Below are 72,089 nucleotides of genomic sequence, written 5' to 3'. Positions count from 1 at the left end.
CTCAAATGATGTTCCAGAGAAATAAAAGATGAATTTTGGAAAACTGAGAGAGGTTTTTGTCCACAACATGCCAAGGAAGAAAAACCTCCTTCACTTTTTGTACAGGTGTCATGGTTTTAAAGAAATGTTAAAAATACCGGCGAGAACGAAGGTGCTCCAAGGACGGTTGGCCAAAGCACAAAAACGAAGGAAAACGCCCGATCCACTCCAAATTTTGGTCAAAGCCTCTTTGAATGAGCATGGTACTTGATTGGGGACTCCCAGCCCAAATTTCAAGAAATTTGGAGAAAATTTTGTCATTTGTGAATTTTTTATGCAATTTGCAGGTTTTTCCCATTAACGGGTCTCACCCCGCGCGCGACCCTTCATCATGGCAACTCCTTTTAGCGAAAACTCAGCATTTCTAGATTTTTCATGCAAAGTTACATATGCCCATGGATGGACTTGAGATTTTGTGCAGTTTTGGTCCCCCAAAAGGTAAAAAAACTACCAAAAAATGACTTTCTGGCCCTTTTTTGAGTTGCAGAAACCAGTCTTGGGAGAATTCAGTTTTGACAGGGAAAATGACCTCCAAATTCAAAAATTCCAGTTGTTTTGGAAAGTAGACTCATAGACCTTTCCAACAAGCCCACTTTTGCTCAATTTTGACACCTGCAAGTGCCTCAAACATCGCTCCAAAGGCGCGCGACCCGTCAGGCAGGGGCGCGCGACCCGTCAGGCAGTTTTTGCCAGATTGCATTGTACAGCCCAGAAAACGCAGTTTTGACCCAGTTTGACTTTTTGGGGTGGAAGATGATTATCTTTGATGTAATTATTGTAACTCTAAGACACTTTTACTCTTGTTTAACACTTCTAGAAGATTCATTCATGTAAAGGGTAAATATTTAATGAATGGATTGGTTTCCTAGCTTATAGAGGCAAGTTGTTTTGACTGCTTAGATTTTAGTGCTCAGTTTAGAATTGGTTGAAACAGCTACTAGAAGGATGAGCTCGACCCCTAGAGGCAAGGAAAGGTGTTAGCTTGCCTATATTATGTATTTTCTTAGTCATTTTCAGGGGTTGGAAGGTTGGACTCTTGAGGGAGAAGCTATCATTGTATATTTTCATTGTATCTCTGCAATTTTTGGCTAAGGAAGACCAGGGTTTTGCAGTCATCTTTGGGATTCTTGTGGACTCATGTGTTGATGGTGTGTTTATTCATGTTATTGTAAGCTTTGTTATGTGATTCATTTCCTTTCTATACTGCTGCATATTAAACAAATGAAGTGATAAAGTCAGAATTCATGCTTGCCATGCTCTACTTTTAAATTTGTTTAATTTCTATGTTTTCTACTATCTAAAGAGAATTCAGATTCATTGTTTGCTCTCTTTAGCCTTCTTATCTTTCTTCCTAATCACCCACTTCAGCTAAAGACATCAATACAAGTTCCTACCTCGCCCCAAAGACCCCCCTGCAGAAACTGTGTCTAATCCCCGCACCCTAAATTGCAGCTTCTCAATTTGCCACCAAAAACCCAAAAACCCCAAAATCAATCTTTCTGATCAGTTTACTAGCCTAATATCAGTGTTATCTTGTTGGTCATCTCATCCCATTGAAGATCTACCGAGATTGACCGGAGAGAGCCTTCTCATGCCCCATAGGGCTAGCTACGAGGCTGAATGGTTTGATGTAGCCTTGAGGTTTACCTTTCTCAGCCTGAGGTGAAATTTCAAGCGCTAACATATTGGCGACCATACTGGGGAGAACAAACTAATTGTTTGCTCATTGACGTGTTATTTCATAAGTCTTAGACGGAGCCTGAAGTTATGCCAGGTAGCCTTCGAAACGCTTTTGCTTTGCATAAGCGGAAGTAGATAAATGCTGCTTCAATCAATCTCCGTGAGCTTGTGGATACAGCACTTCAATTGCATTTTACCCCAGTACATGTATCAAGTTCAGATCTGATTGTTGATGGTGGACAACGATCAGACACTTGAAAGGCTAAAATCATTCACTGGCGACTCCTTCACTGAAAACTCCAAAGATCGATGCTTCATGGTGACTTCACTGCAGAGAGATCAGTAGCTTTGAGCTTTTCAAGATGGATCAGATCACAAGAAGATATGCTCCCTTGAGCCGAGATCACATCCCTGGTTTTCCAAATAAAATTCCGAAGGTAGATTGGTCAAGGAATCTGCCTACATTTAATGCTGATGGTAAGAAGGATGCTGCTTTACATCTAGTTAGATTTCACATGCATATTCGCAAGTTGAAAGTGGATTTTCCTAAAGATTGCTTGATGAAGATATTCCTGGCCACTCTGGAAGGTAAAGCCCAATCATGGTATGAAAGTTTGCCGCCTGCTTGTATTTACTGTTTAAAGGATTTTCATGCTATGTTCATTAAAATATATAAGGACTCTTATCCATCATTGAATTTAGTTCAAGACTGTTGCAAGCATGCCTATAGTTTTATTGAAAGCCTTGAGAAGTTTTATGAAGATGATAATTTCATGGATGAAGAGATCATGGAAGCCCTGTATGAAAAGCCGTTTCAACAGCACATAGAAATCTTAGAAGATACTTGTCAAGATCAGCAGGTAGAAGATGGCCATATGGCTGAAATTGATGAAAGAGAAAATCTTATTTCAGATCTGCCCACAGAAGAAGACAGCGTGCAGGGTAGCCAAGATTCAATTTTAGAATGTAATGCAGTCAACTCAACTATTTCAGATCAAAATTCAGATCATGGTGACCAAGAATACCTTGTGTTGAATCCTATAAAGAAGAACTCGACTGTTGAGATTAGCTGGCATGAAGAAAACGAAGTTACAAATCTAAGTGCTCCCACCTCACCGGAACTAGATCTTCATGAGGAGGTCATTCAGTCAGCTCATGAACAACAAGGTGAGATCTTTGCTCAAGCAAGTGAAAAAGTTTCTTTGAGTGAATTTGTGGTAGATGATGTAAATGATAATATTGTGCTTGAAGAATGTAATAAGGAACTTTATAATTTGGTTATGATATGATATGAGGATGACTTACCATATATTCAAACTACAAAAGATCAGATCATTCAGGATTCCATTTCAGATTCTTCCTCATATGTCTCATGTTTTGAAATGTTATTTCAAGAGGAGATCTACTCATCTACTTGTTCAGAATTTTTTGAGGACCAGGAACATACTCTTTCCGAAGCACATGATGAAAGCATATCAGAATTTGAAGCAAAGGATACCTTGTTCTTTCAGCAGGAGGTGGCAATTTCAAGTCTTTATGTTTTCCAGGATCCAATGGCAGATTTGTTACAGTCAGCAGTGATAGCGTTTATTGCAGTGTTCAGTGATGAAGGAGATCATGGTCAGCTATATTTTTGGATGCCCAATTACCAGTATCTATTGTTGATCATGAGATCTGATCAGGAGAACCAATCAAGAAGGCATCTGCTTGATTGGTTACATTGGCATTATGATATAGTTTGATGTATATTGTCTTGTAAGAAACACAGGTGGTTGTCATCATGATTTCAAATTTTGATGGACTGCTGCCCTTCAATAAGCTTTGTAAGTTCTTGTTTTCGTTAAGTCAGTCATGAGTCATTTATGAGTCAGTTTTCAGTCATGTTGGTTTCATAATTGTGTCGGCTTGAGTCAGGTTTCAGTCAATAAATGAGTCAAAGTCTTGTATTGTTTGTCAAATAATGACTCCATCGCCCAATGGTTCAACGCACTGGTCTGCTCTCCCAGAGGTCTGAGGTTCTTGGCACCTCCAAGGAGCTACCATCCCCATTGGAGCCAATGTTAGTGTCAGTCTTTCTAGCCTTCCTCTAGTGATCAAATATGCTCTTACAAAGTGATTTCAGAGTGTCAAGGTCAAATTTTGTCATTTCAAAGAGTTTTCAAGCAAAATTTGGTCACTTGGCATTAGGTCTAGGGTTTGCCTTAACTCCTAAAATTGTCCAAATGCCAATCTATGTCACTATTCAGCTGAGTCTATCATCATTCATAGGGTTTTCATTATCATGTCAGTGTCTAATGAGTCATTTTACACCTTGTTCATGCTTCAGTTGTGCCCAGGCAAGGTCATTTCCCTCTCCTAGGGTTTTGAAGGCAATTTCTCTTGGATTGTCAAATCATCGGCAAAACTTGTTTCCTGATGTTCATACACCTTCCCCTATCCTTAAAGTACCTTATCAAACACTTTCCATCACTGAGATTCCCCAAAATCCTCATTTTTGCATAAACCCTAGTTTCTAGCTACAACCTGGCAATTTTCTAGGTTGGGCCTGTGTTTTTCCCTTTTGGACCCCTCCCCCTCACTCAATCTCTGAGATTCCACTTTCCCCTGCTTCCTAACATCTCTCCCTACTTCCAAAAATTTCCCCAAGAATTTAGAAGCCCCCTATTCCCTTCATTTCGCTCCATTTCGACAAAATTCCTTGTTTCACACATCGGGACAAGTCGCACTCAAATGATGTTCCAGAGAAATAAAAGTTGAATTTTGGATAACTGAGAGAGGTTTTTGTCCAAAACATGCCAAGGAAGAAAAACCTCCTTCACTTTTTGCACAGGTGTCATGGTTTTAAAGAAATGTTAAAAATACCAGCGAGAACGAAGGTGCTCCAAGGACGGTTGGCCAAAGCACAAAAACGAAGGAAAACACCCGATCCACTCCAAATTTTGGTCAAAGACTATTTTACTGAGCATGGTACTTGATTGGGGACTCCCAGCCCAAATTTCAAGAAATTTGGAGAAAATTTTGTCATTTGTGAATTTTTTATGCAATTTGCAGGCTTTTCCCATTAACGGGTCTCACCCCGCGCGCGACCCTTCATCATGGCAACTCCTTTTGGCGAAAACTCAGCATTTCTAGATTTTTCATGCAAAGTTACATATGCCCATGGATGGACTTGAGATTTTGTGCAGTTTTGGTCCCCCAAAAGGTCAAAAAACTACCAAAAAATGACTTTCTGGCCCTTTTTTGAGTTGCAGAAACCAGTCTTGGGAGAATTCAGTTTTGACAGGCAAATGACCTCCAAATTGAAAAATTCTAGTTGGGTTGGAAAGTAGACTCACAGACCTTTCCAACAAGCCCACTTTTTCTCAATTTTGACACCTGAAAGTGCCTCAAACATCGCTCCAAAGGCACGCGACCTGTCAGGCAGGGGCGCGCGACCCGTCAGGCAGTTTTTGCCAGATTGCATTGTACAGCCCAGAAAACGCAGTTTTGACCCAGTTTGACTTTTTGGGGTGGAAGATGATTATATTTGATGTAATTATTGTAACTCTAAGACACTTTTACTCTTGTTTAACACTTCTAGAAGATTCATTCATGTAAAGAGTAAATATTTAATGAATGGATTGGTTTCCTAGCTTATAGAGGCAAGTTGTTTTGACTGCTTAGATTTTAGTGCTCAGTTTAGAATTGGTTGAAACAGCTCCTAGAAGGATGAGCTCGACCCCTAGAGGCAAGGAAAGGTGTTAGCTTGCCTATATTATGTATTTTCTTAGTCATTTTCAGGGGTTGGAAGGTTGGACTCTTGAGGGAGAAGCTATCATTGTATATTTTCATTGTATCTCTGCAATTTTTGGCTAAGGAAGACCAGGGTTTTGCAGTCATCTTTTGGATTCTTGTGGACTCATGTGTTGATGGTGTGTTTATTCATGTTATTGTAAGCTTTGTTATGTGATTCATTTCCTTTCTATACTGCTGCATATTAAACAAATGAAGTGATAAAGTCAGAATTCATGCTTGCCATGCTCTACTTTTAAATTTGTTTAATTTCTATGTTTTCTACTATCTAAAGAGAATTCAGATTCATTGTTTGCTCTCTTTAGCCTTCTTATCTTTCTTCCTAATCACCCACTTCAGCTAAGGACATCAATACAAGCTCCTACCTCGCCCCAAAGACCCCCCTGCAGAAACTGTGTCCAATCCCCGCACCCTAAATTGCAGCTCCCCAATTCGCCACCAAAAACCCCAAAATCAATCTTTCTGATCAGTTTAATAGCCTAATATCAGTGTTATCTTGTTGGTCATCTCATCCCATTGAAGATCTACCGAGATTGACCGGAGAGAGCCTTCTCCTGCCTCGTAGGGCTAGCTACGAGGCTGAATGGTTTGATGTAGCCTTGAGGTTTACCTTTCTTAGCCTGAGGTGAAATTTCAAGCGCTAACAGGGTGTGTAGTACCTTGATTCAGGTGCCTTGTTTCATATGACAGGATGCAAAGAATTATTTAGTAGCCTAGAGGAGAAGGATCTCCAGATGCACATAGAACTTGGAGATGATGGGAGGTATAGTACCAAAGGAATTATTCAGTATCGTAGAGAAATATCTCCAGATTCACATATAATTTGGAAATGATGGGAGGTATAGTACCAAAGGAATTCTTTAGTAGCCTATAGAATGATCTCCAAATGCACATATAACTTAGCAATGATGGGAGGTACAATACCAAAGGAATTGGAACTATAACCTTTAAGAGGGAGTTAGCCTCCCATCTTCATCTGAAATATGTCATGTATGTACCTGGGTTGAAGAAGAGTTTGATATCTGTAGTTGTATTGGAGGATAGAGGCTATGGTGTTTTTTCAGTAAGGGGGAAACCTTTTTGAGACACGTTTCTACTGGGCAAGTGAAGCAGATTCGAGTTAGAGTGAAAAATCTCTACAAAATTAAGGTGGAAGCTTGCGTTGCATTGAGTAGCAAGACATAAAAAGTGCAGAGTCGAGATTTTTGAGAACTTTGGCATAGGTGCATGGGACACTTACAACATTGTTTTAGAGAATTTGGTATCAACGGATAAATACTAATTCCCTAGATAAGTAGCCATATCTAGAACAACAATTTAAAGCACTTTAGCCTTTTCCTATAAGCAATAGATAAGACAAAGAAGATGGGAAGACCTACTTGTAGTTCTGCTTTCCTCTTGTATCCTTTGTATCGATCTTGTCGCTCCTTCACGTACTTAACATGCTTGAGAAGTACCTATAAACATCAGCAGAGGACAAAGAACTGATCAAAGAAAAAGATCTATTGAATACAAGTAAATGGAATTAGATACATTCACACATATAAGCATCATATAACAAGATAAGAATATGGGAAAAAGGTTCAAATACTTTATTGCATAGAAGAAGGAATTACAACCATCAGGTCTGATTCAAAGTCACTCCTCCAGCTTGGATCCCATCCACATCACATCAAAAGCATGAAAATCTTGTAGCATAACAATACTTGTCTCAAAGTCAATTCTCATAGAAACATTATCTCACAATTCAACATAGTCCATCCCCTTGATCACTTAGATGAGTGTTCGATTTATAGGAAGATGAAGGAGGTTATGTCATAAATGGGGGTATTGAATGGCCTTCCATACATAGAATTAGTTCGATGGAGGAAGGGATGAGAGGATAGGATGCATCTTAACTCATTCCTGATCCATTTTCGAGCTCATAAGAGTTGATAAGTGAGGGAAACTTCTAGATGACTCCAAGAGATAAGAATATTCCCCAAAACCAATGTGAATTTCACTTAATCTCACCCAGCACAGGTGAAAGAGGGCCTAAGTGCTTTGCAGAGCACCCTAGCATGGACTCAACTGCTATGTAGCGCACCCCTACATGGGCCTGCCTGCACTGGTCCCTTTAGAGGTGATTTCAAGATGTCTTCAAGTCATGAAACTATCTAGGAAAGAGGCATTCAAAAGGGTTACTTGTTTAGGGCATGTAGCAACTGAAATTAGGGTTTGATGAGCCATAAAACACTGATCTGGATGATGGGAGTGATGTGCCCAAATGGATTTGTAACAACCATGGGGCCTTAAAATTCATACAACAGATTACCATCGGTCTCCTAAAATGCACCCTTGACCAAAATGATGTCTTGAAGGGATGCACATTGGGGAAATATGTCAAATCCACCTTCCAGGGCTGAGATAGCAGAGTTGGAGAAATATTGGAGTGAGTCCACTCTAATGTAAGTGGACCATTTTCTACAACCTATACAACAAAACAAAGGTATTATCTGATTTTTGTTGATGGCTTTTCTCGAAAATATTAGAGGAAGAGAACCAAAGAAGATGAAAGATTGGTGAAAGATGTTAGGGATAATGTGGGAGATCCTACATCCTTGCATAGGTAGAGGAGATCACCAAACATGTCTACCAGTTACTTGGCACTCATGATCGAAATTGATTTTGAGCCTTCTTCATTTGAGGAAGCAGTTTCTCAACCAGTGCGGGTTGATTCAGTACAACAAATCCTTGTGATTAACTACCTTTTTTGCTTCCAAGGACTATTTTACTGTATCTTTCTCCTTTTTTTGAAAATTTCATCGGAATGGCACAATTTTTGGCATTACTTTTGCCGGCCAAAGCATTTAAGCGCTAATTCAGGAAATAATAGTGCCATAAATGTCAATGGAAATAACATCAGAAATAGTATTAGAAATAAGCGCTAGAAATAACATCATAAATAGCGCCAGAGATAACACCATAAATATCCCCAGAAATAGCACTAGTGATAGCACCGAGTCTAGATCCTTTTTTTTCACCTACATTATCTCTTTGGTTAGCTCCCTTTTTAGCCCAGAATTAGCATTGGATGTGCCTAAATATTTAATTAATTGAGTTGTTGTGGATTAAGTTGATAGTGGATTTGAGGATTATGGGATTTAGGGATTTAGGGCACAAGGATTAAGCGTTAAGGGATTAGGGGTTAGGGTTTAAGAGATTAAGGGTCAAGATCTAAGGTATTTGTTTCTTACAGGTTAGGTAGTTTAATGTTTAATTGTTTGTTTGTTTCAGGTTTGGATGGTCTGTCGAATCTTGATGTTACATGATTAAATTTCAGTTCCTTTAATGATTTGGATTAATTAAGGTTTCAGGAGTTGTTTTTGGTACAAAGATAGTTGCTTAAGCACATGTTTCATTTCCTAATCATACCGAATTGAGGAAATCCAATTATTCGTCCAATTAATACATACCTCACCCTGCCATAATACTTCATCCTTAGACCGTTCTCACACCATTACATTTTACAATTAAAATGATGTAACCATCACCGTTAGAAATAATACTCCATCATTATTACTTTTTTTCTTTATTATTCATGTTGTTACATCAGAATATCAATGCAATCATTCAAAAAATCCTTTTGATTTAAAAATTCCAAATTGGTAATAAGGAGAAGTAACCGTCGATAATTCCAACACCTTGAAATTTTGAGTAGTGTGCTTGTGATAAAATATGGGTGGAGCAATGGTCAGACACAAACATGACATTGTTAATGTGCTGTTACAACATCCGACAACATTGGAAAATTTTCAAATGGATGGATGGCTAGGTTATTTTGAAAAATTATGAGGTTTCAGTGAATTAGTCGCTTTAGAATTTCCCCAAGCCTTATTTGAAAAACACTCTATGGTTAGGGGTTTCCGAATTGCTGTTACAAAAGAATTTATCACAAAAGTGATAGGGCTTCCTAGAACAGGAGAATGATGGTTCTCAAGGAAAGTGGCCTATCCTGAAGCTAAGGCCATATTCTTACATGAGGGAGAAGAATTAACGCCCAAGCACAAGGGTTTCGATAGAACATCTCTTCCTCACCAATGGGAAGATGTAATCCTCTTCATCCAAAGAATCATTACCTGTGAGGGATGTCTTGGGATTATTTTCAATTATCACTTTCAATTGTTGGCACACCTGAGGACATGGTAGTTTATTAATTTACCATACTACTTGCTAAAGTCATTACAACACATGGAAGAGGCTGTGAAAGGGGTAAAACATCCAGAAACTTGCATCACTAACCATGCACTCATTAAATTAATCATCATGCATTCATTACAGAGACAAGGGAGCTCGTGGCATGCTTTGATAGTGAGACCTTGTGTTGGTGTGAATGAGGAGCATGAAGAGAGTGTTGAAGAAGCACCCAGTGCTGAAGCAACCCCTAGCACTGAAACAAAACCAAGTACAAAAGCAACACCCAACGTTGAAACAAAAATTCTGAAACTGCTAGATCTTCTAAGAGAAAGACAACCTACAAGCTTTAAGCAGAATTGGGCTGATACACCTCTTATGACTAGTCGACAAAACCCTAAGAGGTGGAGTTCCATTAGAACAACCCCTAGTTCATCCTCATGAGGAAAGGAGACATAGATAGAAGAACCTATGGTGGTGTCTAGTGACTCATCAGAGGAAAGCCGAGGTGGGTGCCTGATTGTAGAGGAAGTGTTGGAGGAAGAAACTGCTAGAACAACAACTGTGCCTGAAACTGGAGTTGAGGAAGTGAAGACACCTGAAGGGACTAGGCCAGGAGTATCAATGAAGGTAATAGTGCAGAAAAGGAAAGTGAAAAATCCAATTGGTGGAAGAACCCCTGGGAAAAGGGTGTGAGTAGATGTTATACCAAAAGAGACTCAAAAACCTACTGCTACAGTTGAGGGGGAATGTGCTGATACAACTGGACCTTATGGATTTGAGGAGAAACAAGAAAAATAAAAGAAAGAGAAGTCAACAGAGGAAGGCACCTCTACATATGAAATCCTTGTTGTTACAACGAAGCCTGAACAAGATCCAGAGAAACAACATGAGACAAGAGGACCAATAACAAAAGACTAGACAAAAGAACAAGAGGTTGTTACTTCATCAGGTAAGACAAAAATTGACCCTCTCATTCAAATTGAAAATCCGAGAAAGGAAAATGAGGAGTTAAAGAAACAAATCTCCTTGGTTAAAGAACAAATTCATTTTAAGAATGAAACTAGATTGTGTATGTTGGTAGACATTGTAGAAATGTTATCATCTACTGTCCCAGAAAAACATTGTAAGGGCTACCAACAAATACTTGAGGCTAAAATCATGGAGTTTGTTAATGTTTTAGTTGGAGTAAAAGTGGGGGAACATGAAAAAGAAATTCAGCTTGATATTCCAAAAGAAACTGTTGCTGATGTTTTTGTTACACAAGAACCAATAGTCGAAGCAGAGCAGGAAAAAGAAAAACAATTTGCTAATCCACAAGAACATGTTTATGATGCTACTATTATACAAGAACCAATAGTTGAAACAAAGCGGACTGAAAATAAAAACATTTCTATACCACAAGAACCTATTGATGATGTTTCTGTTACACAAGAACCAACAGTTGAGATAAAGCAGTAGGAAGAGAAAAGGGATCAGAAGGAGGATGTTGAAACAACAACTGAAACAACTCACATTAAATTTGAAGATTTGATGAAGGTACTAGAGAAGTGGGAGAAATTAGTACTCTTTCTCGAAGATGAAGTCATCTTCCTAAAGAATAATGAGGAAACGGGAAATCAACTAAAGAAGGAGTGGGATGAAAAATTAAGAATTGTAGAATTTGTGAAGATTTAGAAGGAGGGGAATCAACCAATGAAATAGGTGAAGGAACTGCAAGGAGAGGTTAAGCCGTTATAACAAGAAAATGAGGTCATTTATGGGATCATCAATGAATTATTGTGTAGTAGGATTCCTTCTCCTTCTTATCCTTTATATTTTCAAGAAAAACATTATCTCTTCCAATTAACAACCCTGAAGGAAAAGCGACCATATAAGACAAGGGAGATACATGACTTCCTAGAAACATTTCAAAGTGCTAATTTCTCAGAACAACATTTGTTGTGTGAGTTCTACTTGCATGATCTCACTTTCTTCAAGGATGAATCATTCAATTTGACAACCTATGTGGGGACATGTACAACTTAAGGCTTTTGTTAAATTGAAGATGTTGCACATAAATACAATAAAATATGGTGGTTTCCAACCACTAAGATGCTACTGATGGACCATCGATAATTAGTTCTATGGAGATGTGAGATAAATATACAAGGAATGAGAACTGGTGCCTTAGAAGGAATCATGTTGAGATGGGATCTTTCCCGATAAGAATTGAAGAATGGAGACCCCTATTGTTTAGAATTTTGAGAAAACACTTTCCATAGTTCATCGGTATGTTGACTATATTAGGAAGATTGGTACAGGCTGGATAAGACTTAGATTCAAGTTCCCTCTTGTTTGGTTACCCACCCATCAGTATCAACATCCATATATTATTACTGATAAGTGTTGGGAGGGAGAATTGGTTATTTATCGAGGATACAAGGCTAGAGGTGAAGACATGGCAGGAAAATACAACCTCACACAACTTCACTCTCAGCATGTCAAGCATCAGTGACATGAGTTTGCATGAGGACATGCAAAAGCTTAAGATGGGGGGGATATTTTGGGTCATAGAATTGTCATATTTTTCCTACTTATTTTCCTATTTCTTTTATCCCTTTTTTACCAACAGGACCATATCTTATTACTATAACAACCCTTATTCACCTAAGTATGTCATTTTTCACTCATTGATTTCTTAGTCCAATTCTACTTATAATTTGACATTAGAACTACTTTCTTAGGTTGCTTTTTATCATAAAACTAATGTATGGGATGTTTTAGGTTTGGATAGTTTGTCGAAGCTTGTTGTTACAGGATTGCATTTTAGTTCCTTTACTGATTTTGTAGGTTTTAACCTCATACAGAAATTACTTGCATACGAATTTTAAAACACAGAAAGTAAAAAATGCGAGAGCATAACACATAAAACACATATACATAGAGATTTCCCCTGGATCCCAAAACCGGGACTACCAGCTTGATTTTTCATTATGTTCCTTTCAATGTTACAATACATATTTATACATGCCGAAGCATCCAATACCATGGACCGAAAACCATCATGGCCAAAACCATGGACTGAAAACCATCGCGTCCAAAACCATGTTAATGGAGCACCCTTCCTAGGGTAGTCACCTGAAGCCCTACATGGGTCGGCCGATAGTTTAACTAACCGACCCAAGCACAGTCTTCGCGACCCGAGAAGTTGGACAAAGGTGCGGGACTATAAACACAGGTACTAGAAGCCGACTTCAAAGTAGAGAATCAAGTTAGACACAGATGATTCAGAAGAAGAAACGGAGCAGATCCAGCGGACGACAGAGCAGTGCATTGCGGACCTGCGTGTAGCACAGACACAGTTGGATGGACTCCATGCAAAGATTGCTACACCAGCAGAGCGACTCGAGATGAGTCATGATGATTGTGTTGGGGGCCTGTTGGGCAGCGGATCCCCCCATAGTATTTTTTTGGGGCTTGAAGCCCGAATTTTAGTCAAGTGCAATGTAAAGACCTCGTGAAATTCAAGTGCGGAGCACGAGAGTCTAGGGTTATGCGCCCTAAAATAATGTAATTTAATGTATGGTATGTCAACCTACCCATGGTCCACAGACCATGGGATTGTATAAATAGAGCGAGGCTCTAAGTGTAAAGTTAGTCTTAGTTTTGACAAGTAACAGATAGATGCGAAGGCATGGTTAGACGATATAAGTAAATTTGAAGTGTATTGGGTCGTAGTGGTAGGTAGAGGCTCTGCAGCTGAGTGCGTAGAGGCTTGGTAGAGTCCGTAGCTGTGTATGCAGACCCCTACAGCTAAATGTGTTGGGCGGAATTGGGATTGTACTTGGATATAATATTAATAAAAGATAAGTTGATTATGAAATATTGTGTATCTATGCTATGCATATCTTTACAGTTTTATGATTGCGCGCACTTGTTATGAATGTTGAATGATTAATGAGAATATTGGGCCCACACAATTAAGTTAAGATCTATAATAATAGCACAGTAAGGATAAAGGATTTAGACAACACCTCTTCGCGCTCTTTACAGAGCTACGCAGAAGCAATTGCAGAAGTTGCGAAGGATAGACGGCTGCGCGGAGCAGCGCAAGTGTGCAGGATCAGCCGATGAAAATATTTGTCCATCGGTAATGGAAATTGCATTAGTGGGAATATAAGCTGAAACATCTCCAGCTTGAGTCTCAACTATTGGTAGAGCAGTAACACTCCCCTCACAAATTTCCTAGATTTCATCAAGACATCCCTAGGGTGCGGAAACTTGGTTCCAGCACCCTCCCATACTACCTTGGGTGAGACTTCAGTCCGCGCACTGCAGACTGTTGCCGAAAGGGCCGGTAGTTTCAGGATTTGTTTGGCTAAATCACTTCTGAACCTAGGTCAAGCCCCAACAAGCCAACAAGGTGGAAGATCCACCAGATGGATGTGAAGAAAACATTCCTCAATGGGAAGATTGAGGAGGAGGTGTACATTGAGCAGCCAGAAGGTTTCGAAACCTTCGATCGTGAGTCACATGTGTGTAGACTCAAGAGGGCTCTATATGGGCTGAAGCAAGCACCTTGTGCTTGGTACACTAGGATCGACAACTATTTCACCGGTTTGGGATTCACCAAGAGTGAAGTAGATGCGAACCTTTACCATATCATGGTGGAAGGTAAACCATTGATCATTTTTCTTTATGTTGATGATCTAATCTTGACAGGTGATGATCAGCTGATACAGTGTTGCAAGGAGGACCTTGCAAGAGAGTTCGAGATGAAGGACATGGGCCTTATGCACTACTTTTTAGTCATGGAGGTGTGGCATAAACATGGGGAAGTATTTGGGTCTCAAGGTAGTGCCCCCGGACCCCATGGAGTGGGGTTATCTGTACCCCTCAAACCCCCTATGACCCCCCCCCCGGCTACTCAACCAATGCAATGAAGGTGGGGCTCTGCCCCCCTTCTAACCCCCCGATTAACTACGTCTACTAGTCGGTGGAAAGAATATAACACAACCCAACAGATTTGGATTAATTAAGGTTCTAGGAGCTATTGCTATTACGCGAAAAATTTCTTAAGCACATGTTTCCTTTCCCGATCAAACTGGATCTAGGAGCACGTCAAAGTCAAAAGAAACAACTCATCACTTAGAGATATTTATGGAGCATCCAGATCATTTGGTTGAGATCTTTTGTAACTCTATTTATAATTAAAGGAAACAGTTATAGTTTTACCCCTTCCATGGAAATCATTGTGTAATTGTTAAGATATTGTTTAATTTTAAGATAACATGAGAATCGAAATATTCTAATGATGATCTTCTCATTGTAATTAAGATCTCTAAAAGAGAAGATTGTTTTCTCATGTGGGCTAGAGTGAAGAAGTGGAGAATAGGATTGGAAAGGGGAAACACTAGATTTCTGTAATACTGATACTTTTATGAATGAAAATCTCAACTTTGTGGTTCAATAATTTCCTCTAAGTAGTTTGTGTGCTTTTTAGTACACCAACCCCTACTAAGGAGGAGGAGCCCTACTTCTTGGCAGGGATCATTGGTTACTAGCTAGAGTGGAATACATAGTTGCATAAATATTTCTGAGTTATTTGATTACTGTTACAGTTAATTTTGTGTGTAATTTAATAAAGTGCAGTAAGATTTGGATGGTTTGAAAGCTTAAGTCCTAGACAGGTCCCTCAATTTAGTGTGGTAGTGAATTATTTGCTTTACTTTTACAGTTTGGATTGCACTTTCTTCTATGTGTGCAAGTTGAATGAGTGATGGATTTTAGGAGTGTTGTGAGAGTGGTTGAATAAAATATTAGATAAAGTTTTGTTAGTTATGTGATTGTTGTTACTCTTGTTGTTACAGTTAATTCTATGTGTAATTTAATTAATTGCAATAAGATTTGGATGGTGTGACAACTTAAGTCCTAGACCTCTCTCTCAGTTTAGTGTGACAATGAATATTTGATTTGTTGTTACAATTTGGATTGCACTTCCTTATATGTGTGTAGATTGAATAGTGATGGTCTTCAAGAGTGTTGTAAGAGTGGTTGAATGATAGATTGCATAAAAAAATTGTTATACGATTGTTTTTATTGCTACCATTATAATTAATTTTGTGTGTAATTTAATTAATTGCAATAAGCTTTGGATGGTGTGATATATTAAATGTTGGACCATTGCCTCACTTCAATGTGGTAGTGAATTATTTGCTTTCTTGTTACAATTTGGATTGAACTTCATTTTATGTGTGCATATTGAATAAATGATGGTTTTCATGAGTGTTATGAGAGTGGTTGGATGACATATTGCATAAATATTTCTCATTTATGTGATTGTTGTTACTACTGTTGTTATAGTTAATTCTGTGTGTAATTCAATTAATTGTAGTAAGATTTGGATGGTGTGATGACTTAAGCCCTGGATTGGTCCTTTGGTTTAGTGTGGTAGTGAACTATTTGCTTTGTTGTTACAATTTGGATTGCACTTCCTTTTGTGTGTGCAAATTGAATGAGTGATGGTTTTCAGGAGTGTTGTGAGAGTGGTTGAATGAAAAAGTAGCTTATTTTGTAGTATTTCTTCACATTGAATGCGTGGATTGTGTAACAACTTTATTGATTGGTGAGAGTGTCTGTGCAACTAATTTCGGTTGAGATTATTTTATACTAGTCATCATCTACCTTAGCATAGAATTTGCATGACAGTCTTGTAAAAATTAAATCCTACCTGGATCAATAATTAAATGTAAGAGCGGGTCGACCAACATTAAAATGAAAACAATATAAAAATAATGAAGTTAACAAAGTTTCTTATTCAAATCATTGTGAGATACGAGCATTAATATTTTATTAACTTTTATGTCTTCACAAACATATGTTGATACAAAATGAATGGAAGAAGCATTCAAGTAATCCTAATTTTTTCTGCCAACAATTCATACCATATCTTGAACACTTTAATGATATTGCAATAGGTAATTTGTATTGACACAAATAATACTGAAGCATTTCAAAGTTTAGGCTATAAGAATCATCATTTTTTAAACACATATTACAAATAATTCTGAAAATTTAGAAGTCTTGGTCATTAACATCATTTTCTGCAACAATGTCATCCAGTGTATCATTGTCAATGTCCATATGATCTTTCAAGTAGTTAATATTATCATCATCCTCGTCTTGAATTGCATCATCTTCATCATCATTTAAATTTGACTGTAGACCATCCATATTGTTACAAAATGTATTTGGATCATCATTTTCTATACCATCCATATTGTTGTCTTTCGTAACATCATGTAAATTTGTATTAATGTTGTCTTCTTGTGCCTGAACATAACCATCTTCAACATCATCAAGGATGCCAATTTCTTCGATGTTATCTAATCCCTGTCTCTCATTTTGTTGGCCACCATTTTTTTCATAGTAACCACTAGTGCATCATCAAATACATCCTTAATCTTGGATCATAATGTATGACAAATATCCATTTTAGGTCCATAATATCTTCATAGAAAAATACCTGCACATGAACAAGTACAAACATATATTAGACGTATGTTATAATTTTTTTATTGATTAATAAACACATGTATATATTCGCAATAAACAATGTATTAATAGATTATTGATCGCTACCACTTCTAATTCATTGAGTTAAAGAAATACCTGCTCACAATGAATTGGTAGAACATAAGGCTCCTTATCTTCTGGTAGGAACATTGAGGAATCTATAGAAAAAAATCCACTATGGGTATAATGTCTTTGTGTCCTCTCAAATTCTTCATACCATCTACACTTAAAAATACAAAATTTAAAATAACGGTAATCCAACTCAATAATTTCTTATATTTTTGCAACATATTGTTGATTCCCTTCAATAATATTATTCTTATATTTTGAGCTTGATCGACTAGATTGCTTGAATTCAACCATGATGCCACAATCAAAGGGTTGTCTTTTTACATCTACACGTTCTACACGATAATTTCGACCATATGCCCACATTGCTAGATATTTCCTTTCCTATGAAAGACCATTTATTTCGGTTAAAAAAATATAATGATGAATATTAAAATAGTTAATAGTGTCAAAATTGTAAGGAAAAAACATTATGTAAAATTCCAACTGTACCTTTCTTTCACATCCTCTAGACATGTTGATTTCATGTTCTATTATGTTTGAATCTACCTACATCTTCTATTTGATTTTGAATTTGTTTAGTAACCCATTCTAGTGTGCAATATTTGGCCCATTCCCCTTGCAGATCAATAGGAAATGGGGTATTCCTTGGGTTCAATCTCTTAAATTGTCTCCTTGCTTCTAACACTTCTTCTCTCTTTTTATCATACAAATCAATCCATTTGTTCATAAATTCCATGTGGTACAGAATGAACTTGTCGAGTATAACACTTTCGTCTACACCTATTACATGTCAACATGCTTATTTCAAACTCCAAAGGCTATGTTGTTAATTTGACAAATAAATTACATAGTAAATTAATGACCGAAATAAAAACAAACACAACGTTCATGAGTTTACTTAATAATTCTACTTGAACATCATTAGATTGTGGTTTTTATCCATCAATAATATCTAATGCTCGTTATTCATCCCAGAAATGTGGCCCATATTCAAAATCCTTACCAAGGAATTCACATAGGAATAAAAATGCTTCATTCAATACATACCCTTCAACCATGAAACCCTTTGGATGTGCCTTTTGTTGAACATATCTTTTTAGAGTTTTCATATACCTCTCAAAGAAAAACTTCCACCTCATCGATACGACACCCTCATCGATATGAATAGGTGTATAAGTAAATGGACTTGTAGGTCCATGAAACTTGTAGGGAACTCCTTCTCAAATACACATACAATTTCTGCAATTTCCTTCGTCCATTTTAGTACTTCACATTCATGGATATCTATGTCTCTCACACATGAACATACCATACCACATACCTTGCAAATGCTAACAATCGACTTATGGCATTCCTCAAGTCAATAGTAAGACATGGATACCCCCTAATTTCCAACGGAATGATATGTTGTCAAACACATTTATAAAATATCCATCATTAGTTATTTTTGTCACACAATAGAATATCAAAGTATATTTAGTACCTAATCAATGTTACCAATAAATGTTAAATGATGATATATAATACCTTCATAAATTTATAAAAATCATGTGTTTTAAATCCTGTGATATGTCCATCAACTGTAAAATCTTTATTTAATGATGACCCATAGCTAGTAGGTGTCCTTATTGAACGTATGGCATTTTTTTAGTTGGTATAGCTCTTTCTTTTTCAAAATACATGGAGCTTCTGCATATTTTTCATTTTCCTTGTTTTGCCACAAATGTTTTCTATCAAATTTGGTACACAAAAGAGCAATATCTCTCCTTGAAGACGAGATATCCTTCTCTTTGCCTGCTATATGTCAAAAAATTGAATCTAGGAAATTTTTGAAGATGTGCATGGGATCTAATAGGTGATATATTAATAGATATTTCCAATATGGGAGCTCATAAAATATGGATTTCCTTTTCATCCCTTATAGAATCTTAATTACAACTTGTTTTGGTTCTTCAATAGAATCACCCCGATAAAAAAAATTAAAAAAATTCTCCCAAGGTTTCAATTCAACATCTTCATTCTTCTTAAGCCAACCCTATGGACCCATAATCATGGGAGGGCCTCTATTTTCAACTTTTCCATAAAATTGATTCTTATGGTGGTTTCTAAACCTATGATCTGGTGGTAGAAAAATCCTATTGTTTGCATAAATAAATTTATGAATATCTTTAGAATACTTCCCTTGAAATTGTTATACACATCTTGGACATGCAAATATCCCCTTTGTTTGAATCCCTACGATTTAATAAGGCTAATACCATCAAAATAATAGTACAAAACTAAGTATGAAAGTTGGGATGACAATAAATTATGAGTGTAAATAGGTAATTTTTTTATCTTACCGGAACAACAACCAAGTCCTGGGAAATCATGAATAGTCCAACATAGCACACCATACAACATGAAGGACCTATTTGATGGAGGACATGATATGTCATAAATTCTTATGCCTTTCCATAACAATTGCATCTCATGAATAAAAGGTGCAAGATAAACATCCATGTTTTTAACTTGATGTTTTCCTGGAACAATGAGAGTCAACATAAGGTGTTCCTTTCTAACATTCATCCATGGGGGAATATTGTATACTATCAATCCAACTGAACAAACACTATAATTTGAGCTCATGAAAGTGAATGGGCACAATCCATCAATTGCAAGACCAAACTTGATACTACATGGTTCATCTTTGAATTTTGTTGGCCATTTTTCCTCTGTGTTTCAATGCTTTGGAGTTAGATGAAATTCACATGAATCCATATTTACTCCTATTATTTGCATGTCAGTCCATCAATTGTGCAAGTGACTTGCAATGAAACATTCGTTGAAGTCTAGGTATAATTGGCATGTGATGTAAAACCTTCTTTGGAACTATAGGACCTTGTACATCTGTACGATATCTCTTCTCTTTGCATACAGGGAATTCTACCTTGTATTTATATTCACACACACACATCTATCTATCTATATATATATATATATATATATATATATATATATATATATATATATATATATATATATATATATAGATATATATATATATATATATATATATCTGTAAGTTGATGGCAACATATTTTCTTCAAGAAAAATTTTTGTTTTTAGTGCCCTGCAAGATTTCCAAAGATTATATCAATTGAATGTTTGACTTATGATGAACATGTTTGATATGCCAATATTCTATATTATGACTATTCATATACAATATATGGTTTTAAAATATCCTTAAAGAAATATAAACGAAGTTGATGAATGTTTACGAATTACATGGACTAGTTGAAATGTTGTTGCCATTATGATTAATGTGTTGTACTTGATGGAAACCTACTTGATGAGTTGTATTTTGATGGCAACCTACTTGATGAAGATGTAAACATGATGTGTCTACATATGACAGAGAGTTTAGACAAAGGAATAGTCATTCAGAGATAGAGGAATGCTGAAGAGGATATTTTGATAGGAACATGCGGGTTCTGTGAAGCAAAGTCGTGTACACATGTGGGTATGAAGAATAAAAGGCGCGTATAGTTTCCGCAACATGGTATTCTAAATACAAAGGGTATTTACCATGGTATTGACCCATAGCATTGAGACCAACAATGAATATTTGATCCCGTCAAAGAATACCATCGGCATTAGTGTGGTTTTGACCCGCGGTATTGTCTAAGGGCTAAGTTATATAAGGAGATGAAGATCAAAGTACCGAGTGTGCAAGTGATGAATATTTCATAGTTATATTTGAAGCAAGTATGCATGTAATGGGCTATTAATGAATTATTTTATATGAAACTAAGTATGCACCCGTGAATTAGATGATGGTTAAGACTCAATAGATCTAAGATGACTATATTGATAATGGATTGGTTTGATCTATGGTATTTATGTCTGATGCATGTTTTATTATGTATTCTGAGAAATGAGTTTGTTCTGACGGTCTGATATGCAACAAAGCTATAAGTCAATAGTTACATATCTGTACATGGGTTTGATTCCTGAAAAGTGTGTATACACATGGAAGTGTTTTGTGGAAAGCACGTATATAAGCTAGGGTTTTGATGAATAAGATGTATAATTAGTCTAATCAGTTTTGATGTGTTTCTATTGTCTGTTAATGAAGTCTTACTTGATGATATCGGTTTAATAATCATGATTGAAGATGAATTGTTTGATTGAAGAGTGATGATGTTGGTAGCTATATGTGATTGAATATCTGTGATGATTTTGTGATTATTTCAGAATGATTCCGTGATTAAGGGTGTAACTCAGTGTTTATTTTAGAATGACAATGATTGAGTTTCAAGATTCAATGTTTTGAGATATATACGTAGGTATGCTTCAAGGAAGTTGCGTATACACACAGATTTGCTAAAGTAAAGTAGCATATATATTCTGACATTTTATTGATCAGGGTTTTCAGTTGGTTCAGTGAGTTGATGCAGTGTTTGGGTTCAGTATTGGTATTCTGATTATAATGATCTAACTGATTTGGTTGTTTCAGGATAAGTTGATTGATCTGGGTCTTAGTTGGTTCAGTGATTGGTTGATTCAGTTGGTTCAATGATTGAGTGATTTGTTGCAGTGATCAAGTTTCAATTTGATATTTGGTATTGGGCTTAAATGATGGTAGTGGGTCTAGTCTGAAAATTTGATGAAAAGTGGCCTACAAATTGTGATGTTTTGTATCAGGTGGATCCAGTATGAAAATTTATGAAATGTGGTCCACAGAGGTGTTGAGGGTTGGAGCCTTCAGTGAGGAAGTCGAAGCTTCCTTCCAATGATATCTATTCAATCTGATCAGGGGGTTGGAGCTCCCTTCTCGTGGGTGCCAGTAAACAAGATCAGGGGGTTGGAGCTCCCTTCTAGTGGGTGCTGGAGAATGAGAGAAGGTTGTAGCCTTCTATAGGTGGGTGTCTATGTGTTGGTATGATTCTACACCAGTACAAGATTGTAAGAAGTTTTTATTAATAATAAAAGAAGACAAAGATGACAACAATGGTTTTTTCCCCACATTGGGTTTCCACCTAAAAACCTGGTGTTCATGTGTGATGGTTTATTTTGTTCTTACTGCACATAGTTACTGTTTAACTAATGCTTAATGAGGTTCTGATACACTGGTTCAAGACAAAAAAATGATGAATTAATTCAAAAGTAAGTTAACTAGATATATGCTCATTGTCTACATAATAGTCGCATATATATGCAGGTTTCTTTTAGTAAAGTCATGTACAGAAATATGAGTAAGAATAGAAAATTTTAAGTGAGTTTTAAATACTGATTCACCCCCATTCTCAGTATTTTTCCCAACAATTGGTATCAGAGCAGGTCCTTCAGAAGAAGCTTGATCACTTGATGGAGATCTGTCAAGATGAGTAGTCAAGGAGTATTTTCTATCAGGCCAACTTTATTTAATGGAACTAAATTTGTCTTTTGGAAAGTCAAGATGAGAGAATACTTATAGTCATTGGGAGATGATGTATGGGAAATTGTTGAAACTGGATACCAATATCTAGTTGTCATTCCCATAGATACTGTAGGAAAGAAACGATATCAAATCAATGCAAAGGATGTGAATACCATCTTGGGAAGTTTGGCCGAGACCAAGTTCATGAAAGTGATGCAGCTAAAGACAACACAGGACATGTGGGATAATATTATCCAAAGTTACGAAGGTGACACCATGGTAAAAAGTGCTAAACTTCAAACATTCAGAATACAGTATGAGATACTAAAAATGCATGATGACTAAAGCATTGAAACATTTTTCCTTAGAGTAGATGACATTATTAATTCCATAAGAAATATTGGTGACAAAATAAAAGATGCTTCTATTGTTGAGAATATTTTGAGATCACTAACTCCAAAATTCGATTCCAAAGTCTCGACTATTGAAGAAGTGCAGCATCTGAAAAGTCTCACACTTGATCAACTCCATAGAATATTGACAACATTTGAGATGAGGAAAGGTGTTCCTTCAGACATGAGAGAAGTAGACTTCAAAGCCACATACAAAGGGAAACAAAAGGAAGCACCCAAAGACATAAGCTAAATATCAGATGAGGAAGAAGCAAAGTTTGTGATAAATTTGCAGGCGGGTACTGGAAGATTCAGAGGTAAGCTTCCCTTTAAGTGTTTTTCTTGTGGAAGGGTAGGCCATTATGCATCTAAATGTCCTTATAGATAAAATCATAAAGAGAATGGAAAGAATGTTGCTAGAAGGAAGTTCTCTAATAAGAAAAGATTTTACTCTAATGAAGAAAGTCATAGCAAATCCGATGATCAAGAAAATTCCGATTCAGATTCTAACCATTATTATCTAGTACTCATGGCTCTTGAATATTAGTCAATTAGTGAATCAAATAGTTGTGAGGTAGATGATTTGATGAAAACTCTAAGGGAGAATGATAAACTCATGAATGATAATTAAGAATTGGAATCAAAAGGAAATAGTATGATTGAAGAAATAAATAGGTTAAAAATGGAATTAGAAGCAACCAATAAAAGAACAGAAAGCATAAGAAAACAACTCCAAGAAAAGGAAAAGCAGTGTGAAACATTAGAATCCAAAAATATGACCCTAAAGGAATATTATGAGAAGATCAACAAATGGGTAAAAGCTTATGAGTCTCTAGAGAATATTATTAATGAACAATGCTCTCCTTTGATCAAGGTTGGCATTGGGTATGATCATACACAATGCGATGGAAAAAATCAATATAGTGTTGTGCAAAGCAAGGTTGAATCAAATCACTCATTTGTAAGAAAATCTCCTAGATCAAGGTATAGATCAGTCCATAGGGACAAAGGATGGTTTTATGGATATTGTTTATCTTGTAACTCATTTTGGCATAAGGTCACTAATTGCAGGTCAAGTATACAGAACAAAAGCAGGAGATGGGATAAGTTTCAACACATAATTAGAAATTGCAAGAATATTTGGAGGAAGAAGGAACCTTAGTCACAAACATAGGGAAGATTGTCCCTACTACAGTCCATTTATTCTTGAAGCTTACTTCTCACAGTGACTACAGAAGTGATGTGAGGTACATGACCTCATAAGAGAAGAAAATTATTATCAGGTCCTTAGGATCGGTGATGTATAATCTCAAGGGGAGCAATACGTGTTTTGTCTTGATCATGATTCCTATGGTTGTTTTGATATTCATGTTTCTTATATTACTGACAGTGCATCTGGTGTAGTAATGATAAACATGTACATATAGTACGGGCTCAGGGGGAGCTGAATTTGTGAAGTTTCAGTATTTTACTTTCTATACATGGATCCTATGAAGACAAGTCACGTATATACATGATTTTCTACTTAAAAAATTGCGTATGTTTTACTATGATGAAAAAAAAAGATCCAGTTTTGCTTGCTAGTTCTGGAATTGGTTGAGTATAGTCTACTGATATTGCTTGTAGTTCAGGAGGTGCATTTGCATTGTTGGCATTATATTTACTTGCAAATGTATTCATGCTTATGTTGTTGAAGTTATTCATATAGTTGCTCATATAGTTGTTGTTGTTGCTACCTCACTCTCTGAGGTATCTTTGGTCTTGGTTATAAATGTCATATCTGTCATTTGATGTAAAGGTCATGTAAAGACCTATGATGTAATCATTGTAAAATTTAGTCCTATATGGATTATTGTGGTCAAGTCATGTAATCCCATCTTTTTTGGAATTTGATTTAATATTGAGTCAAATATGAAATCCCACTATGTTGGGTGATTAATGTAAGCATGAGTCACTGGTGATATGAAAGGTCATGTCTGGTTGACTCATAGAGTCATGTACTTCTTTGTATATCTTCAGAAAATTCAACATGTGCTTAGGGGGAGCATGGTCAGTACTCAGAATTCATTCTCACCAGATCATATCTACCACGCTCATGTCAACAAAGGGAGAGAAGCCTTAATTCAGTACTGGTAAGCCTTTTTCCCTTGATTTCAAAGGGGGAGAGTAACTTGGTGCTTGAGTTGCCATCAAGTCCAAACCTGGGGAGATTGTTGGCATTATGACTAATTTGTTGTCCTTGATGGCAACCTACTTGATGAGTTGTCTTTTAATGGAAACCTACTTGATGAAGATGCCAACAGGATGTGCCTACATATGACAGAGAGTATGGACAAAGGAGTAACAGTTCAGAGATAGAGGAATGTCAGAGAGGATGTTTTGATAGGAACACGTGGGTATGAAGAAAAAACGGCACACACAGTTTCCGCACCATGGTATTATTGAGCCCAACAATGGGTATCTGATCTTGTCAAAGAATACCATCGACATTAGTGTGGTTTTGACGTGTGGTATTGGCTAAGGGATAAGATATATAAGGAGATGAAGGTCAAAGTACTAAGTGTGCAAGTGATGAAGATTTCATAATTATATCTAAAGCAGGTGTGCGTGTAATGGGATATTAATGAATTGTTTGACCTGAAACTAAGTATGCACCCAAGAATTAGATGATGGATCAGATCCAATAGATCTGAAATGAATATATTGATAATGGATTGGTTTGATATGTGATATTATGTCTGACGCATGTTTTATTATGTATGCCAAGAGATGGGTTTGTTTTGAAGGTTTGATGTGCAACGAAGCTATAAGTCAATAGTTGTAGATCTGTACGTGGGTTTGATAACTTGAAAGGTGCATACATATGTGATTTTAATGCTGGTAAGTAGCGTATCGATTCTGCACTTTGGACAAATATGCACGTGGGTTTGATTCCTAAAAAGTGTGTATAGACGCAGAAAGTGTTTTGTGGAAAGTGTGTATATAAGTTATGGTTTTGTTGAATAAGAAGCCTAATCAGTCTAATCAATCTTGTTGTGTTTCTGTTGTCTGTCAATGAAGTCTTACTTGATGATATGGGTTTAATAATCATGATTGAAGATGCATCGTTTTATTGAAGAGTGATGATGTTGGTAGCTATATGTGATTGAAGATCTGTGATGGTTCTGTGATTATTTCAGAATGATTCAGTGGTTTAGGGTGCAACTCAATGATTTTTTTTCAGAATGACAATGATTCAGTTTCAGGATTCAATGTTTTGATATCTATACGCAAGTATGCTTCAAGGAAATAGCGTATACACATGAATTTGATAAAGTAAAGTAGAGTATATATTCTGACATTTTATTGATGAGGGTTTTCATTTGGTTCGGTGAGTTGACACAATGTTTGGGTTTAGTATTGGTATTTTGATTACAATGATCTAACTACTTTGGATGTTTTAGAATAAGTTTATTTATTTGCGTCTTAGTTGGTTTAGTGATTGGTTGATTCAGTTGGTTCAATGATTGAGTGATTTGTTGTAGTGATCAAGTTTTAGTTTTGACATTTGGTATTAGTCTTAAATGATGGTAGTGGTCCCAATCTAAAAATTTGATGAAAACTAGCCTACAAGTTGTGATTTTTGTATCAGGTGGATCCGGTATGAAAATTTATGAAACATGGTCCACATATGTGTTGAGGGTTGGAGCCTTCAATGAGGAAGTCGAAGCTTCCTTACAATGGTAGATGGTAAATCTGATTAGGGGGTTGGGGCCCCCTTCCGGTGGGTGTCGGTAAACAAGATCAGGGGGTTGGAGGTCCCTTCCAATGGGTGATGGAGAATGAGAGAAGGTTTTAGCCTTTTGCAGGTGGTTGTTCGTGTGCTGGTATGAGTCTGCACTAGTACAAAATTGTAATATGTTTTTCTTAATAATAAAAGATGACAGAGATGACAACAAAGATGGTTTTTTCCCACATTGGGTTTCCACCTAAAATCCTGGTGTTCATGTGTGTCACTTATGTGTGATGGTTTATTTTTTTCTTACTGCACATAGTTACTATTTAACTAATGCTTAATGAGGTTTTGATACATTGGTTCAAGACAAACAAATGATGAATTAATTGAAAAGTAAGTTAACTAGATATACGTTAGTTGTCTACATAACAATCACGTATATACGCAAGTTTCTTTCAGTAAAGTCGCGTACATAAATATGAGTAAGAAAAGAAAAGTTTAAGTGGATTTTAAATACTAATTCAACCCCCCTCTCAGTATTTTTCCCAGCAAATCCATTGTAAGAAATATATTTCAACTCAGTTCAATAGGGTGGTGAATCCTTTGTCTAACCAACTAAATAGTGACTTGATTTATAATAATATTAATGTGCATGCCAATTTTGAGGTTCTACTTGCACTTGATTTGAACACAGATGTCTTTGCTCATTACTTGATGGAGTATTTCAGCAAGTTGTTATCATCAACATTACGTTGGTGGTAATTACCCTTGTTGTCATCATTACTGTCAACCATATGATCATTATTGTCATCATTGTTTCCATCCCCAAAGAAACTTGTAAGAATCTCATTCAATCCTTCTTCATGCATTGCATTTTCATTGTCATGCTCATCATCATTAAGGCCACTAGCTGGTAGCATATTGCAGTCATCAATGTATGCGAATCTCATTAGCTATTCAAATTTCTCAGGTGGTAGAGTTCTCTTTAAATATGCTCTTTTCACCCTAGTATGGTTTAAAGGATGGTTTGGATCATCCCATCCAAATCTTAATAGCTAGTTATATTAAATTGGTTATTAGTAGTTGTTATTTCATCACCATATTCTACCAATCAACAAACAAAAACATTATTTAATGTTTTGAAAGAATTGGATAAATCATAAATGTATCAATTTCAAATAAATATAATCAAGTATTGCTTAACAAATCCAATCCCATGTACTATAGTCTTTACTAACCTCTTCTTTAATGGAATTATTTGTTGTGTATGAAGTATCCTTTTAGGTCCCTATACTACTAGTTAACCCCTTATTCTTATTAGTACAACCCCCTTATTATATTGTTGTGCCCATGTAGTCCCCATATTGTTATTATTGTGCCCCATAGAAGCCCACTATTGTTATTAGTGTGCCCTTAGATTATTATTGTTATGTCGGCTCTGATTATATTATGACCCCTTAGACTCCTATATATAGAAAGGAGGTCTTGTCATTTGTATCATCCAAGAATTGTTCATTTTTGTAATGTAAAGGAGGTTTCCCCCTTGAAGAGGCTGAATTCTAAGGCGTTGATCTATATTTTTATCTTTTTGTGAGCTGGTATTCATAACATATCCATTGTCATATGCTCTTCCACCCACTGTGTTCTTCGTGATTTAACAATTTTAGGTCCATGCCCATGTGCATATGTTTTTTTTTTCTTTTGTTAGTTGAACGATTAGGCTTTGCACTTGTTCCAATCTCCATCTAAAACATAAAAGCCATGCATTAATTTATTTCAAGGTTGGATAATACACTATAAATTCTAATAATACTTTGAAAAAGGATGGACGTATCACAAAATTCTTCCTAAGTTAAGTCAAAATTTGATAATTATCTGATGTCATGCGACATCTATAGTGTCCTTATTTATTATGACACAATCTGTTTCCATGGCCTCGTCTTGCCCCTATAGTATATAACATAGTCAATGACGTTTAGTACACCAATTATATCATTTCAAACTATATGCTATCCAATGCAAAACCTCACTTTATTCATATATTTGACATATCGAAATCATGTTTTGGATTTGAAAAAAAAACAACATATTTTATATAAATTTATCTCGTCTATGTTGTTGCATTTGTGAATTCATAAACACCACCCTCCTTTGGTTGAGGTTTCTTTGTCTTCTTACCTATATTGTATCTCTAGATTTCGTATTTGATTCTATGACCATCCACTTTCCTCTCGTTGATTTAGTAGGTCTACATCATCCATGTCCTCTATCCATGGCCTCCTCTAGATCCTACAATACACCACAATGACATTAGACACATAACATCTATGCACTTCGTTATTGCTCCATCCATTTTTCTAAATGCACAATCAATTTAAGCTTAGCTGGTTTTCACTGCGCCTTTCTAACTAAATGCCCCTATTTTCAATATATACCTTTTTTGTTAATTTCTATTCCAAATATGGTGACATGACACAACTCTTATAAATATTAGATGAGGATTATGAAAACTAATGGACTACTTTTTATTTTTTTCATATTTTCATTTAAATTAAATCAAAAACTTCATCCATAATTTTAAAATGCAAAATATCTATATTTTTGTATATTTAAAAAAAAAATCCTTTGACCCTATATGTTAGAGAATATACTATTTTTTATTTTTTTATTTTTAAGTCTTCTAAATGAACTCAATATCTAAATATGTAATATAATAATTACTATAAGTTAACGTGTGGATGAGATATATTTTCAATGCAACCATCCACCTTATAAAGGAGTAAACAGTGAGTGGCGGGGTAAAAAATGTTTGTGTCACATGTATACCTAATCACTAAGCAACACAACCTTTAAAGGTGAAAATGTGGGTATGTGACTATAACTAGTGGATTGTGGCTTGAGGAGCCATGACCTAGGGGCATCTAAGCAGTCAAAGTCACCTGGGGATCGCACCCATCTTGGGCCACACTAGCCCTTAGATGATTGGATTTTTAAGCATGTCTCCTCCTCCAGCACAAGACACAACCACCCCCATTGAGGTTTGATCCTAGGTCGCCTTTGCTGACGAGGCCCATCCTCAACTGGCTGTGCTAGTGGGACTTGACAATAATAATAATAATAATTATTATAATTATATAATAATCATTATAATAATAATTATTATAATAATTATAATTATCCCATGTGCCTATGCACATTTCACATCCAATATCGGTATTCAATTAAACCTCATAAAACATTACAATAACATGGAAGCATTTCACATCGACATTTTGAAAGTGTTATTATGACAATGAATACAAATTAGATCAAATCATTTTTTTTTTCAATTCCGCTAATCTATAATTGGCACACATAATGGATAAACATAGTGTGTATACTGATTATTCAACCAAAACAATGTAGTACATTCACCATATTTCCATTCTAATACCCATCAATCAAAAATCGAGGGAGATTTGAAGTTTTGTGCAGAGTTGGAGTAGACCACAGTTGGAGCAATGCATTGAGGCTATGAAAGCAAATAACTAATAGATTTAATATTTGTTGATGGTGGGCAGAGATATTGACAAACCTCTCCTCCCTTGTTGTGGATTTCAATAAAAAAATTGATTTGTGGGTGTGATTCGACCTTTATCAGTCACAAAATCATTTTTTGCATCTCATTCACCCCCTACTAGAGACAAAAATCAAACCCTTGTCCATCCATTTTTCACTAATGTTTTTTAAAATAGTTAGAGGGAAGGGAGCAAAGAGAAGTGATTTTCGACAACGTGGAAGAAAAAAAACCACCCTATGACGCAAAAAAATGTCAAGCAACAACAATAGAGGGAAATGAGCAAAGGGATCTGATTCTTGAGAGAATGAGGTATTTCATACTCAATTTATAGATTTGCGCAAATTTCCATTGTTGGTTGGAATTGAATTTTTTAGTTTTTAATTTCTAAATTATAAAAGAAGAAATTAGGGTTTATTTTTTTATTTCTAATTTTAAAATAAAAAAATTATTGTGCATATGTAGGGACATGATAGTGAGAAACTGAAAGAGGCAATGGCTTCTATATTGGGGGTAGAAGCAGTGAATAAACTATAAGGTATGGACGTGTCCATGATGGAAAACATGTGGAAGAATTTACTTGATCCAATGATCGAGAAACTCCATCAAATGATCAAGAAGACACTTTGAGTGATGTGATTTCAAGATTTGGGAGGTTAAATATCAATTTAACCCCATCTCAATCAACTGAACAACCTAGGCCATCTCAAAAAGGTCCTCCAAAATGGCTCACAAAGACACTTGAAATTTTTTGTCCTTATGAGGTTGGAAAGACAGGGACAATAAGCTCTTCTAGACAAAATTGTGGTGATGTAGATGATTCTGATTCACCTGTTGATATGTATGTTTCTTATGATTGTGAATTAAATTTGTCTATAGATTTTGAACCAACTTCCTTAAAAGAAGCCGCTTCTCATGATGAATGGAAATAAGTGATGCATAAATAATATAATTCTTTAATAAATAATGGAACCTAGAAGCTGGCTGATCCTCCATTGGGAACCAAACTGATGGTCTGCAAGTGGGTGTTCAAGAATAAGGATAAAGCAGATGGCTCACTTGGAAAGCATAAAGGTACCCTCGTGGAAAAAGGTTTTAGACAGAAGGAAGGGGTCGATTATGAAGATAATTCCCCCCCACAACAAAATGGTCTACCATCCAGACTCTGTATGCCTTGATAGCTTAGAACTGTTGGAAATTTCATCAAATGGATGTAAAAATTGCTTTCTTGAATGGACATCAAAAAGAGAATATTTTTATGTCTTATCTAGAAGGATTTGTTGTGAAGGGATAGGAGCACAAAGTTTGTAAGCTTGTAAAATCCTTGTATGGAATCAAACAAGCACCATGCGACTGGATGAGAATTTGACTGAGCATCTTTTGAAACTCAATTTCAAACATTAATATTATGATCTTTATGATGCAATCTTGTTTTTCAAGAAGGTTGGAAAAACAATTATATATCTTGTGGTGTATGTAGAGGATCCTATGATGGTAGGGAACCATGAGAATTAAATAGCATCCATAAAGAAAGAATTGAGGAAAGGTTTTGAAATGAAATATTTGGGATATGTTCACTACTATCTTAGTATTGAAATAACCAAACATCTTAATTTTATATTCCTCTCTCAAAATAAGTACATTGGAGATCTATTGAACAAATTTTGCATGGTTGAGTGCAATCCTTTGGCTACTCTAATGGGACAAAATTTAATTCTCACACCCATAGAAGGAAATGAATTTGAGGATACAAAAAGTACAAACAACTCGTAGGAAGTCTCAACTACCTGACTACTACTAGACCAAACATTTCATTTGTTGTTGGAATCCTCTCTAAGTTTATGCAAAATCCTTGTGAAGGTCATTGGTGTGTCGCAAAAAGAGTTCTAAAGTACTTGAAGGGAACTCAAGACTTTGGAATCAAGTATACACTGGTGGATGACTTCAGCGTGCTTGGATACTCTGATTCAAATTTTTATGGAGATAAAGAAAATGGAGTATCTAATTCAAGTTATTTTATGAGACTTGGATCAAGAGTTGTCTCCTAGAGTTCATGCAAATTGTTAGTTCTTGTATATTCCACAACTGAGGAAGAATATGTGGCCACTGCAGAAGCAACGAAGGAAATTGTGTGGCTTAGGAAAATTATGCAAGATTTGCAGGAGAAATAAGTGTATTCTACTCATCTTTTGATTGGAAACACTTTTGTAATAAAGTTTGCCAAGAACCTAGAGTTCCATGATCAAACCAAGCATATCAATACAAATTATCATCTGATTCAACATCATGTTGAGGCCAAGGCTATTCGCCTATGCCATTGTTCCACCTGTTATCACAATTTTAGTCAATAGTTTTAAAGTGTTGATATTTTTAGTGTTAGCATCGATTTGTAAAAATAATTTTAAAGCACTGATAGTTTTAGTGAAAGTGCCGATTTGTAAAAAAAAATAGGGTCAAAATGCTGATAGATGAAATATCGGCATTATTGTAAGTTCTAAAAATAAAAATGAGTTGACATTTAGAGTAAGAATGCATATGTGTAAAAATAGTTAGTTAAACTCTAATAGCTGGAGTATCAACACCAAAGGAAAAATTCAAATTTTGTTTTATGTCCAAATAATGCGTTGATGGAGCACACTTCAGAAACCAAATAATCATCTATTAAGTGAGTGTTGATAAGTCATATGGTGATGTGATGTGATGGGTTTCTAGGTTTCATTGCCAAGAGGTAATGTTCGATTAAAAGGTCATGATTGCATGTTAATATTTTTTGTAATCATCTTTTAGGTTCGTTTGTTGATTTACCAGCTGCTACGTTGTGAAATAATTTTCATCAAATGGTAAAACCCATAAAACTTATATAGCACATGTTTAAGTTGTTGTATATTTTATGTCAAAAGAGGATAAGTTGTTAAGTTATCGTGAAAATCATGGATTGGATCCCACTCCCATTTCCTATGATACTATTTGACACTGAGAGCTATGGGAAAGAGTGAAAAACTATACAGAGGAGAGCCTAAAAGTCCATATCTGCATGAAATCTACCCATATATTCATCAATGTTTTTGAGAGGTAGGGTGGGAATAATTCTTCTTCCGTTTTATAAGTTATCATGATGGAGTTTCCATATGCTTTTGTGAAGGGTTGCGATGGCCAGCAAGTTAATTTCATTGGAATATCCTTTCTTTTTACCGAGGAGGTAATTGCAGAAGTCACGGGCCTACCTGCAGATGGAGAAAGAGATTTCAAGAGTCATGTTTTTGCCAGAATTGATGTGCCATTTTTCCCGAAGGATGAGTTTAAGGAGAGGAGATGGAATTCATAAATTCAGAGGTCCTGGTTGAAGGACAAATGACATTGTCTCCTACATATCACACAACCTTACTTCACATGCGAGGGACACTTAAACCAAATGAATTTGTACAATTTCTGGTTTCTTTTCCACATCACAGGTCAGGTCAGGATGAGCACTCCCTATTTTCTGTTGATGAGTTTGAAGCATATGTCGGTTAGGGTTAGGGAAAGACCCAATGCCTCTTTTCATTTCATATATGATAAAGGTCTGATTAAACTATTTATTTAAAACCACTTGAGAAAAGTTGGTAGGACTTGGGAACATTTCCTGTTTTGGGGATGGTTTGAAAGTGTAAAACTAAAAAGGGGTAGAAAGAAAGGAAGAAAAAATAAAATTAAGCAACCCAAAAACCTAGAACAGGGGACCTCATCAGTGCAAACTAGTAGTCATCAAAAAGTATAACTGGTTCCTCCTTTAGTTCCCGAGTTGCCAAAGGTTTATAAAAGGAAGAGTGAGAGGCTGATAAAAACAAAAGATGCCCCTTCTTGCAGTGTACCTCTACCTATAGAAATAGAAGTCAGAAAACAAACAAAAAAGGGCAAGGGAAAAATGATTGAGCTCGAGATAGAGTGGACAAAAACTAATAAAGAACCCACCTTAGCTGAAATGTTTAGAGGTGGAAAAAGGCCTCATACAAGACTGGGAAATAAACTAAGATTGAAGGTTAAATTGAAGCAAAACCCTGAGTTGGAAAAAAAAGTCATTAATGTAAACAAAACCCCTTAGAATGGCTTAATTATTAACAGGGAGGGGTCCACAAGATCAAATAAAACCAAGAAGACCAAAGGTTTGAGGAAAAAGGTTAACACATAGGCTCAGAGTACTAAGAAACAAAGAAAAACTAATGTAGACATCCTTCTGGAGGCCGCTAGCACACTTAGCTAGTTATTTTCATAGCTTAGTTTTGATTACCAAATTTTTAGTTGGAATTTTGACTGAAGGCCGATAACCAGCATGTCAGTGATTTACAAGGTTAAATTTTGTTGAATGCTGACAGTTTCAGTGTTAATGATTTGCAGTGAGAAATTTTGATAAGCGCTAACAGTTTCAGTGTTAGCGCAAATTCGTATCAATTTTTATAAAGCGTTGACAACTAACCCACAAGAGATCTTAATCCTTATCCAGTTTTGAAAGAATATTAGTGGATTAGTTAGCACTGGCAGATCAGGGAATCCTGAAAGGAGCTGCATAACATATACCATTTTTAACATGAGGAAGAGTCACAAGTTCCAGGAGGATAGGCAATATATCAGTCAATGATTTTGAACCCAGTTTCTAGCCGAGATTTTAGTACACTGTTATGTTTTTAGATACAAATAATCTTGAGTTTATGTATTATATTCATTTAATCAATATACACTCTTTATATTTACAAATTTGTAATTAAGTAAATACTAGAAACTTGCTTTTAGTTTATAATTTTTCTATAAAGACAAAGTCTTTAGAATGAAGAAGGGTTCAATTTTTGTTTAATGTACTATCATGCTCTGTATATTTTGGGATATTTTTAATAGAGAGGACCAAAAATTACAACAAAGATTCATGTGTTAAGTATTCTGAATATGTTTTCTCTAGTTAAATTTGCTTCCTCTTTCCATGGTGTGTTATCTTCTAATGATTAAAAGAGATATAATAAACAAAATTCATTCATCGTGATGCTCTATTCATAGATTTATTTGTTTGCACTCTTCTTTCTAAAGCTGGTGTTGGAATTCATCTGTTTGATGCTCCTTCTCAATGGATTGTTTTTCTTATATTCAACCTTTCATCACAACAAATCAATGGTTTAGATTTTCTTATCTACCTTGCCTTTGCTGGATGTTTTAGTGTGATCTTACATTTATACAAATTAGACTCCATCGCCCAATGGTGTGGCTTTTTATCCAGATTCCAACCAACATCAACAATTTTTCACATTAATTTGGCAATAATTTTATAGACCTACTACCATTATGACCTAGGGTAGTTGAGTTTAAGGAGAAATCCCCCTATGCTTTGAAGGGCCATCTTCAATCCCAAAGCAGTTAGAGGTTACCATAGAGTTTTTCCCACAACCAGGGTTTTCTCTGAGTGATAACACCACAAATGAGAAAATTGTAGACATCTTCACCAAAGCACTTGGAAGAGAAAAGTTCAAAACATTCAAAATGATGCTTGAACTCACCAACATCCCTTCAGATTAATGGGGGAAATGTTGACACCTAATCTTTGGAATTAGGAAATTCATGTAATTATGAAATAGAGAAGGTGAAGGGACACTAGAATTTGAATTCCAAGTGTCTCCCTCACAATGTATATATCAATAATCTCTTAATGCAAATCACACAATTCATTCACAGTTACACAAACTTGGCCTGACATTTAATTTAAGATTGCCTCTGGTTTGGGTAGTAAATCTAATACGCCCTCATCTTGGATTGATGCACCTGGTTCATCCTCTGTGTTTATATTTTGAATTGTCTCACTAAGCCTGAAATATAACTTGTTCATATTGTTCATGGAACTTTTCAACGAGGTGGCCAAAAAGATACTCCAGGGGTTATTATCTTAATCACAATGTATCACAACCTTCTCCATGTGAGCATGGGTGATGTAACTGAGATTGGTATCAAAGCTAAAGAATTTATCTCACGCAATAAACATGTTTTTATCTAGCAGCCTGACATTGCAGCTATAGATTACAATGAATAGGAAAATTATCATAACCTTTTTCAATGACACCATTATACTGCTTTTAATCTTAGATCTGATCGGTAATAGCACATAAACAATATAATCTCTTAATCCTCTTTGGAGATGAATAGATAAAAAATATGATTTCACACCTAAAGATTTGAAGTGGAAAAGAACTCTAGTAATATAAATGATTTGGTGGGGGAAAATACGAAGGAATTTGAGCGTACTTATGGGCTATAAACACGTAATAGATTGCCCGATGAGTTCACCATCTTCCTCGTCTTAACACAAAATCGATAATCAAACTTTCACTTTGAATTATTTGCACAACAAAAAACCACAAACGAAATCCTAGGTGTTGATCCAAGAATCAAATTTCCTCATGTGAAGGAGAGAATGAGCGCAAAGTGGGGAAGCTACCAAAAGAAGAGGATGGGGAATCGGGATCATGTTAACCATAGGCGGTGGGATAATTTTTCTACTTGATCTAGAAGAAAGTCTGCCCTTTCCGATGGAGCTAATGAAACATATAATCTATCATCCCCTCATATGCACACAATTATTTAATCAAGATTCAATAATATCATTATCGTAACAAGATGGTTATGAATTGTATTGTATGGTCTCATGTGTTTCACATTTAATTTCATATTAATTTTCATTGCAGGTAGATTTGACAGGAGGATATTACAATGCAGGAGACAACGTGAAGTTCGGTTTTCCAATGGCTTTCAAGAATACCATGGTTATAGTAATGTTGATTATATTGTTTGTTTGTTGTTGTTGTTGTTTTTTTTTTTTTTTTAAATCTATAAGAATATATTAAAAACATTGTGTCGAAGTTCATTATTCAGAGGTCATCCACACAATAAAATTTCACACAAGGACCTACACACAATGAATTTCCACACAAGGGTCTCATATGCTTTGTAGAGACCACCCGAATCAAACTATTTTCAATGTGAATTCTGAAGTTCATTGTGTGGAAGTTCATAGATTCATTGTGCAACTCCATACAATGAACTTAGCTCCAAAAAATGAAAAATAATCACATAATGAACTTAAAATCTTCAAATCGTTGATCAACCTCGAGATAGGGTGATACCAACATCTTTTTTCATATACAACACATGACAATTATACTACTGACATGTGTGGCCAGTCTCCATGTGTGAGGCCAATGCTATATAATTTGATGGGACTAGTGGTACTTGTCAATGTATGTATATGATGGTGATTGAATTCTACACAACTTTTTTCTCCATTCAAAATAATATTTATTATCACCCAAAGATGATAAATTACACCAAGAGAATCAAGCTGCTCCATAGTGGAGGTGGGGCAATGGTCGACATCATGGCACCATCGCGATAATGCTAATTCCATATATAATTGCACTCAACGTCTGCATTCAACAACATGACACATGGTGCTCTAATTTAAACATAAATAGGAAAAATGGTCACCAAACTCATGGAGATATATGCAATAATACTAGTGAGATACATTGCAAATTTTATGCCACATCAGTGTTATACACATCTTTTCGGCGATTTTTTCTCATTGGTGTTCCAGTGCTTATACACATAAAGTACTTCTCTTTCCCCTCTTCCATTCCCAGCGCTACCTCACCCTTGAACCCAAGTGTGACCTCCACCACGTTTTCAGCTTAGTCATGAAAAAATATTAAAGACTCCATGCGAATATGTTGGCACTATTGCTTGTGAACAATTTATTATAAGTGATTTAAGGTGTCCTAGAATGTTGGGTTGTGTTATATTCTTTCTATGACTAACCTACGTAGTGAACTGGGGGGTTAGAAGGGGGGCAAAAACCCCCCCCGTCTGGGGGGTTTGAGGGGGGCGGGTAGCCCCCCTCTACAGGGCCCGGGGCAGTGCCCCCGGAAATTTTTTTTGGACCCTATATTAGGTTGGGTGGACCTACCTATGGTTTTCAGTCCATGGTTTTGGACACGATGGTTTTCGGTCCATGGTATTAGATGCTTTGGCATGTATAAATATGTATTGTAACATTGAAAGGAATATAATGAAAAATCAAGCTGGTAGTCCCGGTTTTGGGATCCAAGGGAAAATATCTGTGTACATGTGTTTTATGTGTTATGCTCCCGCATTGTCTATTTTCTGCGTTCTAGAATTCATATGCAGGTAATTTCTGTACATGGTTAAAACCTACATTTGGTATCAAAGTTGTTTTGGCTTCAAGGGGATGCCTTTGTTGCTGAGGGGTTTCGCTCGGGCTTGTGGTAGACCCTGTTCAGTGGGAGATCTGCGGGATCGATTCTGGTGGTGAAAGAAGATGGCAAGCAGTGGAAAGATAGAGATTGATAAATTTAATGGTTAGCGTTTTGAGTTATGGAAACTCAAGATGGAGGATCTGTTGGTGGATAAATATCAGTGGATCGTAGTAGATCCGGGTACTAAACCAATAGGAGTGTCCGATGAAGACTGGAAGAAGTTGGATCGGAAGGTAAAGAGCACAATACGATTGTGTGTCTCAGATTCAGTATTGCTGAATGTATCAGGGGGATCTATGGTGAAGGCTTTGTGGGACAAGTTAGGGAATTTGTACCAATCTAAGTCTCTGGTGAATAAACTGTTCCTACAGAAAAAGTTGTATAACTTGAGGATGAAAGATGGAGACTCGGTGATAGAGCATCTGAACGCATTTAATACTGTGGTAAGTCAGTTATTATCTGTTGATATTAAAATTTCAGATGAGGATAAGTGCATCAATTTGTTGTGTTTTCCACGAGATTTGTGGGATAGTATGGTTATTGCAATATGTAGCAATGCAACTACCTTGCAGTTTGATGAAATAGTCTCATCCTTGTTGATGGAGGAGATGAGACAGAAAAATATGGAGAGCCAGAATGGTGATGCCTATTTTATACGAGGACGGCCCCAGAACATAAACAAAAATAAGTCATCGAGTGGGAGATCTAAATCTAGAGGGAGATCTAAATCTCCAGGAAAACCTGTAAAGGTGGTGTGCTGGAAATGAAGAAAGGAATGGCACTACAAAATGGACTGTAAATCTAAAGCTCCTGACAAAGGAAAGGGATCTGATGATGCTCCTTCTGCAGAGGCAAAAACCACCTCAGATGAAGGTGGGGATGCGTACTTGGCTTCTTCAAGTACACATGTAGATCATGGGGCATGGTTGATTGACTCAGGTGCATCCTTTCACTTCACTCCCCATAGAGAGTGGTTTTGCGAGTATGAGAAATACGATGGTGGTGATGTCTTCTTAGGGGATGATAGGAAGGCTAGAATCGTTAGTAGCGGAAAATTAAAGTTGAAGTTGCAAGGTGGAAGGGTTACAACACTTCCAGGTGTTTTGCATATTCCTGCGTTAGCCAGAAATCTAATTTCTGTAAGCAAGCTGGATGATGTAGGTGTAAGAACAGTGTTCGAGAAGGATACCTGCAAGATGGTTCGAGGAGCACTGGTATTGATGTGCGGAGTTCGGACTGGAACTCTGTACAAGCTGCAAGGTAGCATTGTTGTTGATGGGTGCAACATTTCTGTGGTTCCTGAAAGTGGAGCAGAAAATCTAGTGGTCTCTGGAGAGAAGAACATGTTGTGGCATGAAAGGCTTGGACATATTGGAGAGAAGGGCCTTCGAATACTTCATCATAAAGGTATGGTAGAAGATATGAGTAATAGCTCTCTGGATTTTGATTTATGTGAAAATTGTGTATATGGGAAGCATAATCGGGTGAGTTTCCCCTCTGGCGGTAAGAGGGCGAAATAGATATTAGAGCTTATACACAATGATGTGTTTGGACCTGTGAAGGTTCCATCACTGGGTAAGCCTGTGTACTATGTATCATTTATAGATGACTTCTCAAGGTTTAAAGAATTTAAGGCTCTGGTGGAAAACCAGACAGAGAAGAAGATAAAGGTGTTGAGGATAGATAACGGTGGAGAGCTTTGTAGTAAGGAATTTGAAGAATTCTGTAAGAAGTGTGGTATAGTGCGACAGAATACTACTCCATTTACACCTCACCAAAATGGAGTTGCAGAAAGAATGAACAAGATGTTGATGGAAAGGAAAAGAAGCATGCTCAATGGTGTCGGGTTAGGATAGGAATTCTGGGTAGAGGTGGTGGAGACAACATGTTACTTGGTTAATAGATCACCTTCATCAGCGTTGGAAGATAAGACTCCACAAGAGGTATGGACTGGTAAGAAACCCTCTCTTTCATATCTGAGGGTATTTGGATGTGATGCATATGTACATGTTCCAAAGGAGAAACGAACCAAGTTGGATATTAAATCTGAAAAGTGCATCTTTATTGGGTATAAGGATGGTTTAAAGGGTTATAAGATTTGGAACCCAGCAACAAGGAAGGTTGTGTACAACTGAGATGTGGTGCTCAGAGAGGTGAAATATGCTTTTAAACATGAAGTCCAACCAAAGGAACCTGAGAAGATAGAGTTTGAGCTAAAGGAGGAATCAGAAGATGAAGAGACACAAACTCCGGGTGTGAGAAGATCAGTTCAAGAAAGAAGGCAGCAAGAAAGTTATAGTCCATCTTCTTTCTGTTCAAATTTTTCTTTATTTATTACTGATGATGATCCCAAAACTGTGAAGGAAGAAATATATTCAGAGGATGGAAAACTATGGAAAGAGGCCATGGTTGATGAAATGGCATCTATGCACAAAAATGAGGGTTGGGATCTAGTGGAGTTGCCGGCTGGAAGGAAACCCATTGGCAGCAAATGGGTGTTCAAGAAGAAGATAAATGCAAAAGGAAAGGTGGAGAAATACAAAGCTCAGTTGGTAGCAAAAGGTCATTCCCAGGTGTTGGGAATTGATTTTGGTGATATTTTTTCTCCTGTTGCCAAGGTAGCTTCTATTAGATTACTTTTATCTGTTGCTACTACTTTTGATTTTGAGGTAGAACAGATGGATGTGAAGACAAAATTTCTTTATGGGGATTTGGAAGAGGAAATATACATGAAGCAATCTGAAGGCTTTGCGACGAAGGGTAAGAAAGAACTGGTATGCAAGTTAAAGAAGTCTCTATATGGGTTAAAACAGTCACCAAGGATGTGGTATCAGAAATTTGATACATTTATACAGGGACTTGAATTGACCAAAAGTAAAGTAGAACACTGTGTGTATTTTAAATTAATTGGTGACCATGTTATTTATCTGGTATTGTATGTGGATGATATGTTGTTGGTTGGAAATGACAAAGAAATTATCCAGGATTTGAAGACCCAATTGTCCTCCAAATTCAACATGAAAGATCTTGGTGCTGCAAACTATATTTTGGGCATGGAAATTAAAAGAGATCGGGCAAAGAGGAAGCTCTGGTTAAACCAGAGGAAGTATGTCGAGACAATATTGTAGAGGTTTAATATGCAGGATAGTAAACCGGTGAAGGTTCCTATTCTTGTAGGTGTAAAGTTATCTGCTGAACAGTGTCCCAAGACACAAGAAGAGGAAGAGGACATGTCCCGTGTTCCATATGCAAGTGTAGTCAGTAGCCTGATGTATGCGATGGTCTGTACTAGACCAAACATTGCACATGCAGTGGAAGTATTGAGTAGGTTTATGTTAAAACCAGGGAAGGAGCACTGGACAATAGTGAAGCAGGTTTTCAGTTATTTGCGTGGCACTAGTGATTATGGTTTGTGCTACCAAGGAAGACCAGGATTAGACAGAGTTTTGGATATCCATGTCTTTGTTGATGCGGACTGTGTTGGAGATCTGGATCAGAGAAGATCTACAAGTGGGTATGTGTTTAACCTATTTGGAGGTGTAGTCAGTTGGATGAGTAAGAAACAATCTGTAGTGGCACTATCAACTACAGAGGCATAATACATGGTAGCCACTCATGCAAGCAAGGAAGCAGTTTGGTTGCAGAGATTGTGTTCAAGTATGGGGTTAGTACAGGGAGCTATAAGTATAGACTGTGACAGCCAAAGTGCAATTTTCTTGGCAAAGAACCCTGCTTATCATTCAAAGACAAAGCACATTGATGTTTAGTATCACTTTGTGAGGGATATGATAGAAGACAAAAAGGTGTTGCTAGTAAAGGTGGACACTTTGAGGAATATTGCAAATGCATTGACAAAATCTGTGAGCTTTGAGAAGTTCTCATGGTATAGAGAAACAATGGGTGTTTCAGGGCTGGAAAAATGACTAAGCTCTCTTGTGGCCCCTTATGGAAAGAAAACAACAAGTGGGAGAATGTTGGGTTGTGTTATATTCTTTCCACAACTAACCTACGTAGTGAACTGGGGGGTTAGAGGGGGGCGAAGCCCCCCTTTCATTGTGTCAATTACGTAGTGGGGGGTTTTAGAGGGGCGGGTAGCCCCCCTCTACAGGATTTGGGGCAACGACTCAAGAATTTTTTTTTTGGACCCTATATTAAGTTGGGCGGACCTACTTATGGTTTTTGGTCCATGGTTTTGGACGTGATGGTTTTCGGTCCATGGTATTGGATGCTTAGGCATGTATAAATATGTATTGTAGCATTGAAAGGAATATAATGAAAAATCAAGCTGGTAGTCTCAGTTTTGGGATCCAGGGGAAAATATCTGTGTATATGTGTTTTATGTGTTATGCTCTCGCATTGTCTTTTTTCTGTGTTTTAGAGTTCGTATGCAGGGAATTTATGTACCGGTTAAAACCTACATAGAAGAGAGATTTGGTGGAATCGATTCATTTTTCTGTTTTGCCAATATGTTGTGACAAATTGCATCCTCTTTTTCTTGAGATGAATTGAAGGGAAATTCTTGTTGTGGTTATGTGCAGATCCCAATCTTCTATGGAAAATAACATCATCCATTTGCATCCAAGGCATCACTATTATGATTCTAGGGCTATGTATTTTTGAATGCGAAGCTTCCAACATTCTTGTTGGAGAAGGCCTCGTTGTTGAACGCAACAAATCCAACATTGTAAAGAAAGAATTTTCTAGCTACGGGAAGGACACTAATGTAATCAATATAGTAACTAGTTCAACAACATCTGAGTTGATCATGGGAGGTTTCAAATACCTAGTGCAACAACATCTGATTATGTTTTCGATTTTTGGAATAATTCTCCACTATGGAGAGTCAACCAAGACTTTCTAAAGGGTATGGAAAATAATGTTCTGGAGACATATCGTGTGACATATATCCTATGGAATATTCGTTTTTATCAAACTATTTTGTTTCCCAAGAATTAGTTCAACTCTCATTCTCGACATCTCTTAATTCTCTTGTTTTACCTGCCATTCAAACGGATCAACTTCTTTTTCTTTCTCACCCAATAATAATGGGAAAGTCAATTTAAATTACAGGGTAATTGAATTTGACATTAACCATCTCATCAATTGAGGCCATAGTAGTGTAAATATCTATTGTAAGAAACACCAAATAAAGATTTATATGGTGGGTGACTTTTGTCGACTAATTATGCAGAGAAGTGCAGAGCTCCACACTTCTTTGCACAATGAACTTCCTCCACACTCTTCAATTTTAGAATAAGTTAATGGAACTTTGCATGTGAGTGTTATTTTGATATTAAGTGCGAAGGAATTTCATTGTGTAGGAGTGTGAAGCTCCACACTTCTATGAACCCCAAAAATTCTTTATGACAATGAAACTTTACCTCATTGATGACATCATCCATCTATCTAGCTTGGCGAGTCTTGTAATTTTAGTGAAATCTTTATTATTGTCTGGTTGTTCAATACATTAGTGAGTTGTCATAATTGTAGTCGTATTATATAGTGAAATGAAGTTTGAATTAATAGAATTAAATATTAAATTGGATGATACCAGAGCTAGTCAACAAGAAATTAGTATGCAATGGAATGTATAGCTTGATCTATGTGGGTATAGGTAAGGTTCACTATCCTCACAATACACGTCCATCCAACTTATTTTGTAACTTGTCCCTAATTATTCTACAACATCTACAGGTGGGTAACGAAGGACTAATTGATCCATTATAACCAATTTCAATTTCGTTTCCCAATCCAACCATTGAGTCTAATGAACATGTTAATATGAGTGTTTCCTATATTTGTAATCTCAACAACAATGAAGAGCCACTGTAATTGCAACCTGAGAAAAAATCACACTAACCATTTATAATTTTATTTTGGCTTGCAATTGTTTAGAATATTTTTTTTGAAAGTATATATGATACTTTAATTTGATGAATTGCACGCCAGAAGAAAATTAGAAGGGAAGGTTGCAATCGTAACAAGCGGGGTAGCGTGCATAGGATAACCCATCATTTGGTTATTCATAACACATGGAGAAAAATAATGGTTTTGTTCCATGGCTTGCTATATATTTCTCTTGCTGGTGAGATGAAGGCTAGCTTTCTTTCTGTAGATCTTTCAATGTGCGGAGGAAACTTAACTTTCTCCACACAATGAAATATCTGCACAAGGAAACATAATTCCTTCTTGTTCAACAACCCCCCACACTCTGCATAATGAATTAGAGATTCATTTAGCACCTTGAAGATTGATTTATCCGCTCCCCCCCCCGTCTATGTAAAGGACTTGCAACTGCGTCAATTTTGGCATCAATGGGAAGTGCAGTGGCATAACAGTGTCAATGTCACTGTTAGTGTGAGAACACTCATCGATGGAATGGCCACTCAGAAAATTAACCTTTTATGAATTTTAAATTATCTGCCAGGCACTAAAAAATACCAAAAATAAAATGCCCTCCACTAAGGGAATTATCTCTCATCAGATCTTGTTCATCCAATAAAAAATTAGAAATAATATTACTAGAAAATTAGAAAAATATTTTTGAATTTACAAGAAAATAGGAATATTAGCATTTTCTCCAAACTTTGGTTAAAATTGCAATAAACTAGGAAAAATATTGAAAGTCAACACATTTTGACGCGAGGCGATTACTATAGTCCTTGGCGAGGTAGTGACTAAAAATAAAATATTGGCAATTTCTTTTTCACTTTCTTTTACATTAAAAACTAGGGTCATATGGCCTTATTTAAATGGACTTGTAGGTCCATGAAACTTGTAGGGAGCTCCTTCTCAAATACACATACAATTTCTGCAATTTCCTTCTTCCATTTTGGCACTTCACATTCGTGGATCTCCTTGGATGTCACCCACCTAATATAAGAATACTAAATTAGTATGAACCTTTAGGCAAAAATTAAAATGCAATACAATATCTCTATGTCTCTCACACATGAACATTCCATACCACATACCTTGCAAATGTTGACAATCGACTTATGGCATTCCTCAAGTCAACGGTAAGACATGGATCCCCCCTAATTGCCAATGGCATGATATGTTGTCAAACACATTTATCAAATATCATCATTAGTTATTTTTTTCACACAATAGAATATCAGAATATATTTAGTACCTAATCAATTTTACCAATAAATGTTAAATGATGATATATAATACCTTCATAAAATTATGAAAATCATGTGTTTTAAATCCTATGATATGTCCATCAACTGTAAAAGATTTATTTAATGATGACCCATAGCCAGTAGGTGTCCTTATTGAATGTATGACATTTTTTAGTTGGTCTAGCTCTTCCTTTTCAAAATCCATGGAGCTTCTACATATTTTTCATTTTCCTTGTTTGGCCACAAATGTTTTCTATCAAATTTGGTATGCGAAAGAGCAATATCTCTCCTCAAAGACAAGGTGTCCTTCTCTTTGCCTGCTATATGTCGAAAAATTGAATCTGGGACATTTTTGAATATGTGCATGGGATCTAATAGGTGAGATATTAATAGATCCTTCCTATATGAGAGCTTGTAAAATATGGATTTCCTTTTCATCCCTTCTGGAATCTTAATTACAACTTGTTTTGGTTCTTCAATAGAATCACCCCCATCAAAAGCAATTTTGCCAAGCTTTCAATTCAGCATCTTCATACTTCTTAAGCCAACCATCTAGACCCATAATCATGGGAGGGCCTCTATTTTCAACTTTTCCATAAAAATGATTCTTATGGTAGTTTTTGAACCTATGGTCTGGTGGTAGAAAAACCATCTTGTTTGCATACATAAATTTATGAAGATCTTTAGAATACTGCCCTTGAAATTGTTCTGCACATCTTGGACATGCAAATATCCCCTTTGTTTGAATCCCTGCAATTTAATAAGGTTAATAACATCAAAATAATAGTACAAAACTAAGTATGAAAGTTGGGATGACAATAAATTATGAGTGTAAATAGATAAATTTTTATATCTTACCAGAATAATAACTGTAGAATTTCCCATTGTAGATCAGTAGATTATGCAATATACTAAAGAAAAATACAAGATCTACTTCTACAACAAACTTGCGGATGCTTAATCGATTATGAGCAAGATCAAATATAACTGAGAATGAGAAAGCAATCAAACATGAACACAAAATAATACTCTGGGGAAAGCCTTAGCTAAAAACCCCGATCTCTGTATTATCATACAAGTGGAAATATGTCCAGATTACACAAAGCATTAGCTCACAAGCTATCCTACTCTCAATACAATCCCCTTGCTGCTCATAGATGGTCAAAGGCTTCTCACAAACCTTCTCCTCTGCCCTCCAAGCCTCCTATTTCCTTGCGCAGTTTCTCTTGGGGTCCAATGCTGCCATATGTGTGAATTAACCTCTCACACAACACATCAAACTCAAAAATAATTGCGCAGTCCTGAAGGAGATAATTCCTTCTGCATGGATGAGTTTCCTATATAGGAAAAATCCTCCAACTCATATTATACTGTCCCTTCCTCTGATCTCAACTGGGTCTCTGACTAAACTGACATGCATGAGTTATTTATGAGAGAATATTCAGTTATCTAAAGTGTAGCAGTTACATGCATGCATGCATTAACTAACTGAACTCACAACTAGTTCAACAAACTATTTGAACTAATCTAACTGGACTTAACTCAGTTAACTGAGCTAACTAATTACAACTCAAAGTACAACTGATCTTGATCTCCTTTAATCAAGGGATAACTTCCTCAATCAATGGAGAAACTGTTGCATGTCTTCACATAGACTTCATGTTTGATTTTCTACAACTAATTAACTCAAGATGATTTAATTAATTATTTTACAAACATCTGCTAAGATCAAATTTGAATTTTACTTCTCAATTTTAGTTCAGGGACTAACTAAAATTGGAATATATCCCGAAATATTATTTATAGCATTGCTATTTTTAGCATTTCCATTTTTCATTCCTTGTTGCTCTGTCCAACATTGGTACCTGAAATGCTATTTATAGCAATGCTATTTTTAGCATTTCTATTTTTATCATTTATTGTTGCTATTTTCAACACTCCCTCTCAACAAGAAAGGCATTCAACTCGAACCTGATCTTGAAACTTTGGAATGTTTTGCATGCAACACTTCTCCCTAGTGTTGTTGCTCTAACAACTCTAGAAACAAAAAAATCTCCCAATTGACCTCCCTGTGGGCTAGAAACACCCTCTGATGCTGAAGCTCCCTCTGTCACTGGCAAGTGCTTCCTCTGTGACCTCTGAGCTGCTGCAACACTCCATGCATCTCGCATTGTTGCACACCTCTCTGTGCCATCTTGCACTGGTGCAACACTCCTATGCCTCTTGCATTATTGCAACCTGCTAGCTCTACGTTGCCTTGGGATTCCTGCATTGTAGCTCTCTCTGCTGCTTCATCCTCATCCATCTCTACCCACTCAGTCAGTCCTACTACTCCTCGTTGGGGATCCCGTAGAAAGGTCTAATCAAAGAGGTTGGGTACCTCAATGATCCTGCCCCTATTCCAGCCTTCTTGGGACTGTCACTCCACATCGCCCCACCTCCAACCTGGAGGTATGGAAGCATGTGATCCCTCTACCCACTTGGCTCAAAATTTCCCCCTACTGGAGGTCTCTGCATAAGTGGATGCCTCCACTCGATCTCCTCTCGGATTCTCTAGTTGTGGCTGCTCCACAAACTCCTGAAGCTGCTTCACCAATTGTGGCTCCTCCACAATTGTCTGAGACTTCTTTTGGTACTGCATTTTGAGAGGTAATGTACTCTCCCTCTCAACCACCAAGTCTCCATCAATTTCCTTGCTCCTCAAGGCTTTGCATGCATCTTGAACCTTAAGAGAATACAGGTTCTTGACTCATGAATCGATCTGCTTCACCTGTCTCGTGGTGATGTGTCTAAGGAAAACCTTTCCCTTACTGAAGACTACATCATAGCCTTTGTCTTCCAGCGTTGTGATCGATACCAAGTTTTTACTCAGTCCTGGCACATACTTCACATCTATCAAGGCAATGTGAGCTCCATGCTCCCTTTGAAAAACAATTGTGCCTACTCCTGAGACACTATACTTTTCATCATTACCCATCACTATGAGTATCTAAAGATATTTCTCCTCCAAGGTACTGAAAAAAATCTTATTGCTGGTCATGTGGAATGAAGCTCCACTGTCAAGAAACCAACCACATCCCACCATGGATGAAACCATGCATGCGAAGAGGGTGAAATCGAACTCAAATTGTGAGACCAATGCCTCACCTTCAGATCCTTCCTTGGATCTCATCTTGGATTTCTTCAGTGGATAATTTGTAGCAAAATGGCCCACCTCATGACAATGAAAGCATCACACTTTTGATTTGTCAAACTTCTTCCCACCATAGGAAGGACTCGATTTGGGATGAGAATCCTTCTCCTTCCCTTTCTTTGCCTTACTTTCTAAGGCGCAGTTTTCTTCATCCTCCTTGGATGAAGAACCATCTCTGGTGCTTCTTCTTATCTCCTCTTGCATTAGATCCGACCAAAGTCGTTCCCAATCTGGCAGTTTCTCTCTTCCATTTACTGAGTCTTGGTAGCTATGCCAGCTCTTATGAAGACCGAGGATAGCAAGACTCACCATTTCATCATCAGTTGTCATGATACCTACACTTCCAAGCTCATCCCTGCAGGTGGTGAGCTTGTTCAGATATGTAGAGATCGTGTCGCCCTTTTCACACTTGATTTTCCAAAGCTTGTCTTTCAGCGCCAACTTCCTCTGATCGTTGCAGTTCTGATATAGATATTTCAATGTTTTCCACATCGGAAACGGTGTCTCCTTCCCATGGAGGCTCGAGACAATGTGGTCTCGAACTCCCTCCAAGAGGATTCTCCTCACTCTAGCCACACATTCCTTCCATTCCGCTAATTCTGTAGCATTAGCCGTTGTTGGCTTGGGGACTTCTTGATAAATGAAGTCCTTTAGACCGTTGCCCTCTAATACTCCTTCCATGCGATCCTTCCAAGCTATATAATTCAAGCTGCCATCAAGAGCATACTTGAGCCTTAAACCGTTGAACGCCATTGGTGAAATTTAAGATGTGATAAGAATTCAAATTCTATAATCAAGAACTTGAAACTTGAAACTTCTCCCTTCTTTGTATACTGTTCTTTGCTTTGATCACCTTTTCTCTGATACCATGTAGAATTTCCCATTGTAGATCAATAGATTATGCAATATACTAAAGCAAAATACAAGATCTACTTCTACAACAAACTTGCGGAAGCTTAATCGATTATGAGCAAGATTAAATAGAACATATATAACTGAGAATGAGAAAGTAATCACACATGAACACAAAAGAATACTTTGGGGAAAGCCTCAGCTAAAAACCCCAATTTCTGTAATATCATACAAGTGGAAATATGTCCAGATTACAAAAAGCATTAGCTCACAAGCTATCCTGCTCTCAGTAAAATCCCCCTGCTGCTCATAGACAGTCAAAGGCTTCTCACAAACCTTCTCCTCTGCCCTCCAAGCCTCCTATTTCCTTGCACAGTTTCTCTTGGGGTCCAATGCTACCACCTGTGTGAATTAACCTCTCACACAACACATCAAACTCAAAAGTAACTGTGCAGTCCTGAAGGAGATATTTCCTTCTACATGGATGAGTTTCCTATATAGGAAAAATCCTCCAACTGATAATATACTGTCCCTTCCTCTGATCTCAACTGGGTCTCTGACTGAACTGACATGCATGAGTTATTTATGAGAGAATATTCAGTTATTTGAAGTGCAGCAGTTACATGCATGCATGCATTAACTAACTAAACTCACAATTAGTTCAAAAAACTATTTGAACTAATCTAACTAGACTTAACTCAGTTAACTGAGCTAACTAATTACAACTCAAAGTACAACTCATCCTGATCTCCTTTAATCAAGGGATAACTTTCTCAATCAATGGAGAAACTGTTGCATGTCTTCACATAGACTTCATGTTTGATTTTCTACAACTAATTAACTCAAGATGAATTAATTAATTATTTTACAAACAACTTCTAAGATCAAATTCGAATTTTACTTCTCAATTTTAGTTTAGGGACTAACTAAAATTGGAATCTATCCCAAAATACTATTTATAGCAATTCTATTTTTAGCATTTCCATTTTTCATTCCTTGTTGCTATGTCCAACAATGGTACCTGAAATTATATTTATAGCAATGCTATTTTTAGCATTTCTATTTTTAGAATTTCTTGTTGCTATTTTCAACAATAACCAAGTCTCGAGAAATCATGAATAGTCCAACATAGCACACCATACAACATGAAGGGCCTATTTTATGGAGGACGCGATATGTCATACATTCTTTTTCCTTTCCATAGTAGTTACATCTCATGAATAAAAGGCGCAAGATAAAGATCCATGTTTTTAACTTAATGTTTTCTTGGAATAGTGAGAGTCAACATAAGGTGCTCCTTTCTAACACTCATCCATGGGGAAATATTGCATACTATCAATCTGACTAGAAAAAACTATAATTTGAGCTAATGAAAGAGAATGGGCACACTCCATCAATTGCAAGACCAAACCTAATACTACGGGGTTCATCTTTGAAATTTGTTGGCCATTTTCCCTCTATGTTTTTCAATGCTTTGGAGTCGGCTGAAATTTGCATGAATCCATATTTACTCCTATTCTTTACATGCCAATCCATCAATTGTGCAAGCGAATTGCAACAAAACATTTGTTGAAGTCTAGGTATTATTGGCATGTGACATAAAACCTTATTTTGAACTATAGGACCTTGTACATATTTACGATATCTTTTCTCTTTGCATATAAGGAATTCTACCTTGTCTTGATATTCATATCTGTATAAAATGCAATCATTTTTACATGAATGAATTTTCTTATATTAAATCCCCAACTCAACCAACAACTGACGTGCCTCTATTCAAGTTGATGGAAACACATTTTCTTGAAATATTTTAGTTTTTAGTGCCCTGTAAGATTTCCAAAGATTAGATCAATTGAATATTTGACTTATGATGAACATGTTTGATATGTAAATATTATATATTATGACTATTCATATACAATATATGGTTTTAAAATCTCCTTAAAGAAATATAAACGAAGTTGATGAATGTTTATGAATTACGTAGACCAATTGACAATGCATTGTAAGAAATAGATTTCAACTCATTTCAATAGGGTGGTGAATCCTTTGTCTGACCAACCAAATAGTGAATTGATTTCTAATATTATTAATGTGCATGCCAATTTTGAGGTTCTACTTGTGCCTAATTTGAATACAGGTGTCTTTACTGCTTGATGGAGTCTTTCACCGGGTTGTTATCATCAACATTATGTTGGTGGTATACCCCTGTTGGCATCGTTAGTGTCAACCATATGATCATTATTTTTATCATTGTTTCCATCCCCAAAGAAACTTGTAAGCATATCTGATCTGAACTTATGAAGGAATGCAACAAAATACAAATATAAACATAAACACAGAGATGCAACAGAAACAAAACTTCATTTCATTAATATCAAAGAATTGAAATATGCTTACATACAAAATCAAAATAAACTAGCTCGGGTGATGGTATCTTATCCCTGAGAAGAGATGTGGCAGATACATGGCTCTGAACTATTTTAAAATGAGGCTCGGTGGCCTTTTTATCATTGAGAAACAATGAGAAACCCTAAACATCCAAAAACCTAACCCTAGGAGATGAAGTGCCAAAAGCTTATGGGCCTCATTGGGGTAAGTTTGAACATCAACTTCTAGGGGTTGTAAATTTGGCATACGATCTCCATTTGGCTATCATAATATCTCGTTTAGAAGATCTAGGAGAGGAGGCTAAAAACATTTAGTAAATTGGTTTAGCACTTTTCCAGTCTCTCCGTTTTCCCTAAAAACATCTTTTAGTCCCTCAAAATGGCTTTGGAAGTTTGGGACCCGAAAAACTACCAAAAATAGTAAGTTGTGATACAATCAAGGAAGCTGAAAGAAAAAATAGTGGGGGTCCAAGTGGAATAGGGAGGTGGCCACTAATATCCACTTGTATCAATTTCATTCAATCCTTCTTCGTGCACTACATTTTCACTGTCATGCTCAACATCATTAAGGTCACTAGCTGATAGCAAATTGCAGTCACCAGTGTATGCGAATCTCATTAGTTATTCAAATTTATTAGGTGGTAGAGTTCTCTTTAAATATGCTCTTTTCACCTTGGTATGGTTTAAAGGATGGTTTGGATCATCCCATCCAAATATTAATAGCCCAGTTAGATCAGCTTGGGTATTAGTAGTCATTCTTTCATCATCATCTTCTACCTATCGACAAACACAACCATTATTTAATGTTTGGAAAGAATTGGATAAATCATAAATGTATCAATTTCAAAGAAATATAATAAAAAATCACTTAAAAAATCTCATACCATGTACTATAGTATTGACCAACCTCTTCTTTAGTGGAATTATTTGTTGTGTCTGAAGTATCCATTATCATATCCTCTTCCACCCACTTTGTTCTTTGTGATTTAACAGTTTTAGGTCCACACCCACATACATATATTTTTTTTCTTTTGCTAGTTGAATGCTAATTAGGTTGTGCACTTGTTCCAATCTCCATCTAAAACATCAATAAAATGCATTATTTCATTTCAAGGTTGGATAATACACTATAAATTCTAATAATATTGTGAAAAAGAATGGACGCATCACAAAATGCTTCCTAAGTTAAGTCAAAATTTAATAATTACTTGATGTCCTGCAAAATTTGTTGTGTCTTTATTTAATATGACACGATCTGTTTCCATGGCCTCATCTTGTCCCTATAATACATAACATAGTCAATGTTGTTTAGTACACTAATTATATAATTTCAACTAATATGCTATCCAACACAAACCTCACTTTATTCATATATTTGACATATCGAAATCATATTTTGGATTTGAAAAAAACAATAACATATTTTATATAACTTTATCTTATCTATGTTGTAGCATTTGTGAATTCATAAACACCATCCTCCTTTGGTTGAGGTTGCTTTGTCTTCTTACCTTTATTGTATCTGTAGATTTTGTATCTGATTCTATGGCCACCCACTTTCCTCTAGTTGATTTAGTAGGTTTGTATCGTCCAAGTCCTCTGTCCATGGCCTCCTCTAGATCCTATAATACACAACAATGACATTAGTCACATAACATCTATGCACTTTGTTGTTGCTCCATCCAATTTTCTAAATGCACAATCGATTTAAGCTCAGCTAGTTTTCACTGCACCTTTCTAACTAAAATGCCCCTATTTTCAATATATACCTTTTTTGTTAATTTCTATTCCAAATATGGTGACATGATACAACTCTTATATATCTTAGATGAGGATTATGAAAACTGATGGACTTTTTTTTTTCATATTTTCATTTAATTTAATTCAAGCCCTTCATCCATAATTTGAAAATGCCAAATATCTTTATTTTTGTATATTTAAAAAAAGAATCCTTTGACCCTATATGTTAGAGAATATATTATTTTCAAATTTTGATTTTTAAGTCTTCTAAATGAACTCAATATATAATATAATAATTAGTATAAGTTAACTTGTGGATGAGATATATTTTCAACCCCACTATCCACCCTATAAAGGAGTAAAGAGTGAGTGGCAGTATAAAAAATGTTTGTGTCACATGTATACATAATCACTAAGTAACACAACCTTTAAATGTGAAAATGTGTGTCTGTAACTATAACTATTGGATTGTTACATTATAAGTCATTGACTATTAAAATAAAATTAGAAAGTTTGAAATCACACCAAATTCATAAGTGGGCTAGGAAAATATGACATAAAACACCCTTCATTGTAGGGCTAAAACACCATTTATAGGGCTTTGCATCAACCAACATTTCAGCTTATCCCATGTGCCAATACACATTGCACATCCAATATTTTTATTCAACTATCACAACCGCATTAAACAATGTGGTTGATAAACGACGATAGGCATATATTAAGCTCATTTACTTATATTTATATCAACCACATTTAATAATAATAACAATAATAATAATAATAATAATAATAATTATATAGTTATAGTTATATAATAATAATAATAATAATTATTATTATTATTATTATATAATTATAATTATCCCATGTGCCTATGCACATTGCACATCCAATATTCGTATTCAATTAAACCTTGTAAAAAATGACAATAACAAGGCCTTCCACATCGACATTGCAAAGTGCTAATATGACAATGAATACAAATTAGACCAAATCGATTTTAAAAAATAATCCTTCCAATTTATAATTGGCATGCACAATGGATAAACATATTGTATATTCTGACTATTCAACCAAAACAATGTAGTACATTCACCATATTTCCATTCTAATACTCACCAATTACAAATCGAGGGAGATTTGAAGCTTTGTGTGGAGTTGGAGCATACCACGATTGGAGAAATGCATTGAGGCTATGAAATAAAATAACTAATGGATTGAATCTCTGTTGATAGTGGGTAGAGATATTGACGAACCTCTCCTCCCTTATTGTGGATTTCAATAAAAAAGTGATTTGTGGGTGTGATTTATCCTTTAGCAGCCACAAAATCAATTTGTGCATCTCATTCACCACCTACTAGAGACGAAAATCAAACCCTGTCCATCCATTTTTCACTACTTCTATATAAAATAGTTATAGGAAAGGGAGAAAAATTTAGGGAGCAAAGAGAAGGGATTTTCCACATTGTGGAGGGAAAAAATTGTCCTAGGGCACCAAAAAATGTCAAGCAAAAAAAACAAAGGGAAACAAGCAAAGGGATCTAATTCTTGTGAGAATGGGGTATTTCATACTCAATTTATAGATTTGCACATGTTTCCTTTGCTGGTTTGAATTTTATTTTTTAGTTTTTAATTTCTAAATTATAAAAGAAGAAATTAGGGTTTATTTTTTTATTTCTAATTTTAAAATAAAATTTTTAATGTACATATATCGAGACATATGATAGTGAGAAACTGAAAGAGGAAATGGATTCTTTATTGGGGGTAGAAGTAGTGAATAAACTATAAGGTATGGACTTGTCTATGCTTGTCAAATACATGGAAGAACGTATTAAAGGCACTGAAATAGACCAACCTAAGCAACCTTGTCAAATAGAATCGGTTGATTCCCCATCAACTCCTGGATCGAGCAAAAGATCTAGGAAAAAATCAATCACAATAACCTCTAAAAATGTGGAACAAGGAACAAAGATATCTAATGTCCCACCCACTTGTGGGACACAAATTTATTCCCCCACCAGTATAGGTAATTATGCATCTTGCATTGGTAAATACAAAATTGAGGTAGAATATGATGTTACCTCTGGGGAAATCAGAATGACAGATGTCGGGAAAGTGTTCAATCGTAGGTTGAAGAGTTCATGCTTTCAACGCTTCAAATAACATCTACATCTTCCATTATAGAAGATACCCATGCACCTTCAAAAGGCAGTCATCCATGACATGCATATTGAATTTGGGACAGGTTCGTTAGTAAAGAAAGTAAATAAGAAAATGACTCAAAATTGTAAGAGATTTCGTTGCAACCAAACAAAAAATATAAAACAAATTCCTCCCTAGCTAAGGGCCAAAAGAAGGCCAATTTATGTAAGCGTGAAAGTATGGAAAGAGCTTGTGAAAGCATATGATAGAGTAGATGCACAGAGGAAGTCTGGCGAGGAGAGCATACATGTATTTAAATTTGGTCATAAGATTATTTAAAATTCATTAAATGATTTTTATATTTTACTAGTGCATAATTAAATTGAATTAGTGTATGTTTCAAGACAAGGCCTCGAAGGCCAAGCTTTCCAAATATCGTGCCACACATCACAGTGGCCAAACAAGTTTAGAAGCCTTAGTATGAAAATTTGTAAGTATATTTAATATTTGAAATTATATATATATATATATATATATATATATATATATATTTTTTTTTTTTTTTTATTATTTTTTATTATTTTTTTTTTTTAATTTTGTACAAAAAATTAAATGATTGGATATTAATTACTTTAACTTGTCCATCTGCCATGTTTTTACAAGAGCAACAATATGGCCATTATCCATCAAAATTGGAATTTGATATGATACAACACAAAAAGCGGTTCGATTTTTTTTATCTCGATGGAGAATAAGGTATCAGTAGTTGACTTTCAATAAATTACTTGGATATTTTTATGTTCATATGTCAATTTTAATTTCTTGCGTTGAGTTGTTTATTTATGTGTAGCTTGAGTTCTTTTGTGCTCCCATCGGTCATAACACCCTTATAAATCACCAACATTTCACTATGATCAAGTCCTTATAAATCAATATCGAATCATGGCTTTATCAAGTTCTTTACCAAAATCCCTAGGCCAAAGGAGGGATGCAATACCATGTAATACATAACTCATAGACAACAACACATATTACATGGGATTGATTATAGATGATTGGGTTGAGAGCACATTACACGAGATTGATTATGGACCCAAGATACATGTGTTGAGGATAATGGGATGATTGTCTTAGAAAGAAAAAAGCCTTGTGATGAAGAGAAATTGACACTTGCAACCCATGCTTAGAGAATGCACCACCTGAGGATTGATCTCTTGACGTGTATACCTTGGAGAGAGAGCACTTCACTTGGAGACCTTATCTTGTGCATTAAATTAAATTGCTTGTGTAATTAACCCACTTTAACAATGTTGGCCTCCCTCACCTACATTGTATAGAGGGAAGAGAATATATTTTTATATACTATACTCATTATTCCATCTATATAATTGTCATGGAGAGTCCTTAGTGCTTACGTGATTCAATAGAGGAAGACGTAGAGTTTGTGACGTAAACCCTAGAGAAGAAATGAAGATGAATGCTAGCACTAAGGTTGATCTTGAGTCTTAACACTTGCCTTAGAAATTATTTTCCACATGGTAGGATGAAGGGTGTAGTCAGGTCTAAAACATTTGTTTTGAAGTGATATATATATATATATATATATATATATATATATATATATATATATTGAATGAATTAAGTAGATATGTAGGGACATGGCTATTAGAATAGGAACATTTACGATGTAGGCTTGTGTTGGAGTCTGTTTGAACTTTGAAGGCTTGGTTTGAAAGAAAGGAAATAAAACTCTATAGGACACTTCCTTTTCTAGTCCTATGGGGAGAATGATTAGCACACAACTTGGTGATTTTCAAAACATAATTCTTTCTACATTCTAGACTACAACACAAGCCTAATGATTCGGTGCTAAAAAATATGCTCAAAAATGAAAGTTTTCAGATTGATGTGAAACCTAAATGACCGTGAATATCTCATCTTCCTGAACCTGGTTCAACTCGTTTCACGGAAAATGAACATTGTATGCTCCCGGAAATGAGATCTGATTGATTTGGCAAACAAGCAAAGTTTTGTGCAGGGTTGCACAGTCAGCAGTCCATACTACTGATGTGGCATGTTGACTGGGCCTACTTATTTTTCAAATGTCTGGGATTAAAAAAGATCCAATGACAGCTTGCCACATGGCAGATTCTTAGTGGTGTTGATTTGGCAGTGTGTTATTGGTCAATTTGGGTGATTGGGTTGTTGTTGATGTGGACCAACTAGAGGCTGCCACATGGCCCAACCAGAGGCTGCCATGTGGCACCTTCGTGGCCACTAAAAAATTGTGTGCAGGTCGGATTAACCTCCATGTGATTTGAACCTGAAGCCTCTTACCAACAAACTATCACATACACCAACACGCCCATGGTAGTCCTTATTAAAAGGACCTCTGAATTATTTATTTAAACTATAGTGGCTGTATTATGGGGTTAACGGCCAAGGGAAATCCCTAGCCCTGGTCACCACACCCACATGGACTAGGGGCAGGACTAGGGGCTAGGACTTATCCTTGGCCCCCCCAACCTTAACTACATACCATATGACCTCATGCCCCGGAACCAGAGGTGCGTCGATAGAGGGTTGGCGCTAGGCACCAGCCCAGAGTCCCATGGGGGTCCATGTGACCAGGAGCACGCACATAGGGATCAATGGGAAATTTAATGAACCCACAAATTATGTTGGAATTGCGCTGATTTGTTACTCCGTTAGCGAAAAATGGGCGAAATTATAGGACAGTTGGCTAGACTTGGCAAATTTGTCGGTCGACTAATAACGAAACTTGGGAAGCTCATAACTTTCTCAGTTTTTGGTTCTTTTGAGAGATGAAAGAGGCTACAGAGGGGTTTTTGATAGCTCTGAAGATGTTGGAATAGTTTTTGAATCCATTTGAGCACTATGACTCATTTTAATCACCATTTTTTAGCATAATGAAAGAGGGCCAAGCATCAGAAGCTGGACCAGGAGACATAGCCTAGGAGGGGTGAACTCCTTCATCACTTGTTGTTTTATGGTTATGTTGAAGCCTCTAAAATTGTTGCAACAACATTGAGGGATAACCACCCGGTCCGACCCTTAATACAGTTCCTTTTTTGTTTGATATGGTGGCTCCGACTGGATAATATGGGACCAGTTTCCTTATAAAGATGTGTTTTGATGAGTGGGTGTTTAAAATATGTGAAAGGATGATAGATGGTTTGAATGGTAATACTTCTGAAAAGATACCAATATATATATAACCCAGGTAACTCAAAATTTATGTGATTTATGATGACTTCGGGTAATCAATCACTAATAAAGATCAATCAATCAATTACAAAAGTTAAGTATGAATGATGATTACTTCAAACAAAGTAATGTAAGATAGGTCGCATATCATAATAACATTAATTGCCAGCATACATGTTTAGGATATCAATTCCAGAATTATTCAGAAGTGATATAAATGCAGAATTGAATGGATGGTCACATATACAACAATATTGAATCAAAAGACTATTAAATTGCCTAACATGAAACAAGATGACATTGATATAAGTACCATATGTATTTGAATGTGCTACTGAAGTAACAGTCTGGTTTGTTCCTTTTTATTTCTGAAAACTCCAAAAAAGATACAGAAATGCAAGTCCTTTTGAAGTCTGCTTACAAAAAAAAGTTTGAACCTTGATCCTTTCTCTCTACAAAAAATAAATTAAGAAGTGCAAAAGTGCTCTCTTCTTCAATCCAATTTTTAATGCAAATTCAAGACCCTTTCTAAAATGACATGAAAGGGTCTTTATAGTGAAAATAAAAACAAACTGTTTGCAAAGATGCTTGGAGTGGTTGGAACAACCTCTCTAAAAATATGGGATTTCATGACAAAAATAGAATTGCAAATAACTTCAAAGGATGCATTGCATCTATCATTCCTCATGTGGCTTTAGTTGACAAATCTCGAGCATAGTTTGGACTTTCGGTGGATGACTCATCCTGGCATGCAACTGACCTATGTACACCGCATCCGAGAGTTCGGGTATCATGCGATTGACTACATCCACAAGACATTTGACTGTCATTTGTTGGCTATGCGGTTTGACCAAATAGATCAAATGCATATCCCAATTGAGTCCTTTTAATTTTTTGAGTTTTTCTTCTCTGGTGTTCGAATCTTGCTTCCATTGTTTTTCCAATGCTTTTACCTTAGGAAGATTTTCAGGGTTGCACTCAAAAATTAAGTTGGCACTATGTAAATTATCATTTATCAATTCAATGACATTATTCCTTGCTGCCCCGTCCCTTAAAGTTGCTCTTTATGCTTTGATTAGCTGTCTCCCATTCTGAGAACAATATCTCTTTATGAGATTCTTCAATCACTGGTAATTTAGTAGCCCTTCCCTTTACTGTGTTTTGCCAAGATATATAATCTGTAATCTTGTAATCTTATTCCTCGAATTCCAATTTGGTGACTGCTTGATCTACCAGCGTGTTGGTTTTGATGCAAAATGGCTGAATGAGGGATATCTTTTGGCAGATTTGGGTTAGCTGTTGAGATAAAAAATTATTTATTGCTAAGGCTTCTTTTATAAACTCTTCAACTTTAGGATTTTCTTTGAACTACTCTATTGAGAGTTGTAGCTGCATTATTTGCTCATCCTTAGCTTTAATCTCTTCATGATGCACCCATTTTAGTTGTTCAAACTCTTGGGATAGTTGTTGTTGTCTTTCAATTGCCTACTGATTAATCCTATGTTTTTCGGCCTTTAGCTGATCTTCAAGCTGTTTAATCTTTTGATATTTTTCCTTGATCAATAGATTAACTTCAGTTGCTTTATTGATCGTGGAAACTGTATATGCACCTGAAAACTGAGATAATTTAGTCAAGTCTTCGAGGGATCAGCTTCTGAATCTTTCCAAATGACATTCATGTATTCATCTTGAGAGACGGTTGCCGATACTTGGTCTATTTTCCTCTTCTTCCTCTGCCTTTTGACTACAACCCTATGTTTAGGGCTATAAAACACATCCAATGGTGGGATTTCCTCAATACTCAATATAATCTCTGACGAAGGATTCTCATGGATTATCTTGACTTCCCTCACAGTTGAATCCTTACTGGATGCCTTTTCAACCACAGGATCATGAACTATGGGTTGTTGTGCTAAGGGAGATTGCGCCATGATAACAGTTTGGGTATCACTTTGACCCTTAATCTGAAAGTCAAACTGTTCCCATTCTTTGATCAACACCGGATCAATGTGAACATCTGTGTCCAACTTTTCACTGGCTTTCTCACTTGTCTCGGCTTCACCAGAAGTTTTCTCTATGTCTTGCTCTGTGATTTTCCCTGTTTGATGGATAACCGGTGTAGTGTTCACTAAGTCCAGTGGTACTTATTGAGGTCTTTGTACCCTGTACTGAATGAATTGGTCCATTTTTCCTGGTCCTAGCTTAATCTTTGCGAGATGGTTCACTTGCGCAAATATCTATGCTGATCTGAAGAAGTCATCAAATTCATCTTTTTCATGGATGAATTGCTTAAAATTTACCTGAGCAGTAAAATTATAAGCAACTTTATTTGGGTCATATTGTCTTCTGGGAATAACAACTAGGTTCAGAACCGTTATTTTCGCAGCTTCAGCTTGTGCATGTTTGTAGTCATGCAACGAATAGATACTGCATCGGATTGGAAAGGCAGGCTATAACTTTTCTTGGTGTCTTTGAAATTTTTTGTAAGGCCCTTTTCAACCATCTGACAGGCTATTTCCCTAGCCAATAGTTTATTCGGGACATATAGAGGAAGGACATGCGGATCAGTGATGCTACCATAAACCCTAACGTATGTAAACAATTCTTCCCCAAACCAACTGCCAATTGAAGTTAGATCGATGCTAGCTTCCTCGGACAGCCGAGGGGCTGGTCTATTAAAGATGGCCTGATGAATGGGTAGGATGAAGCCATGGAAAATTTTGTAAAAATGTTTCTTATATTTCTTTTTCCATAGGTCTTTATGGTAAATATGGATAGGGGTTGGGTCTTGCACAGTCCATTTCCATCCCATGATAGGAAAATCAGAGTTAAAACAAATGGTGTCAACTATATATGCACTCATATAAAATGGGGGAACCACTCGGGTGGTAACAAACCTGTTCTTCCTATAATCAAGTATTTGGACAACCATTTTATCTTATAGAATGGTTGCCCAATCCATCATATAAGAATTTAGAGCTACTTCCATTAAGGGAACCATTTCAATGGAAAAATTCACAGAATTGGGGCTTCCAAATAATCTACACATCAATGTGGTAGCATAACAATATGGAGACGCTAGAGAGTCCATAGAATACATGCCAGATGACTAGTGCTCATGTTTGTTAGGGAAATGCCTCCATTGTTTGATGGGGTTGGACTCTACTTCATTTTCCTTCGCGAAAGCTTCAAGGAATGATTTATTGTAGCACTTCTGGGGCTTTGGCAGATGATACATTTTCTTCAAATCCTTAGGCTTGAAGGACCCAAATATTTTCCCATCAGATGTGAAGAGTGTTCTATCTGTTATGTGGATACCTTTAACTACCCATTTTACCATGTCATTGTATGGCAAAATCTTTGCGTGGGCCACTATTTGGTGAGGGAAAGAATCGGCTAAATCACTAAGTGTATTCTTTGACTCTGCGGGTCTGTCAATCATTGCATGTCCTTCTGTTACCTTTGGGTTTTCCTTTTCCAACATATCATATATTCCTTCCCATGAAATCTTCCCACAATCCTGGCATGTCGTATTTGAGATTAACACAACCTTTTCCATTCCTTCGGCTACTGCAGGGGAAGCTTTCGTCTTTCAGGCTTTCTTTGTCATTTTAGTTTGCTGCATACTTCCAGATTCAAATTGTAATTATATGAAACAACAAAGAGCGATAAATTTAAACCTTCAGAGCGGCTAATGTTTGAACGGATAGTGGTCATAATAATACAGTCGAAGATCAGGGTAGGAGCGTTTGGTGCGAAATATTTCGTATTATCAATTGATATTAACACACAAGACAAAATATTTGAAGGACCGAAGTCATTATTGTTCTTAATGCCTCACCATATTGAACGACGTCAAACTGAAATACTTCAATAAATAGATTGCATCGCAGTATTCCCAAGGCCTAATTAGAATGTGTGCCATCAATCTTCCGATTTTGCGATGAACGATTTCAATATATATTATTTTAATATTTTGAGTGCCATCGCATATTGCAAATCAGGAGGTGTAGGTGCCATGTTCTAAAAGCCTTTAGAATTTATGCGATTGCAATGTATGATGACTTGGCACAAAGAGTTTGGGAAATCTTTATTTACCCCCCCGCATAATGTTTTCTTTTTATTATCACTTTATTTACATTTAACATCACATCACGTTCCCCCAAAGTGAGTCTTATCTATCTCTGTTGGGATTGTGATATGTGATTAATACATAACAGATCGCAAGTTTTCAAGTGTGGATTCATACGATTTTTAACGATATGTGAGATGCAATATGTTAGTGTCAGTCTTTACAGCCTTCCTCCAGTGATCAAACATGCTCTTACAAAGTGATTTTAAGGTGTCAAGGTCAAATTTTGTCATTTCAATGAGTCTTTAAGAAAAATTTGGTCACTAGGCATTAAGACCAGGGTTTTGCGGCACTGTTTGGGATCCATGTGGCTTTATGTGTTGATGGTGTACTTCTTTCAGTAATTGTAAGTTGTTATGTGTATCATTTTCCTTCTCTCATCTTCTGCAATTGAACAAATGAAGTGTTAAGGTAGAATCCATAGATTGTTATGCTCTGCCTTTGAATTTGTTTGATTTTCCATGTTTTCATCTGTTTAAGGAGAATCCTTGAAAGCTTCTTGCTCTCCTTAGCTTCTCACCAGTCAGATCTAGCCATTCATTCTCTCTAAAAGCATCAAGACGATTGCCTACCTTGCCCCAAGTAGACCTCTGCAAAAACCGTGTCTCATCCCCGCACCCAAAATTGCCTTTTCCTTTGATTCAACAAAAACCTTAAAAAATCAACCTCAAACTCCTTGTACTTCATACCTAGCCTAAGATAAATTGCAAATTTAGTCATCTCGAGCCTCATCGATTACCTTTTGCCGAGATTGACCCAGAGAGAGCCCTCTCCTGTCCTCGTAGGGCTAGCTACGAGGCTGAGTGTGGTTTGATGTGGACCTAGAACCTTGTCTTTTCAACCTGAGACAAATCTAGGCTCTAATATAGTGGCGACCATACTGGGGAGAACATGGTTTTCTTGTTGATGTCATTTGTTTTATAAGCTACAAACGAAGCTTGAAGTTATGCCAGGTAGCCTTCGAAACACTTTTGCTTTGCATTAGCGGAAGTAGATAAACGCTGCTTCAGTCAATCTCCGATCTAGCTTGTAATCATGACATCTAACTTGTTAATTGCCCCAGTACATGTATCAAGTTCAAATCTGATTGATGATGGTGGACAACGATCAGACACTGGCAAGGCTGAAATCATTCACCTGGCAACTCCAAATTAATTTTGAGATTAGATCCAAAGACTCCACTGGAGGATGATCCTGACCAGCAGAAACATGAAGGGACAATATGGACAGATCAGGTATTCAAGTGGGAATTGCATCCAAGACATTTTGTTCTTTGCTCTAAATTATTTCTTCTCTTTTCCTGAGAATGTAAAGAAGGCTTTGCAAAGTATACTATGCTTGAGAAAAGATCCCAGGCTTGCAGTTGATTCTTTCCCTTTGAAGATTGTGAATACCAAAGATTTGCATGCCTTTGAGCTTGATCAAGACCTTTCTTCTAAATCTTGTGATGACCATCTTAAAACTGATGAACCTCAAGAGACCAAAACTGATCTCGTAGCGCTTGTATATACTCCTACACCTTTTATAGCCCCAGATAGGTATAAACCTCTTTTTTTACCTTCTGTTCTTCATGCTTTCCCCAAAAACTACGATCTATACTTGCCAAGGTTTGACAGTGAATGTAAGAATGTCAATGTTGAGCAACATGTGCAGAATTTTGAGTCTTTTCTAGACCTTTTTGAAGTTGATAACGAAGATGTCAGTATAAGGCTTTTTGCTCTTTCTTTGCAAGGCACAGTGAAGAGTTGGTTCAAAGCCCTGCCTGATGCGAGCATCTCAGATTTCTAGCAGTTCGTCAAAGTTTTTCTCGACAGGTGGATGATCGGACATAACCTTTTCCTTATTGTAGAAGAGTATAACCAACTGAAAATACTGCCAGGGGAGACAGTACAACAGTTTTCAGCCAGATTTAATCAAGTTTATTATTCAATGCCAGTTGATATAAGACCTCCTCCTAGATCTGCTCTCTTGCACTATCTGGGTGCCTTTGATCCAGAAATGGAGTTTCAGTTGAGAGAAAGGAACCTTGCAACACTTCACGAGATGCAGAACAATGCAGTAAATGTAGAGGCTCATCTGCTGATCCGAAGGGCAAGGATGAAGGAAGAAGAGATGAAAAACATAGATCCGGAAAAATCGACATCTCTAGAGGTAAAGCTTGACATTTTGGTAAGTGCAGTAGAAGAGATGATGCAGAGGATCACCACAAGGAATGATTATGATGTTCAAGCTCATGGCTCGCTGATTGAAAAGGAACAAGTTGCTGATCCAAAACATCTTCTTTCTTATCCCAGTTGTCATAGATCTGATAATGATTGTCTTATAGATCATCTTGGAGAAGAGAGATCTGTTGATATGACATGTATGCTTGATGATATGTTTTATACCGATGATTTTCCTCAGTTTGATCAGTATGATGATGATTATGTTCTCCAAACAGAAGCTAATCTTACAGACAAATCAACAGCTAGTTTGTGGGAGGAGGAAGTTCACTTACAGCAGCTCGAGTACAATGATCAAATGATGCATATCAGCTATGACATTGACGAGGAAAGTGCAGCAAAGTTTGAAGTAAGTGAAGGATCTTTACCTTTTTGCTTTGATTCATGTCAGTTCATCAGAGACAACTTCCATGCAATCAGAAATCAGCTATCGACTAGTCTTGATTTGGATCCTCTTGAGCGCGATGAAAACTTTGTTCCAGACTTTTCATATTCAGATTTCCAGCCCCCAAATGCCATTGATTGTCAAGTTGCACATGAAGATATGGAAGCTAACACATATGATCAAATGATACAAGAAGATTCCCTACCTTTCTGTTTTGAATCATGTCAGTTTTTGAAGGGTAAATTGTATAGTAAATCTTCAAATGAGCAACCTGTAGGAAATCAACAATCACTCAGTTTTAATGTTGAGGATGAAGGTCAGATTACAGATGAAGGTGTGGCAGCCGAAATACATGATTTAATGATGCAAGAGGATTCTGTACCCTTTTGTTTCGAAGCATTTCAGTTTATAAGGCAAAATTTTCGTACTATCTCTAAAGAAAAAGATGAGCAACCAGTAGGATGTCATACAGTTTCAATGGACACATTGCAACAGTCTTTTAAAGTTTTTCATGATCCAATAGCTGATGTTTTGGATGAGGTTTGCAGTCAAAGCCCTTCTCCATTGACTATATGTGAGACTGAAACGTGTACTGATATAAACTTGACCCGGCAGCTGGTTTCTTTGTTATTTTCAGCAGGAGTTTCGTCACAAAGCTCAGATCAAAGTTTGCATTCATGGTATGAAAAGAAGAGAAGTAATACATTGGATGAGCTAAGTCCCAGTGTCCATGAATTTCAAGATCCTTATGCAGTGTTTTTGGAGGCAGATAGAGAATTCATAGCATTCAACGGATCTGTTTCCAAGTTGTCATGGGAGTTTCCTTTCAGTAGTTCTCTCTTGTTGTTCATAAGCGAGCACTTGCGGAGAATTCAACTAGCAGACGGAATACTTACTTGGTTGCATTGGTTGTTTCATTTCACTTGATCAGATGATGAATGAAACTGTTAGAGTAGGTTTTGATGAATAAGTTCCACTTTGAGCATCATTTCCAGTTTGTCGGTTGTGTTTAAGTATTGAGTCAGTTTTTAGTTGAGTGAGAGTCAATTTGTGTCGTCGAGTCATCAGTTTTCAGTCATGCATTTTAGTTTGAGTTTTTGACTCCATTGCCCAATGGACGAAGGGACTGTCTGCTCTCCCAAAGATCTGTCGTTCTTGGCACCTCCAAGGAGCTACCATCCCCATTGGAGCCAATGTTAGTGTCAGTCTTTACAGCCTTCCTCCAATGATCAAACATGCTCTTACAAAGTGATTTTAAGGTGTCAAGGTCAAATTTTGTCATTTCAGTGAGTCTTTAATAAAAATTTGGTCACTAGGCATTAAGACCAGGGTTTTGCAGCACTGTTTGGGATCCATGTGGCTTTATGTGTTGATGGTGTGCTTCTTTCAGTAATTGTAAGTTGTTATGTGTATCATTTTCCTTCTCTCATATTCTGCAATTGAACAAATGAAGTGTTAAGGTAGAATCCATAGATTGTTATGTTCTGCCTTTGAATTTGTTTTATTTTCCATGTTTTCATCTGTTTAAGGAGAATCCTTGAAAGCTTCTTGCTCTCCTTAGCTTCTCACCAGTCAGATCTAGCCATTCATTCTCTTTAAAAGCATCAAGACGATCGCCTACCTTGCCCCAAGTAGACCTCTACAAAAACTGTGTCTCATCCCCGCATCCAAAATTGCCTTTTCCTTTGATTCAAAAAAAAACCTTAAAAAATCAACCTCAAACTCCTTGTACTTCATACCTAGCCTAAGATCAATGGTAAATTTAGCCTCATCGATTACCTTTTGCTGAGATTGACCTGGAGAGAGCCCTCCCCTGTCCTCGTAGTGCTAGCTACGAGGCTGAGCGTGGTTTGATGTGGACGTAGAACCTTGTCTTTTCAGCCTGAGACAAATCTAGGCTCTAACACAATAATATTATCTCATTCCAAAGTTTCAATGGCCCATTACAACTTGTTTATTTGAATTGGCAATATGCGATAGTTTTATCGTAATCGCATGTTCACCGATGAATTGTTTAAGAAGCCAAATGTTTAGGATTGTGCAGTAACTTCACATTAGTACACTAATATTTAGATTGAATGCTTTTGGCCTTAAGCACATGTGATGTGTGTTGTTTTTAGAGGGTTTTTTGAAGCACTTTTATTTAAAAAGCGAGAAACAAAGAAATTTATTTATATATAAAGATTTTATTGCTTTTTGTAACTTAAAGGGACCCTATTTCCTATTTAGTATCTAAGAATAAAATTAAGAAAATTTTGAAATGGGGGGTTGTTGTATAGAACAACAATTGGCGATTCACTGAAAGAACCAGTTATCTTTGAATAAAATGATGAAATTTCTAACATTTTCTTTAGTACAAACAATTGAGGAAAAGGAAACTATTTTGAAATGTGTTAGAAAAACAAAATTACTATGAATAAGAAAAATTGATCAATTTTGAAATTTCTTTTACAAACCCTTATTATTAATGAAAACATTTATAGTTTCTTCAAGCCTTGATTGGTTGTTAAAGACAAAGTAGGGGGCTTCTGCAAATTAGCCTTTTAATTTCCTCTTTTGTCATAGGTAGAGCCACTGATTAAGATGACAATGCCATTCACTAGTTGTAATTAAACTGAACAAGCTGGCTCATAATGAGACCCCTTGTCTTATGATTATAAGCCATTACCATGTTTTGGTATGCAGTGTTGGTAATGTCAGTTTAATTAGTTCCCTATGATCATGGTAAGCAGGCTTGTAATGAGACCTCTTATCTTTTAAATCAGATATATTTTAGAATTACACTCTAAAAAATCATAATCCTAATGGATGGGGTGAATCTTTGACTCCTTAAGAGTTATTGGATGACAATTGTAGAGATGTAGATGCTTAGTCATAGAAAGTCTTTACTTTTTTACAAAATAACCTCTCTCAACTGATACAACTTAAAATGATTCACTATGCTTTCTTGGTTTGAAAGATTTCACAATTTCAAAGAACATCTCAGAGTTTTATGATGTTTATCTAATTTCCCAAAACTATAATCACTTCCTTAAAAGTTTCTACTTTCTAAAAGCGGATATTCACAATATGTTTTCAAAGAGATTTCAATAGTAGAAAGCCAATGGTAGACTATTTACAACATTATTGAAAGAAATCAAAATTTGCATAAAAGGAATATGTACAGATAAGAAGGGGTTACCTCCTTAGGGAAAGAATTTCTTTAATATAAGCCCATTCACAGGAAGAGAATCTCTCTTTCCTGATAAGTCTTGCAGTAAAAACATTGATGAGGCTACCTTTTCGACGATCTGAAATTGTCCAAGCCACATTTTCTGAAATTTGGTATGTTTACCTTTGTCTTCATGTTCTTTGTCCCATTTCAAAATGAGATCTCCAATCTGTAATGTTTTTGAGCCGGCTGAACTTACATCAAAAGAAGATTTAATGAATTGCTGATGTTTAGCATGAGTAATCTTGGCCTTTTCTCTTTCCTCATCTAATTTAAGAATTTGATTAAACCTTAATTGAATAGAGGAAGAAAGAGTTTCTTCAATGAATTGTATTAGGGCTAGTGATGGGAGGGCTAGATTTGGTAGAATAACAACTTCTTTCCCATACACTAAGTTAAAAGGAGAAGAACCAATTGAGGCCTTCTAGGTTATATGATTTGCCCATAGTGCAAATATTAAAGATTTATGCCAATGCTTTTGGTTTTGATCAATAGTCCTTTTAATAATCCTGATGAGATTTTTGTTAGTTGACTGTGCTAAGCCATTTCCTTGTGGATAGTAATTTTCAAAGTATTTTAACTTAAAACCTCTCTTAAGAGCAAATTCGACTATACTATTTCTAGAAAAATAAGATGCATTATCAAAAATAAGCACACTAGGTAAACCAAACCTGGTGATGATGAAATGATCAATAAATTCAATAATCACATCAGAATTTGCTACCTTTAGTGGAATTTATTCTACCTACTTTTTGAATTAGTTGGTGGCTGTAAGGATATATTTGTGTTGCTTGGAAGAATGATGAACAATCTCTCCTATTATATCAAGCCCCCACTGCTCAAATGGTTGCTCAATATTAACTGGTTGTAAAGGAAAGATTGGTTTCCTTTGCCTCCCACTAGCAGTCTGGCATATTTTACATTTCCTCACATAGTCATGGGTATCTTTGAAAAAATTTAGCCAATAATACCCAGCATGCAGTATCTTGTGTGCTGTAGTGTCTCCTCCAAAATGTCCACTACCAGAGTCATCATGCAATTCCTGTAAAACCTTTTGCGCTTCAGATTTTTCAAGACGTCTTAATAGAATAGAATCATAATCTCTCCTAAATAACACATTATCAACGATTTCATAGTGTTTGGATTTTAACCTTAAAGAACATTTGTTTTTGTAGCTGAACTCAGGAGGGGCATATCCATTTCTTAAGTAAAAAATCATATCAACATATTGCGATTTAGAATCAATTATACTTATCTCATTTACTTGTGCAGTACTACCTGAATCTTCATGATCTGGTATATTGGAAGCTCCTGCTAGCAACCTGCAAAAACCTTGTCCTCTAACAATTTTTGCTAGTTTAATGTCAATATCATATTATTGTAAAGATGTTACCCAGTTAGCTCTTTTCTCTCCTACTTCTCTTTGAATTAGAAATTGCCTCACTGCAGAGAATGGGACTATTACTTTTGTATGTGTTTTCAGGAGAAAAGGTCTAAAATGTTTAATAGACTTAAACACAACAAAGGCTTTTTTTTCAACTTCTGAATAATTAAGCTCAACACCTTGTAAATTGGAACTAAAGAAAGATATGGGTGCTTCCACTTGCTGATCATTGATTTGTGTTAAAACAACAACATAAGATGATTCAATGGCCAAAGTATACAAAATAAAATGACTAGAAAAATTCGGAGTATTCAATGCAGGAGCATTAATGATTGCTTGTTTGATCGAATCAAAAGCTTCTCTTTCGTTATGTCCCCATTTGAAAATTAAATTTTTCTTAATCATGGATTGCAAGGGTAAAACAATATGAGAAAAATCAGGAACGAATCTTTTCACAAAATTTATCTGTCCCAAGAACAATTGCATAGATTTCTTATTATGTGGCAAAGGGATATCAGAAATCTCTTTTATCCTGTCAGGATCAATGTATATGCCATTTTTGGATACAATAAAGCCTAAAAGTTTACCTTCATTAAGAGAAAAGAATGATTTCTCGGGATTTAAGGAAATCCCATACTTTTTGCATTGTTCAAAGATCTGCTTCAAATCATGCAAATGGTTGCTCTTTTTCTTAGAGTAAACAATTATGTCATCTAAGTAAACAACGACCGTTTTATTGCTCAAACTTTTGAAAGCTATATCCATGGCTCATTGGAAAGTAGCTCCAGAATTTATCAAACCAAAAGGCATTTTCTGATAAGCATATGTTCCCCATTTGGTTCTGAATGTAGTCTTTAATCTATCATTTGGATGTACCAAGATCTGATTATATCCTGAAAAACCATCAAGAAAAGACATTAACTCGGAGCCAACTACTGATTGAAGTATCTGTTCCATATTTGGTAATGAGAAATTATCTTTAGATTTCTAAAATCTATGCAAATCCTAATATCGCCATTCTTTTTCCTGACAGGTACCAAATTTGAGACCCAATTCGAATGTCTAATAGGAAAGATTATTTTGGCTTTAAGGAGTTTATTCAACTTTGTTTTGATTTGACTCTCAAGATTTGGGTGAATTTTCCTTAATTTCTGTTGTACCGGTTTCTCGTCAAAAATCATTGGAATTGTATGTTGAATAATAGAGGTATCATAGGTCTTCAGATCCTCATAATTCTAAGCAAAAACATTTTTGTATTTCTTCAATAATCGGATGAAAGCAAATCTTTCATCACGTGAAATTCCAAGCCCTAGATTAAGATTTTGTGGTTTGGTATGTGTACCAAGGTTTACTAATTTGAACCTTAGAGTTGAACTTTGAAGTTTTGAATTAGTGACCTTTTTGAATCTATCCTT

Source organism: Pinus tabuliformis, chromosome 5_1, assembly GCF_031772625.1.
Source record: "Pinus tabuliformis cultivar Carrire ecotype Pingquan chromosome 5_1, CPIR1, whole genome shotgun sequence".
In the NCBI taxonomy this organism is placed as follows: Eukaryota; Viridiplantae; Streptophyta; class Pinopsida; order Pinales; family Pinaceae; genus Pinus; species Pinus tabuliformis.
This window is presented reverse-complemented; position numbering follows the sequence as displayed.